At 39.2% G+C, this 72089-nt stretch overlaps 3 protein-coding genes and 1 pseudogene across 4 annotated transcripts; all 4 read left to right on the top strand.

Moving 5' to 3' along the window:
* The first annotated feature begins 9603 nt into the window (after window positions 1-9603).
* On the top strand, window positions 9604-21286 carry LOC308432630 (cytochrome c oxidase assembly protein COX16 homolog, mitochondrial). Its single transcript, XM_080932398.1, has 4 exons — window positions 9604-9812; window positions 13808-13879; window positions 18517-18579; window positions 21035-21286. Exons 1-4 carry the CDS (start codon window positions 9744-9746, stop codon window positions 21149-21151), a joined length of 321 nt encoding a protein of 106 aa, XP_080788524.1. The 5' UTR covers window positions 9604-9743; the 3' UTR covers window positions 21152-21286.
* A 10330-nt stretch (window positions 21287-31616) lies between these two features.
* LOC308417590 (disintegrin and metalloproteinase domain-containing protein 21-like) lies at window positions 31617-33851 on the top strand (the record flags this gene model as incomplete). Its single annotated transcript, XM_080912955.1, has 1 exon — window positions 31617-33851. The coding sequence occupies one exon, from the start codon at window positions 31617-31619 to the stop codon at window positions 33849-33851; it is 2235 nt and encodes a 744-aa protein (XP_080769081.1).
* Window positions 33852-37885: 4034 nt separating this feature from the next.
* Window positions 37886-38625, top strand: LOC308432608 (E3 ubiquitin-protein ligase RNF138-like; annotated as a pseudogene). The gene is made up of 2 exons: window positions 37886-38448; window positions 38556-38625. The product of its transcript is annotated as an E3 ubiquitin-protein ligase RNF138-like (transcript).
* Window positions 38626-60973: 22348 nt separating this feature from the next.
* On the top strand, window positions 60974-63214 carry LOC308417579 (disintegrin and metalloproteinase domain-containing protein 21-like; the record flags this gene model as incomplete). The annotated part of the gene is made up of 1 exon (XM_080912946.1): window positions 60974-63214. One exon carries the CDS (start codon window positions 60974-60976, stop codon window positions 63212-63214), a length of 2241 nt encoding a protein of 746 aa, XP_080769072.1.
* Window positions 63215-72089: the final 8875 nt, after the last annotated feature.

Below are 72089 nucleotides of genomic sequence, written 5' to 3'. Positions count from 1 at the left end.
TAATATATTAAACAAGTTTAATGGCAGCAGAGAAGCATGTATAACACTGGAGCAGTAGAGGAGAGTTACCTTTGATCCACAGCACAAGACAGATCTGGGGAAGTGGGAGGGGAAGAGGGAAAGAGAAGGAGAGGGGTGGGATGAGGAAGGAAGAGACTGAAAATGGCATGAGGTTTTAAAAACCTCAAAACCCATTCATAGTGGCACACCTCCTCTAACAAGGCCACACCTCCTATTCCTCCCCAAACAGTCCCACCAACTGGGCACCATGTATTCATATATTTGAACCTAATGGGGTTGTATCTCATTCAAGGACTTAAGGCTCTAACATAATGTTTATCATAAGGACTAAAGACTCTAACTTAAGGTTTACAAGATCAAAACAACAAAGTTTGAGAGTTGGAGAGGATCCATGAAATGTCCACAAAGGCCATTATCAATTAGAAAATAGTCAATTCTACTTTCCGTCCCAGCGAGAGGGCTGGGTGACAGCCATCAAGACTCAGGACCTGCCCACAGAAGGCTGAGTCCCCAGAACAGCCTTGCAAGCGCTCTCCCACCTGAGCCCATGGTAAGCCCTAAGCTCACCACATACCCTCACCAGCTGTCCAGGGAGGGAACGAGGGAACGCCTGGTGATCTCAGAGGGCAGACAGGGTGGTGCACTCTGGGATCGGGTCCTTTCCAGCCCAGACAGCTGGGTGACTACCATCAAGACTCACTACCTGCCCGCAGAGAGCTGAGCTCCCAAACAGTTTCACAAGAGCTCTCCTACCTGAGCCCATGGAGACAGAATGGCTCCAGTCAGAGACAACAAAGTCACCTATAGTCACAGATAACAAGATGGCAAGAAGGAAGTGAAAAAACCTAAGCAATGGAAACCAAGACAACCTGGAAACATCAGAACCCAGCTCTCCCACCACAGCAAGTAGTAGATTGCCAAACACACCAGAAAAACAAGACTTAGACTTGAAATCATGCCTCATGATGGTCATAGAGATCTTTGAGAAGCACTTGGATAACTTCCTTAAACAATTACAGGAGAACACACATAAACAAATAGAAGCCCTAAAAGAGGAAAAACAAAAACAACTCAAGGAACTACAGGAAAACAAACAGGTGAAGGAATTGAAAACAGAAATAGAAACAAAAAGGAATCACATAAAGAGACAACCCTGGAGATAGAAAACCTAAGAAAGAAATCAGGAGTCATAGATGTAAACATTACCAACAGCCTGCAAGAGATGGAAGAGAGGGTCTCAGGACCAGAAGACAACATAGAAAACATTCACACAACAGTCAGAGAAAATGCAAAAATCAAAAAGCTCCTAACCCAAAACATCCAGGACACAAGAAGACCAAACCTATAGATAATAGGTGTAGAAGAGGGTGAAGACTCCCAACTAAAAGGCACAGTAAATATCTTCAACAAAATCATAGAAGAAAATTTCCCTACCCTTAAGAACTATATGACCATGAACATACAAGAAGCGTACAGAACTCCAAATAGATTGAACCAGAAAGAAATTCTTTCTGACACATAATAGTCAAAACACTGAATATTCAAAACAAAGAAAGGATACTAAAAGCTATTTTTGTAGAGAAAAAGGAAAAGTAAAGGCAGGCCAATCAGAATTACACCAGAGTTCTCAACAGAGACTATGAAAGCTAGAAGATCCTGGACAGACATCATACAAACCTTAAGAGAACACAAATGCCAGCCCAGGTTACTATATCCAGCAAAACTCTCAATTACAATCAATAGATGGAAAAACCAAGATATTCCAGGACAAAAGCAAATTTACACAATATCTGTCCATGAATCCAGCCCTACAAAGGATAATAGATGAAAAAAAAATCTAACACAAGAAAACCAAAAGAAAAAAAGCACACGAACATAAGTCTCCCTCTAACAACAAAAATAACAGAAAACAACAATCACTATTCCTTAATATCTCTTAACATCAATGGATTCAATTCCCCAATAAGAAGACAGACTATCAGACTGGATATGTAAACAAGATCCAGCATTTTGCTGCATACAGGAAACTCATCTCAGTGACAAAGACAGACATTCCCTTAGAGTAAAAGGCTAGGAAAAAACCTTCCAAGCAAGGTGTCCCAGGAAACAAGCTGGTGTAGCTATTCTAATATAAAAAAATAGATTTTCAACCAAAAGTTATCAAAAAAGATAAGGAAAGACACTTTTTATTCATCACAGAAAAAAATCTACCAAGACAAACTCTCAATCTTAAACATCGATGCTTCAAATACAAGGGCACCCACATTCATAAAAGAAACCCTACTAAAGTACAAAGCATATACTGCACCATAGGCAATAATAGTGGGAGATTTCAACATCCCACTCTCGTCAATGGACAGATCATGGAGGCAGAAACTGAACAGAGACACAGTGAAACTAGCAGAGGCTATGAGCCAATTGGAATTAATAGACATCTACAGGACATTTTAATCCTAAAACAAAAGAATATACTTTCTTCTTAGCCCCTCATGGTACCTTCTTCAAAACTGACCATTAGTCTGTCACAAAACAGGCCTCAACAGATACAAGAAGATCAAAATACTCCGATGCATCCTATCAGATCACCATGGACTAAGGCTTGTCTTTAATAACAAAAACAACAAAAAGCCCACATACACATGGAAGCTGAACAATGCTCTACTCAATGATAACATGGTCAAGAAAGAAATTTAAAAATTAAGGATTTTTTAGAATTTAATGAAAATGAAAGCACAACATACCCAAACTTATGAGATGCAATGAAAACAGTACTAAGAGAAAACCTCATAGCTCTGAGTGCCTCCAAAAAGAAACTGAAGAGAGCATATACTAGCAGCTTGAGAGCACACCTGAAAGCACACTTGAGAACAAAAAGAAGCAAATACACCCAAGAGGAATAGACAGCAAGAAATAATCAAACTCAGAGCAGAAATCAACCAAATAGAGACAAAAAGAACTATACAAGTAATCAACAAAACCAGGGGCTGGTTCTTTGAAAATATCAACAAGATAAATAAACCCTTTGCCAGACTAACAAGAGGGCACAGAGGGAGTATCTAAATTAACAAAATCAAAATGAAAGGGGAGATATAACAACAGAAACTGAGGAAATTTAAGAAATCATCAGATCCTACTACAAAAGCCTATATTCAACAAAACTGAAAAATATGGAGGAAATGAATGAATTTCTAGACAGATATTAGATACCAATGTTAAATCAGAAACAGATAAACCATTTAAATTGTCCCATAACATCTAAAGAAATAGAAGCAGTCATCAAAAGCCTCCCAACCAAAAAAAGCACAGGACCAGATGGAGAATTCTATCAGACTTTTATAGAAGACCTACTACCAATACTCTCCAAATTATTTCACAAAATAGAAACTGAAGGAACACTACCTAACTTGCTTCTCGAAGCTACAACTATGCTCATATGTAAACAACCAAGACACTACAAAGAAAGAGAACTTCAGTCCAATTTCCCTCATGAACATTGATGCAAAAATACTCAATAAAATTCTTGCAAACCAAATCCAAGAACACATCAAAATGATCATCCACCATGATCAAGTAGGCTTCATCCCTGGGATGCAGGGATGGTTCAATAAATGGAAATCCGTCAATACAATCCACTGTATAAACAAACTCAAAATAAAAAACCACATGATCATCTCACTAGATGCTGAGAAAGCATTTGACAAAATTCTACACTCCTTCATGATAAAAGTCTTGGAAAGATCAGGAATCCAAGGCTCATACCTAAACATAGTAAAAGCAATATACAGCAAACCAGTAGTCAACATCAAATTAAATGGAGAGAAACTTGAAGCAATCCCATTAAAATCATGGACTAGACAAGGCTGCCCACTCTCCCCCCACCTATTCAATATAGTACTGGAAGTCCTGGCCAGAGCAATTAGACAACCCAAAGAAGTCAAAGAAATACACATTGGAAAGGAAAAAGTCAAAATATCACTATTTGCATATAATATGGTAGGATACTTAAGTGACCCCAAAATTCAACCAGAGAACTTTTATAGCTGATAAACATCCTTAAGCAAAGTGGCTAGATATGAAATTAAATCAAACAAATCAGTAGCCTTCCTCCACTCAAATGATAAACAGGCTGATAAAAAAATTAGGGAATCAACACCCTTCACAATGGTCGAAAAGACTATAAAATACCTTGGGATGACCCTAACCAAGCAAGTGAAGGATCTGTATGACAAGAACTTCAAAACTCTGATGAAGGAAATTGAAGAAGATCTCAGAAGGTGGAAAGATCTCCCATGCTCATGGATTGCAAGGATCAACATTGTAAAAATGGCCATCTTGCCAATAGCAATCTACAGATTCAATGCAATCTCCATCAAAATTCCTACTCAATTCTTCATAGAGTTGGAAAGAGCAATTTGCAAATTCATCTGGAATAACAAAAATCCTAGAATAGCAAAATCTATTCTCAACAATAAAAACACTTCTGGGGGAATCACCATCCCTTATCTCAAGCTATATTACAAAACAATTGTGATAAAAACTGCATGGTATTGGTACAGTGATAGGCATGTAGATCAATGGAACATAATTGAAGACTCTGAAAAGAACCCACACACCTATGGTCACTTGATCTTTGACAAAGGAGCTAAAAACATCCAATAGAAAAAGGATGGACAGCCTCTTCAACAAATGGTGTTGGTCCAACTGGCAGTCAGCATGCAGAAAAATGTAAATCGATTCTTTCTTATTTCCTTGTACAAAGCTCAAGTCCAAGTGGATCAAAGAACCCCACATAAAACAAAGTACACTGAAACTATTAGAAGAGAAAGTGGGGAAGAGCTAACACATAGGCACAGGGGAAATTTTCCTAAACAGAACACAAATGGCTTATGCTCTAAGATCAAGAATTGACAAATGGGACTTCATGAAATTGCAAAGCTTCTATAAGGCTAAGGACACTGTCAAGAAGAGAAAACAGCAGCCAACAGATTAGGAAAGGATCTTTACCAATCCTACATCTGAAAGAGAGCTAATCTCCAATATTTAGAAAGAACTCTAGTAGTTCGACTCAGAGAATCAAATAATCTTATTAAAGAATGGGGTACAGAGCTAAACAAAGAATTCTCAACTGAGGAATATCAAATGGCTGAGAAACACCTAAAGAAATGTTCAACATCCCTAGTCATCAGGGAAATGCAAATCAAAACAACCCTGAGATTCCACTTCACACCAGTTAGAATGGCTAAGATAAAAAATTCAGGAGACAGCAGATGCAGGCAAGGATGTGGAGAAAGAGGAACACTCCTTCACTATTGGTGGGGTTGTAAGCTGGTACAACCAGTCTGAAATCAGTCTGGCAGTTCCTCAGAAAAGTGGACATAGTCCTACCTGAGGACCCAGTTATACCATTCCTGGGCATATACCCCAGAGATGCTCCAATAGATAACAAGGACACATGCTCCACCATGTATATAGAAACCTTATTTATAATAGCCAGAAGCTGGAAAGAACCCAGATGTTCTTCAACAGAGGAATTTATACAGAAACTGTGGTACATTTACACAATGGAGGACTACTCAGCTATTAGAAACAATGACTTCATGAAATTTGTAGGCAAATGGATAGAACTAGAGAATATCATTCTGAGTGAGGTAACAAAAGAACACACATGGTATGTATGCACTCACTAATAAGTGGATACTAGACACAGAAAGCTCTGAATACCCAAGAAACAATTGATAATAAAGCTTAGAGAGAGAGAGAGAGAGAGAGAGAGAGAGAGAGAGAGAGAGAGAGAGAGAGAGAGAGAGAGAAAAGAAAAAACAAGGATGGCCAAAATGGGATGCTTGTCTTTCTCAGAAGGGAAGGGAGAACAAAACACTCATGGCAGGAAATGCAAGGTCAAGGTCAAATCAAGAAATAGGGATTGAAGAAAAGATTATTCAAGAGCTGCCTCACCTGGGGAACCACCACATATGTAACCAAATCCAAGCACTGTAGCTGATGCCAAGAAGTACTTACATGCCTGCAGCTCACCATTGGACTGAACTCGGGGACCCCAATTAGGGTGCTAAAGAAAGGACTGAAGGAGCTGAAAGGGTTTGCAACCTCACGGGAAGAAAAACATTATCAACCAACCAAACCCTCCAATACTCCCATGGACTAAAACACCAACCTTTGTGCACACATTGAGAGACCTATTGATCCACTTGCATATGTAGCTGAAGATACCAGTGTCTGGTATTAATGTGAGAAGTCTTTTGGTCCAGGGAGGGTATGTTTTCCCAATGTAGGGAAATTCCAAGACAAAGTGGTAGAGAAGGTGATTAGGAGGGAGTGCACCTTTGTGAAGGCAAATGGAGGGTGAGGGGGAATGGGTGTGGGTCGGGGGAAAGAGATAAATTAATTTCTCAAATATAAATACAGAGTATGTAACAAAATAATGAGCTAAAAAATAGTCAATTCTACAGGAAGGAATATCTGTACTACTTGACAGAGTATGACCTTTGAAAAGCCTGTTACCCTTAATGAATGTGGATATATACTCATATGAAAAGGATAACAGATTACTGATTATAGCATTACCTAGAATATATGACTAATCCAATTATAAACTACTAGCTGTGTGCAGGGCTTTGGTGGAGTATGTCTCAGAGAGATGATCTATGTAGTGAGGAGATCAGAAAATGTGGTTTTGGAGCCAGGCCCCTTGATTTCTAACACCTGTTGAAGTGAGAAGTAATGCACTTCACATGAATATTGGATGAGTTTTAAAATTTCATAGGAAATAAGATGAAAGTCGATACTGTGTAAGTGCTGTACACATCACACTGTTTTAATAAATCTTGTAGCCCCTTATGGTTTCATCTTTGTGCAGAGCTTTTTCAAAACAACATTAAGATGTCAATCCAAAGCAAGATATAGTGGCATACACCTGTAATCCTAGTGCTCCAGAAGCAGGAGCATCAATACAGTCATCCCAAAACTATATCAGCCTCGGAGACAACATTCATAATTTATAGCACTTCTGATATTATAAATCTATCCCTTCACTCCTAAATTCTGATTCAGATTTTCAGTATATTTACAAAATTTTCTTCTAGTACTTCCAATTTTGTTGTTTAACCTCTCAATTTAAAAATGCTCATCCTTCTACTACTCTATTCCCACATTTGCAGGTCTCTCTTCTACTGTCAAGTGAAGAAACAGGGGGGAGGGAGGGAAGGGATTGACAAAAAGTCTTACTTTAAGAAAGGTTGTTCTGGACACATCAAAGTTTCCTCTGGTTTAATGCAAATTATGTCTTTAAATATAAAAATTCAAACTCTGAAATACTGTTGCTAACCTCCTGTTTTCTTGTCTGTATGCGAGTAACAGTAGCAATCCTTTTATACACTAACACAAAGTGTGGTAAGTTATAAGTCAAAGGCTACTAGAGCTCTGAAGAGGGAATAATTTATGTTGCCTATAGAGTACAGTGTACTTCAAGTACTATGTCCCAGGAGGTACAAATTGGAGCTGTGTAAATTCATGACATATTCAGTAATGAATATTATGCCTTTCAGGATGGAGTATGAAATGAAAAGTGGCAAAACCAACCAACAGACCAACCACCACAATAAAACATCAACAGACTGAAGTCTTCTAACAAATAGTTTCAAAGATTGCTATGAATATTGTACAGACAGTAAAGGCAAAGCCAAGAGGATCTTTTCATTATGTATAAACCTGTCTTCTGGTGCAGTGTAAGATGAGTTTAATATCATATGCTCTCCCCTTTGCCCTTATGCCTTCTTCCCCTGACATAGATGTCAGCCTAAGCTTAAGGAGATGTGTAGCCTTCTAAGGAGACAACTTGTGAGGCTTCTCCAGGAACATTTTGGTGGCATCAGAGAGGCAGAGGCAAAGTCTTCTTTGGTTCTTCCTGGAAAATGACAAGGTGGATGTTTTGCTCACCCAAACTATCATACTTCCTAGTTTGTGTCCCTATTAGACGAACTGTTTCTTCTTTTTTTGTTTCTGTGTTCCTTGAGTCATCCAGAGGCCCACAAAAAAGTTGTAATTTCATAGCCAATGAAAAACAGGCATTCATTAAGTATAGGACTTCATGAGATTCCCAGGCAAATGGATGGATCTAGAGAATATCATCCTGAGTGAGGTAATCTGGTCACAAAAGATACACATGGCATGTACTCACTGATAAGTGGATATTAAGAAAAAGCTTGTAATATCCATGATACAACTCACAGACCATACAAAGCTCAAGAAGAAGGAAGACCAAAGCGTGGAAGCTTCAGTCCTACTTAGAAGGGGGAACAAAATAATCACAGGAGGTAGAGGGTGGGAGGAACTTGGGAGGAAGAGGGGGTGAGGAAAAAAGTGGGGGGGATCAGGTGTGGGAGAAGATGGGGGAAATGTACAGAGGGTCAGGAAATTGAACAGAGGTGTGTAGCAATGGGGGATGGGGAACTGGGGGTGGCCACCAGAAAGTCCTAGATGCCAGGAAAGCAAGAAGTTCCCAGGACCCAATGGGGATGACATTAGCTGAAATACCCAACAAAGGGGAGAAAGAACTGGTAGAGACCATATGAAAAGGTTAGGCATGGCCCCTGGTTGATGGATGGGACCACACACATTTCTTAAAATTTTTAACCCAGAATTGCTCCTGTCTAAAGGAAATACAGGGGCAAAGAGTGGAGCAGAGCCTGAAGCCATCCAGATTGTCTCACTTGGGGATCCACCCCATATGCAGCCACCAAACCTATTGCTGATCAATACCTATGCAACCATCACTATTGTGGATGCCAAGAAACACTTGCTGACAGGAGCCTGATATAGCTCTCTAGAGAGGCTGTCAGTGCCTGACCAAACAGATGCTTGCAGCCAATCATTGGACTGAGCATGGGGATCCCAATGGAGGAGTTATGGAGTTATGGGAAAGACTGAAGGAACTGAAGAAGTTTGCAACCCCATAGGAAGAACAACAATATCAACCAACCAGAGCCACCCCCCCAATCCCCAGTGCTTCCAGGGACTAAACCACCAACCAAAGAGTACACATGGAGGGACCCATGGCTCCAGCTGTGTTTGTAGCAGAGGATGGCCTTGTCTGGCATCAATGTGAAGGGAGGCCTAGGGTCCTGTGAAGGCTTGATGCCCCAGTGTATTGGAAAGCTAGGACAGTGAGGCGGGAGTGGGTGGGTGAGCACCCTCATAAAAGCAGGGGGGCAGGGCGTGGGATGGGGGTGTGCGGTGGGGAAACCAGGAAGGAGGGAGATAACATTTGAAAAGTAAATAAGTGAAACAACCAATAATTTTTTTAAAAGTTCAGTTACAACTGATGAGACACTTAAAAAGTCTTCATTAGCCTGGTCCTACTTGTGCATTTAGCTTGAGAGCCAACTCCGCTTTTTAGCGGAGTTTACTGAGCCAGAAGACGCCGGTCGAGATCCAGAATATGCGAATTACAGATTTAATAATCGAGAAACCAAACTGCAGCCGGTGTACCCCGCGACCCGGAACCAAAGCTCAGCGGCCTCGACTTCCGGGGGGAGGGAGGAAGCGGGAGTGTGTTTAGACTAATCTATTGCGCTTTACCCGCGGAGGCGTATCAGGTGAGGACGTAGCACCCAAAGCCAGTACTAAGTCTACAACTTCGCCTGAGAAGTATTCAGGGCCGCGCTGGGGTCGTTCCGGAGGTAGCCAAATCGGCCGCAGCTTCTGCCATGGTTGCGCCCGCTGTGTTCCGCGCTCTGCGTAAGAACAAGACCCTTCGCTACGGAGTTCCCATGTTGGTGAGTGGCTGAGGGCGGAGCTGAGCGTGGCTGGGCCTCCGGAAGGGGAGGGCCCTCGGAATGGGCGGGCCCTCCTTGGCTGATTGGCACCTTGGTGCTGTCTTCAGGATACAGCTGACTCAGGGTCTGTGGTAGGAAGGGACTGGGAGAGATGTGAGCTTTTAGTTCACGCTCAAAAGTGTGTCTTGGGTCCCCCGTTTCCTTTCCATTCGTGAACGCGCGTGGTGTTACTATCCCCGTTCTACAGTAACTTTCCTGGGTTAGTCGTGGAGATATGGCAAGAGAACTAATCAAATGTGGAGCCCCAATAATTATGTTCATTTGTTGTTTGATCATTGATAAGTTAATTTGTTTTAGCACACTTCGATATTATATTAAGGAAAATAAACAAAAGCTTTTAAAAATGCAAGACATTTTTCTTGGTATGGTTCTTGGGACATGTACAGTTCCCAAGAACCATTTCTTTTGTATTTGAAAGGTTGGTTTTAGAAACTGTAATACTTTTTTCTTTCTTTCTTTCTTTCTTTCTTTCTTTCTTTCTTTCTTTCTTTCTTTCTTTCTTTCTTTCTTTTTCTTTCTTTCATTCTTTCTTTCTCTTTCTTTTTTATAGTTGTCTTTGCTGTATCTGGATTTTGTATTGATAATTAGGGAACTCTTCAATCTGCTTTAAGAGTTTTGGGGTAAGCATTTGTTTTTAAAATGACAGAAATTTATGTAGACAAGGCATGTCTAATATTTGTTTTCTGCAAGTCCCTCTGACGTCGAAGAACACTGATTTTAGCAATGACTTGCCATTGAGTCATTTTGGAACTATGGGAGTCAGTTTGATTTTTGTTCGAAATCATAAAACTTAACATGTTATGGAAAGAAAAAAAATCTCAGGGCATGGCTTTCTATGTAGACTTAGTACCCTGCCCAATTTTCAAAGCTAACCAGCAAGAAAGAGGCTCCTTCACAGATGGAAATTTCTTTCTTGGTCAGTTTTTAAATGGTTGTATCAGTCTTTTGAAGGCATGCTCTGGAGCTCTGTCTGGACAAAACTCTTATGCCTAATTTGTTTTCCAGATGCCCTTCCACAAGTTAAGCAAAGAGCACTTTCTATGCCCAATTTGAGAAAACCGCCTTTGAGTTCTGGGGTTCTCCTTTTCTGTTTTATAGTGCATAGTTGGGTGTGTTCTGGCACAGTAAGGAAGCCTCCAGTCACGTAGCAAAAGCAAGTTCTTCAGATGAAGTTATTTATTATGACCTTTTTACCTTATAGATGTATGGCTATCCATTTTTGTTTGCTTCATGCACACACACACACACACACACACACACACACACACACACACCCTTGTATTTATGCAAAATAGCTTTCTTTTAATTTAAAATTAATATATATTTTGAGTCTTTCATATGTAAGCACTGTGTTTACATCCTTTTCATCTCTACCTCTCCCCTTCCAATTCCAACTTCTCCTGTGATTTCTTTCTCCCTTTCAATTTCATGACTTTTTCTTTATTATTGTTACATGTTAAATACACACACACACACACACACACATAATTACATACCACATGTATGTATAAAAGCAGACATTTTGATTTGGTCTTATGTATCCCAATTAGCATTTTAAAAAAGTAGCTAAGAATATTTTATATGCATAATTGTTACATCTAAACTTTTATTGTGGCTGCTATTTAGCTAGAAATTATGGGGGTTAATGAAGGGCCTTAAAACCTGAGAGATGAATCTCTAGATTGTAAGAGAGGAAACAGGAGGAGAGAATGTTCTTAGAAGAAAAGCACTAAGGTAAGGGAGATGCTTAAGTGGCTCCTCTAATTGAGTCACTGACCTAGTGAACAGAGAGACTCTAAGTCTAATGCTGTTTTTTGATGTTTATTTTGTTTTGCTTTTCAGCCGTCAGCCTGTGTAAGCTCGTGCACGCATAGGTGCACATCACAGATGCTCTCCCCATTTATTACCTTCTGAGTTTATTTAGTTTTCTTTTTTATCTTTCTTTTTGTCAGAAATTTTTAAGTAACAACAGTGAAGTTTGGTTGCTTTTATGAACCTCAGATTTTAAATTTATATTCTATGTTTTTATGCTTTTTCTATTTAATTATTTAAGTAGTGATATGAGATCAAGCCTTTTGCCCCTAATAGCTTAGCTTATTCATTTCTGATGTGAGAATTGTAATCAGCTCACTCTTTGGTAAAACAGCAGTAGCAGTTTGGAAGCTCTCTGAAAGGTTTTTTGTATACAGAAAAATGTAGCATATGCTACAAGACTCCTTTATAATTTGTTAAAAAAAATAAAAGGCGGTGTTTACAAATTTTGCAAAGTTATAAAGTTGAAAGAAATTTTAAAGACAAGGCCAGAGTTTTATTCCCAGGGGTACCCTATGTAGTTACAGTATTAAAGACTCAAGGGATGATTAAGAGGACTTGCTGCCCTTTCAGAGAACCAGAGTTTCTCAGCAGCTGTATCTGGCTGCTCATGACTGCCTATAATATAACTCCTGCTCCAGAGTATCTGATGTCCTCTTCCGACCTCCACGGTCACCAGTTTGTACTGGCACATAAATAGACACATATATGCACATGTACACATATGCATGCATGCACAAATACTAAAATAAATCTTAACTAATTTTATAGATTCTAGGTGATCAAAGGCATCTCATGAATCAAATAGCACTCAGAGCCCAAAGAGGTTCAAAGACTTCTGTCCTGCTACATTGGCAGTAAATATTTATAGACAAACAAATAAACAAACAAACAAACAACCCCCCCCAAACCCTACAAAAATAACTTAATTGGATAGAGTTAGACATTTGTGTTTATTTTGACTTGGTCTGATCAGTTAGTTGATCAGATCTGTTTGTTTACCTTCTAAGGTTACATAAATCTCTAAAGGCATTTAAGTACAGAGACAGCTTCACTCCAAACTACTTAACAGTAGGCTATCATTCAGGGGTGTGCTTTTATTTCCTCTTGAGTTTGGAAGAAGGGGAATCAGAAGTTCAAGGTGATCCTCAGGCACATACCAAGTTCAAGGCCATGTTGGTTAATGAGACACTGTGCCTTAGTTGGTTTCTATTCTGAAGAGACACCATGGCCATGCCAACTCTTACAAAGGAAAACGTTTCCTTTTAGGGCTGGCGTACAGGTTAGAGGTTTAGTCCATTGTCTTCATGGAGAGGAACACAGTGGCGGGCCAGCAAACATGCTGCTGGGGAAATAATTGGGAAAAATTCTACATCTACAGGAAGAGAGAGCTATCTGGGCTCTGACACCTCAAAGGCCACCCCCAGTGATATCCTTTCTCCATCAAGGCCACACTTCCTAATCCTTTCAAGTAGTGCCAATTCCTGATTACTAAGCAATAATTCAAATATATGAGCCTATGGGGGCATTCTGACTCAAATTAACACACTCTGTCTCAAAAAAATGTAAATGAGAAAAGTCAAATACATAGATAGTATTGATTTATCACATTCAATTGCGATCTTGTAATTTTTCCAAGATAGTGTAGTGGCCTCCCTTACTGACATTTCACTTGCTGCATCTTGTCTGTTGTTATCAAATAAATAAATAAATAAATAAATAAAAAGAAGGAAAGAGAAAACTCCCATGGAAAATTCCAGATGTAAGTAATTCATAAGCTTTAAATGGCATTTACTGAAATATATTATCATTGTTGTACCTTATTACTAGTTATTATTGCTAATCTTACTGTGCCTATTTTGAAAATTAAACTAGGTTATATGTATTTATGTATAGAAAAAAAGCATAGTGTATTTAGGGTTTACTAGTTGTTCAGGTTTTAGGTGTCACTGGAGTACCTTTGAAGGTAATCCCCACTACATCTGCTTTTTAAAAAATGAGTAATAATTTTCTAGGAAAAATAATGTAGTGGTTGTTTTTAGTCTGCCTAAGGCATTGTTAACTGAATGTAGCTGGTCAGCGTTGCCTTTCTGCTTCATGTAGCTGTTCCTCCCTTGTTTCAGCTGCTGGTTGTTGGAGGTTCCTTTGGTCTTCGTGAATTTTCCCAAATCCGATATGATGCTGTGACGATCAAGGTAGTAACTATAATTGGTGCTGAACTTGTGTAGGAGAATTACATGCTCATTTCACATAGCAATTTTAATCTGTCTTGTCTTACAAACACAGTAGCTGGTCTTTGTACCTTTTCTTGTTTAAAATATCACTAATGTGAGTCCATGGAAGTGAATTGTATCAAACATTTGTGAAAAGTTTTCTGTATTTACTTGTAATATTGCTGTTTCTCTCCCCAGATATTCTCAGATATAGTTGTATTTGGATTCTTTAGGAACCAAAGAACATGGATCAATAGTTTTTCTTCTCTAATTATAAATTAGCTATTCTAATGCCAGTGATGTTATAAGTATATTGCCATTTCTCATTAGTAACTGATACTAAAATAAAATACTTTATTATAAATGAAGGTATCTATCTTTTTATAGCATCTGTATTATTGTAGGAGTGTACTAGGACCTCCGTTTTACAGGCATGGAAACAAAGGCCCAGAAAGCTATACTGTTCTGCATATAGTCATGTGGTTATGGCAGGACAGAGCTAGGATTTTTACCCTCTGTAATTACACATTCACTCTCAAATTTGTGCTGTATGTTACATAAGAAGTCTGATTCATTAATTGAAAAATGTGCTGTAATTTGGGGAGAGGGAGCACATACCTGATATTTGAAGGCTTTTCTAAGTAATATATAATGTGTCATTATATGCCAGTCATTATATGCTAGAACAAGCATTGTTCACTGGTAATGGGACCCTCCATTGATGCACTACACTAAGTACTATGACTAAGTATGTCGTTTGTGAATAGGACAGTCTTTGACTTGCCTATCTGTTGTGCTTTGTAATAAGAGAGTACTAACTTAATATTTAATGTAAATATTATGACCCTATCTTCGAGATCAGATAATGAAAATAAGAATAATCATAATAGTAGTGCTGATCTGATTCAGACATCACTGGAAAAGAAAGCTAAGTAATCATGCTACTTTAATGACAGATGAAAAGGACATATGCAACTAGATTAGGGAGTTAAATAACCAAAACAGCAGGCTTCACAATATGCAAATGCAGTTGGGTGTATTGGATATGGGGATGAAAATACATAAAAAGACTGATTCCCACATGTCCAGGAAGAAACGAGCAAGGACTCACCAATCAGTTTTAAATTGGTTCATCTTAAAACACCAATACTTAACCTCAAATAGTAAATGTTGAGTTAGCTCATGCATACACCACTTACTTATCATATTATTTATTTGACTGTTCTACGAAACTTATTAAAATTTTATTTTTCCAATTTACAAGGTGGAACTAAATATAACCTAGTGGGGACCAACAGGGGAAGTTCTGTTACTAGACATGTTTTTACTCAACAGGAACACATTTGGTCTTATTCAGTCTTATCAAGAGTCTTGCTTTCTATTATTTTATACACAGTGATAGCTTGACCTCAGGATCAAACTGAGTGACAGAGCACTTGGCTAATATCCAGCAAACCCTGGGTTTGACCTTCAGCACAGTGAGGGAGGAGGAAAGGGATTGATGTTGAATCATGGAAACAGAAATGTTTCCCTTAACTCTTAGGTGTTCTAATGTGGAAAAACCTGGCATCTCAAACTGTCATTTGGATTCTTTGAAGATTTTAAGCAAAACCATGGAATATATAAAACAAAAGATTGATGTTTTATAAAATTTTGTTTGTTTGTTTTTACCTCAGTTTTTTTTTTTCTGCTTCCTACATGGGTCTTTAGGATTCATAAAGTGTACTATTGAACTATGCTTACGTTCATGAGCTATAGAGTGTACTATTAAACTGTGTGTAAGTTCATGGCCTGTATGCACTGCAGCATATACGATTAATACTTAACTCTTTTTGTGTATATATCATCCCTGGATTCTCTCTACTGTTTTGTTTTATGGAGTTTAGAATATCAGAATTTGGTAATTTCTAATTTAGTAATTCCTTTGGGAGAGATAAACCCTGACACATGTTATTTGCTTTCTGCTTTTGTTTGTAGCCCTGGGGGTGATTTCTCTAGCCCCCAGTAGCAACATCTTCCTGTTTTCCAACCTTGTCTCCTCTTCTTTTTAAACTAACATATAAGCGGTACAAAGTAACAGGCTTCATTATGACATTTCCATACATGTATGTAATGTGCTTTGATAATATTCTCTCCCCGTGTCTTAGTTTGGGATTTACTCTTGTAAAGAGACATTATGGCCGAGGCACCTTATAAAGGACAACATTTAATTGGGGCTGGCTTATAGTTTCAGAGGCTCAGTTCATTATCATTATGACTGGGAGCACTGCATTGTGTTGTCAGAAATGGTGTAGAGGATCTGAGAGTTGTACATCTTGATACAAAGGCTGCCAGGAGAGGACTTTCACACTGGGTGGAGCTTCAGCATGGAACCTTAAAGCCCACGTCCACAGTGACAAATTTCCTCCAATAAGGTCACATCTACTCCAATAAGGCCACACCTCCTAATAGTGCCACTTCCTATGGGGCAAGTATATTCAAACCACCACACTCCTAATACCCTTTCTTATCTCCCACTTGTTCCTCTCTTTGTTACCAATGCACATTTCTAATAATCCCCTTTTAACTTTCTCTAATTTTTTATTTATAATTTTCATATATGAGAACAACTATGAAATAGCTGGTTGTAACACTAGCCCTTGGTTATGATTTTATACTTGTTGCAGGCTTGTTGAGTACAGTGGAGGGAAAATGAATTTCAACTCCAATTCTCAGCTCTTAGGAAACCCTAAACTGAAGACTTAATTGAGTTATTTATTTATTTATTTATTTAATTTTGTTTTAAATCTTACTTTGAATAAAAAAATAGAAGAATGAGAGCAAAGCTTACGGAAGTGTTATACAGTTGGATAAAGAAACGGCACATGACTAATAGCACTGATACAGTTCTGGGAGCTCAGGTACACAAGCGTTGGGAATTTTAGATCTACTTGTCATAGTTTCTCCTTTTTTGATTTGTTACATTTGTCTCTATATATTATTCTAGTGGAATTCTGGGACTAACCCCCTGGCTCATCACCTTGTTCATAGCCTCTGTTAAGTCACTCATACTCAGCAGGTCTATGTACCATGTCTTGTTTATTTCACTATTTTAAAAAAAGATTTATTATTTATTTCATGTATGTGGGTACACTGTCGCTGTCTTCAGACACTCTAGAAGAGGGCATCAGATCCCATTACAGATGGTTGTGAGCCACCATGTGGTTGCTGGGATTTGAACTTAGGACCTCTGGAAGAGCAGGCAGTGCTCCTAACCACTGAGCCATCTCTCCAGGCCTTATTTCACCAGTTACATTCTTGTCACAGACAAGTAATAGACATGAATTTGAATGTGCCATTATGGAACCCTAAATTTCTAACTTTATTTGGTTTGTGGAAAAGGTTCTTTTATTTTCAAGTACATTATATAGTATCATTTTAAATATTTTTATACAACAAAATCTACATTGGTGGTGGGTGAATAATGTTGCCTCTGGAGGCAAAGGGCCAATGCTTAACACCAATACATGTGTCCTTCACAAGTTATTCAACTTCCTGTGTCCTGCTTTCAATGCATATAGTAATGATGATGAAATCTATGTTTATTTATAAGTCTTGTGAGCATTAAACAGTATATATGCATGTCAAATGCCTAGTAGATAATTCCTCAATGGATATCAGTGGCTGGAGTTATGTATTAGTTACTGTTGTGAGTTAATTCTCACAGTTGATATTAGAGATTTTGACATATGCTTTAAATAGGCTGAACTTTCTTATCTACTTTTCCTTTGACTTTGCTTGTTTGTTTGACCAGGGTCTCACTGTGTCCTTGGCTGGCCTAGGACTCATGAGAGCAGACCGGCCTCAGATTCATAGAGATCTCCTATTTCTGCCTCTTTAGTGCTGGGATTAAAGGCATGTGCCACCAGGCTCAGCTCTCCTATGACATTTTTTTTATTATATAATCCCTCTCCTTTTTTATTGGTTATTTTATTTACATTTGAAATGTTGTCTCACTTCCTGTTCTCCCCTCTGCAAATCCTCCATCCTCTAGGGGGTGCTCCTCCAACCTACCCACCCAGTCCTGCCTTACTGCTCTAGCATCCCTCTATGCTGGGGCATCAAGCCTCCACAGGACCAAGGGCCTTTCTTCCCATTCCAGAAAAGGGTATCTGTATAGCAGAAGCCATGGACCCTCTCATGTGTACTCTTTGGTTGGTGGTTTAGTACCTGGGAGTTCTGGGAGGAGGGGTCTAGTTAGTTGATATTGTCCTTTTGTTCTTCCTATAGGATTGCAAACCCTTTCAGCTCCTTCAGTCCTTCTCCTAACTCTTCCATTGAGGTCCCTGGGATCAGTCTGATGGTTGGCTGTATCTGCATCTGTATTAGTCAGGTGCTGGCAGAGCCTCTCAGAGGACAGCTATACCAGGCTTCTGTCAGCAAGCACTTTTTTGTATCAGCAATAGTGTCAGAGTTTGGTGTCTTCAAATGGCATGAATTCTATTTGGAGTGGTCTCCGGATGGCTGTTCCTTCAGTCTTTGCTCTCCTATGACTTTTAAAAGTAAAAAATGAAAAAAAATTAAAGAGAAAAATGAATGTAAAATAATTAAATGATGTATCTTTTTTTTCTTTTCTACAGATTGATCCTGAATTGGAGAAAAAATTGAAAGTGAATAAAATAACTTTAGAGTCAGAGTATGAGGTATAGTATGTTAATATTCTATGTTTTGTAACATTCTCATTAGTCATGACTGGTTCTGTTCCTCAAGATAAATTAATAGTGAAGAAAAAATAAATTTAATCTGAATTTGCAGTATTTGGTAAATTATCTTAAATTTGGAACCTAAAAAATGTGCTTGGGAGTTTTTTAGGTAAGCTTCACTAGTACAGTGCTTCAGATCTGTAAGCTTTTTGTTGTCTGTTTTGTTTGGTAAAAGAATCTGAAGAAAAGCTCTGTTGCTTCCTATGCCCAGTAACTCAGTAACTCAGTAGGCCTCATTTTTTAAGTGCCCCCCAACACACAGACACACGCACCCCTGCATGCATGCACGCACACAAGAGTGTTTCAGGGTTTTGTTTTAAATTTGGTGCTGTGAGTCAAAAGTAAGTTTTGTTCTTGATTGTCTTAGCTGGATGTCAGGGTAGCAAGAGAATCCTGACAGGAGGTGTGTACTTGGCAGGGTTGGAGACTGTCTTAGTTAGGATTTCTATTCCTGCACAAAACATCATGACCAAGAAGAAAGTTGGGGAGGAAAGGGTTTATTCAGCTTACACTGGCTGGTTTTGTGTCAGCTTGACACAAGCTGGAGTTAATCACAAAGAAAGGAGCTCAGTTGAGGAAATGCCTCCATGAGATCCAGCTGTAAGGCATTTTCTCAACTAGTGATCAAGGTGGGAGGGCCCAGTCCATTGTGGGTGGTGCCATCCCTGGGCTGGTAGACCTGGGTTCTGTAAGAAAGCAGGCTGAGCAAGCCAGGGTAAACAAGCCAGTAAGCAGCATCCCTCCATGGCCTCTGCATCAGCTCCTGCTTCCTGACCTGTTTGAGTTCCAGTCCTGACTTCCTTTGGTGATGAACAGCAATGTGGAAAGTGTAAGCTGAATAAACCCTTCCCTCTTGAACTCGCCTTTTGCATCTTGGTCATGATGTTTTGTGCAGGAATAGAAATCTTGACTAAGACACCTCTGAACCTGTAAGCCAGCCCCAATTAAATGTTTTTATAAGAGTTGTCTTGGTAATGGTGTCTGTTCACAGAAGTAAAACCCTAAGACACCAAAGCACTAGGATTGCTGGTAGTTCAAAGCCTACTTAGGCTACATAGTGAGTTCAAGGATAGCCTGGGCTATATAGACTCTGTCTCAAAAAAACAAACAAACAAAAAACCCAAGAAATAAACTAAAGGGTTTTTCAGTTCCTTTAGATAACTAGTTCTCAACCTGTGTGTTGTAACCCCTTTAAGATCAATGGAAATATCAGATATTTATATTACTGCTCATAACAGTACCAAAATTACAGTTAGGAAGTAGCAACAAAAAAATCATTTTATGATTGAGGGATCACCACAATATGAGGGACTATAACAAAGGGTTGTGGCATTTGGAATATTGAGAACTGCTTTAGATAATTTCATAGCCATACTTGAAAGTGTTTATGCTAAATTAGTAGCATTTTGTACATACATATGTATTTAACACACACTCCTAACTTTTCAAGAAAAATGCTTTCACTTCCTGTTTTCCCATCCTTTGTTGAAAGTTTGGACTGTCTGGTTGAGGAAATGAGCACCGTGCAGACAGTTGGTGCTGTGGAGGCTTCTCTGGGAATCGATTTTCTGTGCATTTCTTTTAGGAATCATGAAAGTTCAGAGCTGAATATAGAATATTTTGTCTTGCCTTTTAGCAATCACTTTTATCACTTTTAAGATAGACAACACCACAGTGGCCTGTGCTACTTGGCAAAGATTGTATAGTTATTTAGTAAAAGAGTTAATACTTTGTATCTAAACATCAAGGAAAACATACTCCACTTTTGGATATAAATTACCCATTGATCTCATAGCATGTTTTCTTCCCTCAGTTATTTCAGAACAGAAGCGGGTATATAAAAGTCACTATTGGAGAGGATAAAAGAGCTCTTCTGTCCACCCCTTACCCCCAGCTTCCTCCCTGTGCTTGAGACATTTAATACTAAGGGAAACTATGGTGCGTCAGAGTATAGTTGAATGCTTCTGCCTAGGATGAGTACTTTTCCTCAGATTACCTAAGGGGAATGACTTCATTCTGAAGCCCAGTGTAATTTTCCTGGTTGTAGAACAAGGTGCTTTGGTTGTCTTCTTCCTTGTGAAGATGTCAGGGTCTGCACCTTAGTTCTTCTCTTTTCCACCGTGAGCCACAGCAGCCTTTCAGCTGTTGCTACACTAGAACAGCTTCACGTTTACTCGTTTTCCACTCTCTCCTTTATCTGTGCTCTTAGAAACAGAGTTTAAACTCCTTCTGCCACAATGAGCTTATTACAGGAGAGGTAGATATAGCATCCCTCTGTAGCAAGCAAGTAAAGTTCTAAATGCAGGAAGTCCCTGAGGTTGCTTTTCCTTGACTTAGTGATAAGTCAAAGTCACTGAGCTTTTGAACTAATATGTTTAACTTTGTGGCTCTGTAGAAAATAAAGGACTCTACTTTTGAAAACTGGAAGAATATTCGAGGTCCGAGGCCTTGGGAAGATCCTCAACTCCTCCAAGGACGAAACCCAGAAACTCTTAAGCCTAAGACAACCTGACTGTGCTCAGTTTTTGTTTTGTTTTTTCTAATGAAATGCTCTCACTTCAATCTGTAAGAAGAAGATCTAAGAAACCTGAATATGAATAATATGATGTCAGAAAATTTTGATTAAAAAGTCAAATATAAGTCTGTATGCTTTTCAGTCAGTCTACTGCAAATGAAAATAGTAGTGTTGAACATAAACACACACACACACCACTACATGACGTGTGACGACTGCTCTTATAACATGCCATGCATTCTACTTTCCTACTACCCACTCATACGCTTTTTTCCAGTCACAGAACATTTTTGCTACCTCAGTTTGGTTTCTGATGAAAATCCTAGGCTTACATCCAGATTTTCCCAATAAAATTGTGACTTTATGTTAAGCCTACAGTGATCATAATTTAGTAATGGTCTTGTGTTTTGTTCCTAATACATTACAAATCAGCCTTCAAAACCTGTTCATATGCAGTGCATGATGGTAAGAAGCTGTGACATTTTGTTGAGGTTATCAAATGGCTGTGTATGCATTAGCATAGTTTGGGAGTTGGTTCTAGTTTGTTTGTTAGATCTGCTGTCGTCTAATCCTTAAGCAGAATGGTAGGAACAGTAAGTGTTTTGTTTTTAAAACGAATAGCTCATTTTCTTCTTTTGCCTCTGTTTAGGCAGCCTCCATTCTCTACCCTATTTAATCTTAATTCTGAATTCTAAATCCCTGAAGTTTTAGCTGAAATATTCCCACTATAACTATCCTAGATGTTATTCCCCACTTTCCCCCAGTCAGTTTAAATTAATTTCAACACATTAATTTTAGTAATATTAGAATATTACTTAATGTATAATTACAAACTGACTTCAAAGTTAGTAGCTTAGTTAGTTTTCTGTTGCTGTGATAAAACACTGCACAAAGCAGCTTGTAAAATAAAGGGTTTGTTTTGCTTACAGTATCAGTCAGTGACTGATGCAGAGGCCATGAAGGAACATGGCTTCCTGGCTTGCTCTCCATAGCTTAACTTCCTTTCTTATACAACCCAGGATCACTCAGTAGCACCACCCACAATGAGCACTCAAGAAAATTACCTGTAGACTTGCCTACAAGTCAACCATATAGAAATATTTTCTGGATTATGATTCCTTCTTTCCAGATGGCCCTAGTTTGTATCTAGTTGATATGAAAACCAACCATAATAATCTATCCCTTGTAATTTGACACACAAACATAGCACTTTCTAAGCCACAACCCTTCTTGTTTGTCCATGGTGTCATGCTAATATTAATATGACATTGTAAAACATTCCAACATTAAAAGTCCCACAGTCTTTACAAATTTCAACACTTTAAATGTCCAGTCTTTTAAAAATACCTAGTGTCTTTCAAACTACAAAGGCTCTTTAAATTCCAAAGTTTCTTTGAAATACCCAAAGTCTTTCTGTGGGCTCTTGTAGGGCAAAACAAGAACAAAACTAAAGACAAAAGAAGTTAGAGACTTATCGTGAGAGGGAAGAAGTAGGGCATGTACATTCACAAAATCAAAATCCAAATTCAGCAGTGTACAAAATTTGGAGCTTGATGTCTGGGCCTCTTTGGTGATCCTCCAGGCTTCTAAAGGCTCAGATAGCTAGCTTTCCTTCCTGGGAACTGCCAGCTGCAAGCCCTGCAGTTTATCTCATAGGCTGAGACCTATTCCACAGTTGTCTGTAGCTGTTCTCTTGGTGCTACTATCTCTAAAATGCTAGGGTCTCCTACTGCACTTCTGTCGGCTTCTTCTGGGCAATCTTCAAGTTCCCTGACCCTGCCACATAGTACCAAGCCTTGATTTTTTTCTCCATGACCTCCTCATTCCTACCTGGGCCTTCTACTGCAACTGAGTCTGCATTTTCACTAACGGCCTCTCTCTGCCTCCCTTGAGAGATTCCAACCCTGCTAAGAAATGTCAAGTCTCAGCTGTGTTCTATGACCCCTTCAAACCTTTAAAACCAGTATTACCTGGGTGATTGTTAACACTACCAAGTTCAGTTTCCAGCATGAAATGAAGCCTCAGCTCCTTCTGGAATGGCTTCTATATGCTGACTGAGAGGAAACACTTTTCAGAACATTTTGGCCCAATAAAGTTGATTTTCTATTTTTCCCTGACACAACATTTTTATTGGTTATTTGGGAATTTCACATAATGCACCCTTTCTAGTCTTTCTAGTCTGCTTCTAAAGGAGACCCCTTGTGACCTCCCTCCAGTCCCCATTAAGAAGAAAGAAAGAAAGAAAGGACGGAAGGAAGGAAGGAAGGAAGGAAGGAAGGAAGGAAGGAAGGAAGGAATAAAAAAACACAGGTCCAATTTGTGCTGACTATTTACTGGAGAATGGTTACCCATCCTCCTCCCCCCAGTAGCCAGCTCCTTAAAGAAAACTAAAATCCTTCCCGATCTTCACTCCTGCCAGAAGCTATTAGTTTTAGAGTGCTACACTTCAGCATTCTTAAAATTTAAAGTTTAAAAGAGTTGTCTTTGATGAGAACTTTTGATGGTTTCCTTTTTAGACTGTTACTGTTTTTAATTGGCTGGATGGTGGTGGTGTTGATGGGGTTGGGGGTTGTAACAGAAACCTTCTTTAGCTCTTTCAGCTGAGAGTCTGCAGTCATTAATACCACTGCAAAAGTAGCTTCCTTGTACTTTAGAGTTATCTGGAACATGGATTATGGATTTCCACTTGGTTTTTGGCAACTGCATAGACCATGGAAATCAACATGACCTCCAGTGGTAGTACAGACCACAGACATCAACAGGTACTCTGTTCCAGTATGGGCCATGGACACTATCATGGCCCTTGGTGGTAGCACAAACCCCAGATATCAATGTGGCCACTGGGCCATAGGCCATAGACACCAATATGTCTTTGGTAGCAGTTTGGTCTAAGAACATTACCACGGTTTCAAACAGCACAGACCACCAGCATACACATGGCCTTCAGTGGTAACACAGGTGATGGCCATTGACATGTTCTGTGGGATATAGACTTCTATATGGTTTCTGGTGAAACCTTGGACCACAGACATCCACATGGCTTCTGTTGGCATCATGGACAACAAACCTCAACATTCTCCAACATCAACTTAGACCATAAATATTAATATGGCTGTTGGTCAAAGCTTGGACCACAGGCACCTTCATGGACCTAGGAGGCAGCATAGGTCAAGGATCAATATAGTCAACCAACAGCCTAAGTCTCCCTACCTGTTTATTCTTGAAAATGGGATCTCTTCTCATTTCCCTAGGATCTTTTTTCACTAGTTTCAGGACTCCCCCAAATACCAGGACCCCAAAGTTTCAAATGTACATACATGTAACTGATTTTTGAACTGAATCATAAAGTTTCTGAACCACTCTACTTATTTTTTTCTAATAACCTGCTTTTCCTGATTTCTTTGCATCAGTATAGAATGAAATGTGCCATAAATTGCTGTCCCTTTTACAATATAAAGGAGAATTTAAGTAGTTCTTTTCATAAAGTGAAATTGCTTGCTTTTGGGGGTATTTGTTGTTAATTTCTCCCCCCACTCAAAACGACTGTAGGTTTTTTGCCAATGTTCATTTTTGCTCATAATGAGACAAAGTGTTAGTAAAAAGTGTAGGCTTACATTTTTCAAAATCTACTTTAGTAAGTATACTGAAATGTTATAACATTTCTCTTGGCCCACCACCCACAGAGGTAGGGAAAAAAAAGTTTAATAGGGCAAAGGAGAATATGGACCTGCTTAGAAATAGTTCTTTGGACTGAATTTAATCTGCATTATCAGGATATCAGGAGTTCAGTTCACATGAATCAGCAGCAGTAGCTTGATCAACTCATAAACACCAGTCATGAATCAGCAGTGGCATTTTGATCCAGAAAGAAACCATGAGACTTTGCCAGTTGGCCGGAGGCCTTGAAAGCTGCAAGAACCTGTTAGAACACCACCACCAAAAGTCCTTTGGTGCCTTTTTCTCTATGAAGTCATGACAAACAGTGATCAGCAAAGAGTGTCAGGGCAAGCCAATAGCGCATAGCATCATCAGCAAAGACCGGCATCAGCAAAGCCCAAGGAAGACCAGCAAAGAGTGGCAAGGCGAACCAATACCACACACATCATCAGCAAAGACCAGCATCAGCAAAGCCCAATAAAGACCAGCAAAGAGTGGCAAGGCGAACCAATACCACACACATCATCCACTTCTGTGAGATTACACTTACACCCTTTCTCTCAAGTGTCTGCTCTAGCAAAAAATTACATGCCTCCTTTTTAGGCAGCTTCTAGAAAAATACCATGTGTGTGTTCTCAGCAAAACATCCATGTGTCTGCTTCAGCAAAAAATTATCTCATAAGATACTATCCTTCAATCACATAACACAACTGAATCTCCAAAGAAACTAGAAAATTTTACTTTATATCCCCCTTTCTGTTTAAAAATACAAAATCTATACATAATAGAAGCAATCATAAGAACCATAAACTAGAACTTTACAAAACATCTTAAACATCTTAAATAGTCAAACAATAAAACAATCTTAAATTTCTATCAATATATAGTAATTAAAAACAACCTACCATCTTAGATAATAACAACCATAATGCATCAAATGATCAAAACTATACTTAAGGCATCAGGATAATGGTTTTTTTTTATATGTAATTGCTTTTTGCTGAGTTGGAGTAATAAGTTTTTGTATGGAGCCGAGGAGGTGGGAATGGTTTTTAAAAAGATAGCTGTAGCATTTATTGCCCAATTTCTGCATTATCCAGTTTTAGTGTTGTCTGTCAAGTCTATGTGTTGTTTGTCAAGACCCTGTGTTGACTGTCTAGTCTGTGTATTGTCTGTCAAGTCTCTGTGTGATAGACCATTTGGGCTAGCCCTTTTGAAGTTGATTTGCATGTATATTTTGGAGAAATTAGTAATTGAGACAGTCTTTGAGAGTGAATGACCTGGGCTATTTACCTTGTGAAGATGTTCATGTCTCACTGATAAGAGGTTTTCCCTGGTCAGATCTAATTTTTGTAAGTTTTATCAGTAACCATTTTTTAAAAATTCCCTCTAGATACACAAACATAACCATGTCCTCATCTTAAAACTACTGCAGGATTCCATCATAAAGATGTCAGCACATCTTTATACTATATTGTTTGACTTAGTTCCTCAGCTTTTTGTTTTGTATTGTTTTGTTTTTGATAACCCAGTGTCTCTCAGCTGCTGCTGTTCCTTTTTCACCAACATTAAGAAAATTTAGAGTTGACAAAGCATTATTTGTTTCTTGGGATTTTTTACTCTCCCTTTTTGTTTAATAAACATCTGTTTTAAGATATGGTTGGTTCTTTTTATATCTGCTTGCCCTGTGGTATTCTGTGATATTCCAGTAATCTGGTTTTATATTGTAATATGCTAAGAATTGCTTCATTTTATTAGATACATGTGCGGGAGCATTGTCAGGTTTAATTTATGCAGATATCCCCATAATTGCCATTGTTTCCAATAAATGTGTAATTACACAGCCTTTTCAGAACTTAAAGCAATTGCCCATTGAAACCCTAAGTATGTGTCAATGGTATGGTGTATATACCTTTGTTTTCCAGATTATGTAAAATGTAAAAATCCATCTGCCAAATGTCATTTTTTGGTACTTCTTAGGGTTATCAGTAGCAGGTAATGAAGTTTGGTTGTGTAGAGAACATGTAGAACATTATTTTTATTATTTTTTGGCTTGTTGCCAAGTGATGGAAAATTTTTAAACCTTTAAAAATCTTTTTTTAAATATAATATCTTTCATGAAAATTGGGAGCTTTTAACATATTTTTTAAATTAATAATTTGTCTTAGTTTTAGTTTTGTTTTCTTGTTTATTTTTTTGAGCTAGTGAACTTGTCAAACTTGTATGAGAACAAATATGAGTAATGTATGGGACTGTTTAGATGGTTTATGTGATTCTGATTTAATTTCAGCACCTAATATCTGTCTAGAAAATTGTCCATTTCATACAGATTTTCCAGTTTTGTTGAATATAGACTATTTTAGTAGGGATCTGATGATTTTTGGAATTTCCTCTGTTTCTGTTGTTATGTCTCCCTTTTCATTTCTCATTTTGCTAATTTCGATACTGTCTCTGTGCCCTCTGGTTAGTCTGGCTAAGGGTTTATCAATCTTGTTGATTTCCTCAAAGAACCAGCTCCTGGTTTTGTTGAATATTTGTATAGTTTTTTTGTTTCTACTTGGTTTATTTTAGCCCTGAGTTTGATTATTTTCTGCCATCTACTCCTCTTGGGTGTATTTGCTTCTTTTTGTTCTAGAGCTTTCAGGTGTGCTTTCAAGCTACCGGTGTATGTTCTCTCCAGCCTTCATATGACCAAGGGACTTTTCCTGTTGATGCCTGATAAGTCCATCCACTGCTGCATATGCGGCTGGAGCCATGGGTCATTCCATGTGTGCTCTTTGGTTGGTGATTTAGTCTCTGAGAACTATGGGGGCTCTGGTTGTTGATATTGTTGTTCTTCCTCTGAAGTCACACACCCTATCAGCTCCTTCACTCCGTTCTCTAATTCCTCCATTGGAGACTCCATTCTAGGTCCAATACACCTTTGTATTTGTCATGTTTTGGTAGAGTCTCTCAGGAGACAGCTGAATCAGGCTCTTGTCAGCATGCACCTCTTGGCCTCCACAATATTGTCTGGGTTTGGTGTCTGTATATGGGATGGATTCCCAGCTGGGGCAGTCTCTGGGTGGTCTCCTTCAATCTCAGATTTTTTTCTTTGTCTCCATATTTCCTCCTATGAGTATTTTTGTTCCCCTTCTAAGGAGGACTAAAGCATCCACACTTTGGTTTTCCTTCTTCTTGAGATTCATGTGGTCTGTGAGTGGGATTATTGGTATTCCAAGCTCTTTTTCTAATAACTACTTATCAGTGAGTGCATACCTTGTGTGTTCTTTTGTGATTGAGTTACTTGGGATGATATATTTTAGATCCATCCATTTACCTAAGAATTTCATGTAGTAATTTTTTTAATAGCTGACTAGAACTGCTTTGTGTAAATGTACTACCCTGCCATTACTCTAGCCTGTCCACCTCAATAGGGACACCAAACTAGCTGGAAAAAATGTGGAGCAGTTGTGAATTTCAAAGACACAGGCTACAGTTCCAGGCGGGATTTATACGGGAGTTACAGTATGAGAAGCCATCTTGGGTCTTACCATAGGGATCTTACATTTTCTGATACACAAATAGATGACTTCAGTCTTGATGATGATCCTATAAGAATTCCTAAAATTATATCAGTAATTATTAAGCTCTTCCATTGTGGGACTGCTATTATGTCCTTTTCTGATAGTCAAAATTATAATGAGAACTCTGTCAGTCTCCCATATGCCACCAGTTAATTGTTCTTAGATAGTAACCAGACTTTCTCCTTCTTAAAGCACATTTCAAGAGGTTGTAAACTAATTAACCAAAGATCATAAAAATGGAACTAACAATTTATTTATAGGTGATAAGATAGAAGATAAAATATTAACTGGATTTATCTATACAAAACCACTAATATCTTAGTTATGGTTTTAAACTTTCAGTGAACCTGTGGAATCATGCCAGGTGATGGATGTTTAGCCAGATAATTACTCCTAATAGACATGCATGTAAACATTCTCTGTTACAAACTTCTATTTCAATTTATGATTTGATTTTTTGTGTGAAATTGTGATGAACTTTTAGACATGTGATTATATATTCTAAAAGATGTATAAGTGCTGAGGACAAAGAGATGAGAGAAGAATTTTTTTCTTTAGTAGAAATTTTTGCCTTACCCAGCTTAGAGAAGAATTTTTCCACTTCCCCTACTTAGAAGAATATCTCTCCATGCCCCAGCTGAGGATCTTTCAGTTTTCCCTTAGATAGCTTCTATAGGAAACTTTTTACAACTTAGTAAAAACACTAAAATCACTTTTCTAAGTGTCCTTTTTTCTTCCTGCAATTTCTGACTAGCAGGCTGAAAGTTAGAGCTGTGCAGTTACTGCTGAGACAGTACAAAAGCTTTTTACTTAATCCTTTGCTGTTTAAGAAAGAGGTGCTAAGTGCCAGAGACTGCAGTTTCTGGCCTCAGAAGATCACAAAAGAAAGGTCAGGTGCAGTAGCATAGTAACTTAGCCATAAATAAGTAAACTTTTTCTTATGAGACAGAATTCCTAAATATCTTGAAAGACAAAGTCTTACCCTCTGCCAACCCTTTCTCTCTCCTCTGCCTCATGAACCAACGAGAAAAAGGATCCCTGCTGGGGTAGGACCCGGGGGGCATTGAAAGATCTTTGGAAGATCTTCTGCAGAATCTATAGGATGATGTAGTTGCATGTAGTAATGCTTTTAAGATGAATTGATTATTTCATAATTCCTAATCATGATTTTTATAGAACTTTCTAAATTGACACAAGTAATCTCAAAAACCCTATAAATAAAAGGTAAAAATAGAGTTCTGTAAACCTTCATGTCAAAAAAAGAAAAAGAAAAAACCTTCATGTGTCATGGGCTAATTGATCTAGCAGTAAAAAAAGGCTTTGAATAATTACAGTCTAATAAAACATTCCTTTTAGATTAGGAATGAGGCCACTATCTGGTAACTAAATGTCATAAACTGGGAATGGACAATTTATTGTAGGTACAAGAATAGAATTGAAATGATGAACTAGTTCATTTATACAAGAGGTAAAATTAAAAGATACCAGGCAAAGCTTATTTGTCTATTGACAAAAATGTCCTAATGTGTGACATAAAAACTATTGTTTTAAACTCATAATGAACTTGTGGAGGCAGAAAATAGATGATAATAAATGGTTAGTTAGGTACTAGTCTTAATGGACAGACATATAAACAGTTTTGCTGTAGCTCTTTAAACCTTATTAATCTATGACATGAAGTATTAGTTTAAACTTAGTATGAACTTATAGAATGTAAAAGTGCTTAGAAAACCTTGTGATCTATTCTGGAAAGGTATTAAATGCAAGAAAGACAATAAAGTGGCAGTGTAGACCTTTTCAGCTTCATTCAGTGTGCATCTCTATCTCTCTGTCTCTGTCTCTCTGTCTCTTTGTGTGTGTGTCTGTGTGTGTGTGTGTGTGTGTGTGTGTGTGTGTGTGTGTGTGAGCACACGGGCATGTGTGCATGCCTGACTTTGTTTTCTATTCTCTCAGGCTCATGAATAAGTGAAGTCTGAGTTTTTCACCTGGCTAGTGAGAGGCCTTTGAATCAAGGAGAAAAGAATCCAAGAAACTAAGTTTTCTTAATTTCCCTGCTGCTGTCAGCAGGAGTTAATTTCCAGAAACTGCCATCCTTTGGTCCCAGAGTAGGAGGAGAGGATTAAATTGCCAGAAGCCATCCACTTTTGTCCCCAGAAAGTCAAGAGACAATTAAATTGCCAGAAGTCAAAAGCTGTTGGCTCCTGCTGATGCCACCCTGGCTGCCTTCCTTGGTACTTGAATGCTGGGCTGGACCTCAGCACAGATCCTCCACTCCTCCCCACCTACCTAGCTCTGTGCCCTTCCTCTCTTGAAAACCAATAGGCAAATAAACCAGAATTTTAAAACACTAAGGAAAAAAATCCACAAGAAAACATGTTCATATACACACAAACAGACACACATACTCAGACACACACACACACACACACACACACACAGACACACACACACAGAGACACACAGACACACACACACAGAGACACACACACACACACACAGACACACACACACACACACACACAGACACACACACACACACACACAGAGACACACACACACAGACACACACACACAGAGACACACACACACACACACACAGACACACACACACACACACAGACACACACACACACACACACACACACACACACACACCAATTCAGAAGTTATTAGCAAAAGACCACGAAGAAAAAAAATTCTCAAAGTTATTTCTATAAACAATTATTCTTCCCGCATGACCCTGATAGAGGAACATCGGGTGTCTTATTAATACTTGTTTCTGGACATAATTAAATGGTCAGTTCTTTCTTCATGAAGTATATGATATATACTGTACTATATATAACACATATATGTAATGCATGTTATATATATTATTATACTTTATAATTTATGATATTGTTTATATGTGTATGTATATGCAAATATAGAATATAATTGTCCTAAACTCCCACATTTCCTTTTCCCACTTACATTTTCACAGTCAGATACGAGCTATTTTAAGTCTAATATATACTTATTTCTCCAAGTGCTTCCCACTTTTTGCTCTTCCCTGGGGCTTCCACCATAGGCTCTCCAGATCACTAGCACACAATGCTTAGATGAGCACAGCATTGTTATGTAACAGCCTCTCTCCCTTTACTTACCAGAGATTGTAAGCCTTTGCCTCACTCTGCTCTCCTCTTTCCCTGATGTCTTAGTCTTGTCTGTCACCCAGTGGACCAGATTTGGTGTGGTCCATGGCTCCCTTCTTCAGACCATCTACCTGGACTCATGCACTTGTGGGAGGTGCTCTCTGGCTAGCTATGCTGTGGGCACTGTTGTCTCCTGTCTGCTGTTCCCGTGGCCCACCCAAATGGCGCTTCTCTACCTCTGAAGTTGTGATCCCCAGGAAGGTTCTCCAGAGAATGGGTAAAAGTGATATGTCAGGGCACATCACCTATAGCATGCGCTTTAGGGGACAAAGACATGTGGTGCACATGAAACTCAAGAAGAACATGATTCCTCAAAATTTTCCTGTATATACCTCTAATGACCAAGGAGCCCAGCAGGAGGATTACCCATTTGTTCCTCGGGATTGTTACTTCTACAGCTACCTGAAAGGAGTCCCTGGGTCCCTAGCTACACTAGATACCTGCAGTGGAGGTCTGAAAGGCATGATACGGGTGGATGACTTCACCTATGAAATCAAACCGTTGGCATCTTCTTCCAAATTTGAGCATGTAATTTCTCTGCTTGTGGTGGACAAAAGGTCACATAAGTCTAAAAAGTGTAGAAATGATGAGATTATGCCAGAGGCAAGTGACCCCCTTGAAGAGACTAAAATTTCTGGAAGTCCCAGAGGAGCACCTGTATATATGTGGCGTTCACATCCGAAAACTTTTGGAATACACTACACGGTAACTCACGATTTATTCAAACAGTTACGGGAGAATTCAACTGAGTCACTTCGGTTAATATTGGTTATGAACAGCATAGCAGATAGCATTTATAAAGTAAGTGGGTTGAGTGTGTTTGTACGTGTTGCATGTATTTGGAATGACAATGACCACTTTACCACAAGTTTAACTGATGTCGGGAAAATTATGGAATATTTTGGCTATTGGAAAATGAGATTGTTTAATGAAATTTCTCACGCCACTTCAGCTCTTCTCTATGCAAAGAGACTTGGAAATACAGATTATTTTGGCACTCGGAATGGATTATGTAACCCTAACTGGGGAGTATTATATACATATGTAGGACAAAACCATCATTTTCTAGCTGCATCTTACATGGCTCATGCAATGGGCCACGTTATGGATATAAGTCATGATACACCTGGCTGTGTTTGTTTCAGAAGGAGCAGTTGTGTCATGAATGAATTTCCTACTCTTCACGATATGATGAGCAATTGTTCCCATAGTATGATACATAAGAGAATCCATGGTTGGGACCCTTGCCTGTCTGTAACACGTGTTACATATCAAAATTTAAAATATGAAATTCCTCGTTGTGGAAATAAGGAAGTGGATGCAGGTGAGCAATGTGACTGTGGTTCTATTAAAGACTGTATAGCTAGTCATTGTTGTGCAACCAATTGTGAGTTTACTCAAGGCAGCTTTTGTTCCTCAGGAGGTTGCTGTAGTTCTTGTAAGTTTGCACCCTCTGGAATGATATGCAGAGAGAAACTTGGTATTTGTGATCTTCCAGAATACTGTGATGGACTCTCAGAGCATTGCCCACAGGATTTTCACATCATGGATGGAACTCCTTGTTCTCCACTAGCAGTTTGCATGTCAGGAAACTGTAGTGACCGTCATTTGCAATGTCAAGCTCTTTTTGGATACCAAGTAAAGGATGCTTCACCAGCATGCTATAAAGAATTAAATCGCAGAGGTGACCGATTTGGAAACTGTGGGATCAGAATTCTACGTGGAGGAAGCCAATCTGTCGCATGCCAAGAGGAGGATATTTTTTGTGGACAGATTCACTGTGATGGTGTCCTTCATATTCCCGGTGGAGGTGAACACACTACCTTCCATCATATAAAGGTACCTGATGTTAAAGAAGAACATTGCTTTGGGTATGATGCACACCATGGTTCAGAAGTTCCCGAAATGAGTCTTGTAGTGGATGGTGCAAACTGTGGCCCTGGAAAATACTGTAAAAATCAAAGATGTCTGAATCAAATTGATTTGAATTTTGAGTGCAACATGACCATGTGTAGCTTTAGAGGGGTTTGTAACAACAAAGGCAACTGTCACTGTACCCGAGGATGGCAACCTCCAAATTGTTTGCAGAGAGGAACGGGGGGTAGTTTAAACAGTGGTCCTCCACCTACCTCTGAGAAAAGTTTTCAAGCTGACATACATATGAGTGTCAACAGACTAGTAGTTATTTTAGGTATTCGCATGGTTCTTATCTTGGTTTCAATTCTTTTTGGTGCACTTTTAAAAGGAGTATTAATTCTACAGACTGAACAAGTGGCCTAACATCCTACTTTTAACAGATAGCTAACTTCATATCAAACTAATTGGAGCCACACAATGGACAAAATCCATGTATTACCACAAGAAATTGTCAATGATGTCTCCTGACTGTCATGTAACCATTCACAAATCTGAGGAATTTCATCTTGCAATAAAATCATTGGGGAATTAGCATTGTATCTCCATTTATATTTGATCTTTATAATTATTTCTTATTACATCTCTCTTCCTTTCCTCCCCTCTCTGATTATTTCTCTGTGTGAAATTGCAAGTGTAGTTTCTTGTGGAGGCCAGAGTCAATCCCCAGGAACTGGAGTTACAGGTGGCTGTGGATCACCCAGCATGGGTGCTAGGGACAAGACTCAGGGTCTCTGCAGGAGAGGCAAGCACTCTTAACTGCTGTGTCAGCTCTCTAGCCTCTTAATGCCATAGAATTAGCCACTTCTTAGATTTGTTTTGGTTAAAATTTTTCTCTCTTCTTGCTTTATGGTGCTAAGCAGCACAGCCAAGGACCTAAGATCTTACCCAAGCCAAGCGAATGTCCTACTTTCTACTCTACTATACCCAAACACTTGGCTACGCTCTATACTTCTACATGTAAAATCTATCATATATTTTTCATGAAAAGAAAGTACATATTTGTGATGTCTATTTTAAAGTTTTTTTTTTTTTTTTTTTTTTTTTTTTTTTTTGGTAAGTCTCTGTTTTTCTCTTAACCTAGCTATCTCCCAAATAATTGAGATTGGACTACTATATTTATTTAACAAGCTTTAAGGATATAAGAACTGAGCAGTTTTACTCTATCTAAATCTTTTTTTTTCTATAGAATTGATTGCAATCTTCTAATAATTTATTAAATTCTTTTTTTAATTTTTAAAAAAAATTTTTGCAACTTTAATTTAAAAAAAGAGGGATACATATACAGATTTTTAAAGGCATTTTGGCATAACACTATATGAATATTTTTGTCAGTACTTAATTCTTTTAGTCGTTTGATAGCATGTATTGAAATCCCACTAGTTACCATAAGCATAATGTACATTTAGGATAGAATGTAACATGGAAACAGATTTCTTGGTGAGTATAGATGAAGCATAATGATCTGTGAATACCAAAAATTGCCACAAGGCTATTATCTCTCTGCACCCTGGCTACTTGCAGCACAGTCTCACCAGGCCTGTGTCCCTTTATCTTCGCTGTTCCCGGTGGCAACTGGCCTGATCCTGGCCTTCTGTTTTTGATGGTTTACTTTACTGTCTAAGCTTGTCTGTCTTAAAATTTGCTCTGTAGATCAGGCTTACCTTGAACTCAGATAACTGTCTATCTAGTATGTTTAATTTTAGTCTTAACTTTGTAGGTGTGTGTAGTCTTAAGGAGGAAGAGAAAATGTAGAAAAGTGAAATTCTCCTGAAGAGAAGAGGGACATAAAAAAATTTGAGAGGTATACCACAGAGTATGATATAAGATATTTTGGGATCCATGATTTTGTAAGCTATAGGAAGAGTTTCATCAGGGGAAAAGACAAAGTGGGCAGTTCAGACAAGCTTTGGTGAGTTGCCAGAGCTCTGGCATCACCAGTGGGGGGAGGGGTCCTAGAGTTTTAAGACTGATACAACTTTGCCCCCCCCCACTCTGTGCGTGCGTGTGTGTGTGTGTGTGTGTGTGAGAGAGAGAGAGAGAGAGAGAGAGAGAGAGAGAGAGAGAGAGAGAGAGAGAGAGAGAGATAGAGATTGGAGTAGTGGCAGGGCTGGCCAAGAGGGCAGGCTCAGAGCATTGCAGACATAGTGTTTCTTTGGAACTGTGGTAGAGATTTTGGATATACAATAGGAGAACAAATAGTACAAGGGTGTTCCTGAGACAGAAGCAGATGGCAAAGGTTGGCACACAGGACATCTCTGAGAGGGGGAGGCAGAGACGGGTGTAAAGTGGGACATCTTGATGACACATATCTTCTTCCTTCAGTCCATGGCCACCAAATTGTAAAGTGTCATTTTTTGGGTGTGAGTGAGTAGTATAATGACCATTTTTTAAAAGATTTATTTACTTTATTTATATGAGCACACTATAGTTGTCAGACACACCAGAAAAGGGCATGAGATCCCATTACAGGTGGTTGTGAGCCACCATGTGGTTGCTGGGAATTGAACTCAGGACCTTTGGAAGAGTAGTCAGTGCTCTTAACTGCTGAGCCTTCTCTCTCCAGCCCTATAATGGCCATTCTTGAGTGTTAGGATAGCAAGGAGGAAACCAGCTTCTGTGGGATGATCTCCACTTGTGTTCCATAACACACATGTGTACACGTGTTGTAAAAGAATGATTAAAACTTACATCCTGGGTGCTTCTTCCCTGTCTTGGACCATTTATGTTCCCAGATGAAAGACATACACAGCCTCTAGATTCTTAAATAGCCACAGGTAGCACAATATCTGGGCAACTGCCTACCTTCCATGCTGCTAGAATCTACTTTCCTATTGCTTAGTATGTTTCATCTGGGCTCCTCTTAGCTCCTATTGTCCAGCCCACATGGCCAAGTTTTCATGGCTCAGCTAATCCATGGTAGCTCTACTTTCTCCTGTCCTGCATGTTTCTTCCTTTAGTTCACAGCAGTTTCTTTCTGCTTCTTTTCTCCTCATGGTCTTCTCTCTCTAATCCTGTGAAACCTCAACCCCGCCTATTTCTGTTCTACTCAGGTATTGGCTGTTGGAATCTTTATTACCAATCACAATTAACTGGGTGCTGGGTCACAGGGGTTATGTACAGACTCCATGTCTGAGGACCATCATTCAACATTACAACATACAGAAAAAGACAAAGCCTCAACACACACGGATGCTTGCAAACTCTCTCTCTCTCTCTCTCTCTCTCTCTCTCCCTCCCTCCCTCCCTCCCTCCCTCCCCCCTCCCTCTCCCACACTCATTCATGCACACAGGTAAATTAAAAATGTAATTTTAAGAATGCTTTAAAAACAAGTGTGAGGGATCAACAGCAAAGACAAATCATCCTATAAATTTTTAAGGCCATTTTTTTTTTAGTATTTATTTACTTTATGCATATGAGTACACTGAAGCTATCTTCAGACACACCAGAACGGGGCGTTGGATTCTATTAAGGATGGTTGTGAGCTACCATGTGGTTGCTGGGAATTGAACTCAGGACCTCTGAAAGAGTAATCAGTGCTCTTAACCGCTGATCTGTCTTTCTAGCCCCATCCTATACATTTACTCTGTAGTCTGGGAGTTGTTGGGCTTGTGGACAGGCTGAGGACCAGATGACAGCTATGTAGGGATTCTAGGCTTCCTAAAGAACATTCAGTTGTTAAACTGCATCTGTGGAAGTAGGGGGGAATAGAATTTTTGTTAGCAATTCTCTAGTTTTATTTGAAAATCACTGACAAAGTGAGACACTTGGCAGCCACAGTGAATCCTCTGAGTGTAATAGAATTGGGTTCAGTGACTAAGAACAGAGAAAAGTCATAGGATTTTCCCATAGGGCACTTGGAGGGTCCTAAGTAGGGAGTGATAAGTCCAGAAAAGAAGGGGGTCATATGTTCGGTCCTGAATCCGTTTATTTGTATCACCTTAGAACTGCAGAGACCGAGAATGACCGAGTTTTGAATAGATGTCATCTCATTATCAGTCCCTCCGCAGAATCACCTTTCTCCCACCTTTCTCCCACTTTTATCACAACCTGCTTTCCTTCCACTACACCATTTCCATCTCTTTTCCCAAAACTTCTTTTGAGCAGCAGTTACCACTTGCCCAAGTGCACTAGTAGCATGAGTGGTGAGGTTTAACTTTCATAACACTGGAGGTGCACACTGAAGGATTTACCCTTGCAATGTGATCACTTGGGCCACCTCTAAAAGTTAGATTGCTCCTAGCCTCATACTCTCTGTGAGCAACCTAAGCCACCCAGAATTAGTCTGATACTTGAAAGCAAGAACCTGAATGGATGTAAATGTCTATAAAACCATAGGGGCCACTGCTGCTACCTTGGCTCCTGCAAGTGCTGTTGCCTCTTCTCCCCTCCCCTCACCATGTCTGAGGAGTTTTGGCAGCCACATTCTACACAGAAGATGATTTCTACTTCCCTGTCTGTCAGGAGGTGCTCAAGATTCTGCTTCAGACCGCAACCTGTCAGCATGTTTCATGTAGATGTTCCCTGACTGCAGTGGAAGAAAGTGGAATACATTGTCCTCTATGTCTCAGAAGTGTGATTAGAAGAGCAAGAGCATGTCCAGAACAAGCCGTAGATCTTGAAGATATCATGAGGAAGGTTTCTGGTAGCTGCACATGCTGTTCAAAAAAAAAAAAAAAAAAAAAGATTAAATTCTATCGCATGATACATCATTACAAATCTTGTAAGAAGTATCAGGATGAATATGGTGTTTCTTTTGTCATTCCAAACTTTAAGATTTCTCAAGATTCAGTAAGGAGCAGTAATGGTGAAACATCTGCATCTGGCAACACAGAAACGTATCAAGAGGCTACAAGTTCTTCTGTGCATCCCATCTTTAAGTGTCCCTTATGTCAAGAATCAAATTTCACAAGATGTTTATTGGATCACAGTAATAGTAACCACACGTTTCACATAGTTCCTGTGACAGGTCCTATTTGTGTGTCTCTTCTTGGGGAGATCCTAGCCAGATTACTAGAAATTCCATTTATCATTTAAATCAAAGACATCAGTTTGATTATGGAGAATCTGTGAATCTTGAGCTAGATAAGGAAACCCAGTATCAATGCTGTGGAAGAGTCTTTTCAAGTAAATATGTGATGTATATAGACATCTCTGCCTCCTTGCTACCTACCAGTGCCATCTTTAAGGAGAAGGCATGAAGTCACCATTTTCAGTAATTTGCTGTGCTTAATAATAAAATAATAATTCAGTCTACTGTATTAGGTTTTTAATTGAAAATAAAGATTGGCCACCCTAATTCCCTTCTCTAGACAGATACTTTAACAGCACTGAAAGGGTTGGATTTCACTTGTGTGGTGAAAAGAGAATCTGTCTTTTCCTTGTATTACATATTCTGCTTGTTTCTTTAAGTTGTCTTTGATATTTGGTATAGTTCCTTCTATTTAGTACAGAGATAACAGCAAATTCTGAATGATGTGATTTCTATAAAACTAATAAACCTGAGCCATTGTCAGAACTGCGGAAGGGAAACTTGAAGCACTAAATGGGACAATCCAAAGGGATTTTTACAGTAGAGATTCTAGCTGAGGAAGACAATGAGAGAATTGTATTTATATGTTTAGTATTTTTGAAGACTAGTGAGATGTCTGTAATAATTTTGACTTTGAAAGCATATTGTACAAATGTTTCTTCTTTTGCTACTAGAAGAACATACCAATAGAAGAGAAAAGGTTTTATTTGGTGGTTAGTTTGTTATTTCAATCTGGATTGAGTCATTTGTAAGCCTAAATATGTTACAGGACAGTTCTTTGTAGTCAGTGTTTCTCACTAGCTGATGAAACTTTTTACTCAGTGAGCGATACATACACTTAAATTAGGTTTTAAAAAATCCAAAGTTGCAGGTGTATGTGGATATGTACATAGACTTTGCATGTATATATGCACATATATATCTTTGCCCAGAGTTTGTCAGGTTATGTATAGAATTTCTATTAAAGAGTTTCCATAATGGACAAGCAATATAGGATTGAAGTATTCTTATTTGTTTAAAATGTTGTTAACAAGTTTTTAACACGGTAAGCCAAATACTTGGTACATTTGGCTCTTATGACACCTGAAAAATGTGTTAAATGGTGTTAATTTATTATATTTGAAAATGATTCATAGTTGATGTGTGGTGAGAGATTTTATCAGCTACTGTTCACTACATTTTACAAAACCAAGTTTGTTCCTAATTTTTGGTGTAGAGGATTGTAGAGAAGGCCAATTCACAGAGTAAAGGGTGACAAGGGAATTCTGACGTTCCATACTAACAAAACACTGACATACTTTCTTTTCTTTCCCACTTTATTTTATTTTTTATTATTGTGCAATTGACTTTCTTAATTAAACAACTTTATTTAAAAAACAGATAAATGTATAGATTTTAAAAGCATTTTTGCATAAAACTATATGAATATATTTTTGTCAACACTTGATTTTTTTTAAGGTTTGATAGTATGCATTGAAATCTTACTAGTTACAATGAGCATAAAGTACATGTAAAACTAAACATAACATGAAAATAGTCAAAGTTTTCTTGGTGTGTAAAAATTAAACATAATGATTTTTAAATACTAAGAATCACCACAAGGCTGCATTCTTAGCTCTTGAATTATTAATGATTTAAGGTCTAGGTGTACCACACTCTGAGAGGGTGCTATACACTTATTTTTTTTCTAAGAAGGACTCAGGCTTTTTTCTAAGAAGGACTGAGGCTTTTTTTCTAAGAAGGACTGAGGCGTCCACATTTTGGCCTTTTTTCTTTTTGAGCTTCATATGGTCTGTGAGTTGTTTCTTGAGTATTCAGAGCTTTCTGGTACTAGTATCCAGTTATCAGTGACTGCATATTATGTCTGTTCTTTTGTGACTGAGTTACCTCACTCAGGATGATATTCTCTAGATACATTCATTTTTCCTAGGAATTTCATAAAGTCATTGTTTCTAATAACTGAGTAGTACTCCATTGTGTAAATGCACCACAAATTTCTGTATCCCTTCATCTACTGAAGGACATCTGGGTTCTTTCCAGACTTTGGCTATTATAAATAAGGCTGCTAAGAACATGGTGGAGCATGTGTCCTTATTATATGTTGGAGCATTTTTGGGGTATATGCCCAGAAGTGGAATGACTGGGTCTTCAGGTAGTACTATATCTAATTTTCTGAGGAACCACCAGACTGATTTCCAGAGTGGTTGTACCAGCTTACAAACCCCACCAACAGTGGAGGAGTGCTCCTTTTTCTCTGCATCCTCATCAGCATCTGCTGTCATCTGAGTTTTTGTTCTTAGCCATTCTGACTGGTGTGAGATGAAATCTTAGGGTTGTTTGATTTGCATTTCCCTGATGATGTGGAGCATTTCCTTAGGTGCTTCTCAGCCATTCGATATTCCTCAGTTGAGAATTTTTTGTTTAGCTCTGTACCCCATTTTTAAATAGAATTATTTGATTCTCTGAGTTCTTTGTATATATTGGATATTAGACCTCTGTTGGATCTGGGATTGGTAAAGATCCTTTCCCAAGTCTGTTGGCTGCCATTTTTGTTTTCTTGACAGTGTCCTTAGCCTTACAGAAAGTTTGCAGTCTCATGAAGTCTCATTTATCGATTCTTGATCTTAGAGCATAAGCCATTGGTGTTCAGGAATTTTTTCTCTGTGCCTATGTGGTCTAAGGTTTTCCCCACTTTCTCTTCTAATAGTTTCAGTGTACCTGGTTTTATGTTTTATGAATCTTTGATCCACTTGCACGTGAGCTTTGTACAAGGAGATAAGAAAGGATCAATTGCCCATTAAGAAGAGCCCCCCTTGGGAACTTCCTTCAGTTCATCCCTCTCCTCAGGACTCTTGCAACTGGTTTATTCGCCGAAGTCCAGGCCTGGTGAGGGCATTCTGTCGGTCCGGGACCAGAGGCAGCTGCCAGGAGTCCAAGTGACAACTCTGGACTCTTGGGCATAGGAGAAATTTTCTCTACCAAGTTTATTCACTGGGACTTCGGCTTGAGATAACTTGAGATAACAGTAGTCCCTTCACTCCTTTTTTCCCAATGGGCAACTCAATGTCTCAGAATGTATCAATGGGCTCCCCAATGAGATGTCTCCTGAAAAATTTCTAATCTCAAAACTAATGCCTCAGCTAAAGACATCTAAATTGATACACCTCTAAAATAACGTTTGGACTCAGTATCCACTAAATAATGACTCCAAATGGCCACAAAATGGCACCCTAGACTTAATTTTACGAGACCTTTAGTCATACTGCCAACGATCTGGTAAATGGAAAGAGGTTCCCTATGAAGAGGCATTTATCTACCTTTGCTCTAACAATTCTTTGTGTTCTTCTTGTAGCCCCACCCAACTCCTTTTACCAATGAGGCAAGCAGCAAATGACACCACAATTCTTGACTCAGTCAATGAGCCACCCCCTCTCCGCTGCAAAATCCATACTGATATCTCTGCTTTTACTCATGCTCCTCTATGGTACTCTAAGCTTTCCAGAACCCTCTTCTTCTCCATCACCAGATTCACATGTAGGTGTGAACACGCCACTCACCCTGACCACTGCCACTGCCCCTTCCTGCCCTCTCTCATCCTCTTCTTCACCGAAATCTTATAGTTTGACATTCCATGATTTACACATGATTCTTACTAATAATTTACTTCCTGAGGAATGCTGGTGGGCTTGGAGCAAGAAAAAGCACATGCAGATGAGATTCATCAAAGAGACAGGACATACCCAATCAGATCTGAGGTAGTACCTGACCAAGATCCCAGATGGGATTACAATTCCACAGGTGGTATTTTGGCCAAAGATAGATTCATAACCTGCCTCCTGGCTGGTCTCCTCAGAGCAGCCCAAGAGGTTTTCCAAGACAGACAGGAAAACCCATCCCAACTTTTAGAGTACCTCACAAAGGTCCTATTACAGCACACTAATTTAGACCTGGAAAACCCAGAAGATAAACAATTTCTAATGACCCATTTCTTTTCCAAGAGCTACCCTGACATAAGAGACAAGCTTAGAAAGCTAGAGAGGGGGCCCCTAATTCCACAGGCAGAAGTCTTGGCGCTGGCCTTTAAAATGTACCATGGGAGATGTGAAAAGGCTCACAAACAAAAATACCATATGCTGGCAAAAGCTGCCTGACCAGCCCCAGCCACTGCTATACCACCGGGACCCTGCTACAAGATGTGGTCAACAAGGGTTTTGGGTGAAAGCTTGCCCTAGCCCCCTCAAACCAAGGTGGGTATATCTTAGGTGCCATCCAGAGGGACACTGGGCTGTTGATGGCCCTGTGTCACGCAGGACAGAGAGACATCATGCCCAAATAACTCTCCAGCCGATCTCCTAGGCTTGGCTATGGGCAACTGAAGAGGACTGGGCTCCCTTGACCCGACCACTGACATCACTAGCAGGAAGCTACAGGTAGCTATCATGGTATGTGGGCTGCTCATCTCCTTCCTCTTGGACATTGGGGCCACTTACTTGGTTCTGATGGAGTTTTGGGGACCCATTTCTCCCTCCTGTTTTCCTATTGTTGGGGTAGGAGAACAACCTTACCTTCCTCACCAGACCCCAACCACTTAGTTGTATTTTTAGGGGTGCACCTCTCATCTATTCCATTTTGGTAGTACCAACATGTCCTGTCCCCTTATTGGGAAAAGATCTTCTAGCTAAGCTAGGAGCCTCTATTTCCTTTGCTCCGCCCATTTACCTGAACCCAATCTCTCCAGCAACCTCTCTGCTCCTTCTCCTAGTCAGTCAACCTGCTAACACAAACATGTTTCCTTTGCCAGCTTCTCAGGTAGACCCCCAAGTCTGGGATGTCTAGAATCCCTCTGTTGCTAAGCATTATTCTCCTGTTGTCATCCAATTACTAGACCCAACCAGGGTCCCCAGTAAGTACTACCAAAATTCAAAAAATACATCTCAATTGATGTCATCCAACCTGGCTGCTTTAAAGACTGCTGATTATGTGTACCCCCTGGAACGAACTCACAATTGCCACTTACAGCTTCCCCGGTGATGTTGCCTAATAACCTTACCTCACCCTTTATCAGATACCCTGACTCTGATGTTGCCATGACTCCATACCTTTCCTTTGTCCCTCTTCATGGCATGACAAACTTAAGACATCCAGGACATGTTCTGTAGAAATTTGTCCCCTGCCTTATCAATCTTGCCTCTACATTCCTTCAACAACAGATACAAAATTTTTTTAACCAAACTATTAATCAGTTCCTGTTATAGGATTACAAGCCTCTGTACATAGGGGAGCCTGATGTGAACATTTGCAAGGTGGACCCTGATGATGAAAGCCAGATACACCCCCTATGATGCCCAAAGACAGTAGGAGACTCTCGGTGCCCCTATTCCCCTTTCACCATCTGCCTCTCCCTCCCATTTTCTTCCTTTTTATGATAAGAAAAGGGCAGGAATGGCAGCACTGGGATCGCTCCTACAAAATTTTTCTTTCTTTCAAATGTACTTAATCTCTACCCATAATGTATACATATGTGTGTTCCAGCATCTTGTCAAGTCCAGGAGCTCATTACATCTAGAACAGCTCCAGAGAAGCAACCTACAGATGCTTCAGCCTTCTCTCGCAGACACAGATGCTTCTATTGGACCTGTTCCTTCTGACCTATCCTCAGATGGTTCCACAGACCCTGGACAACAAGCAAATAGCCAACTCTAAGACTGGACAAACATCCCTACCCTCATTTTTCAAGACTCTCTAGAAACGTTGCCCCAAAACAAGCGTGAAGCAGTCAGATATCACACAACCCCATTCCTGGTCCACCATAACCTCTAACTTTTCTTTTTTAATTAAACCAAAACGGAGGAATGTTGGGATTCTGTAAACCCCACCCCTCAGTTACCTGGTGATAGGCAGGTATGCTCTGCCCAATGATCTGACACTATGAAAGGGGCTTCTTGCCCCCTCCTCTCTCTCTTTCTCTTTCTCTCTTGCTCCCTTGTCTTTCCCTCTTATCCATTCTCTTCTTCTTTCCTTCCCCCCTCTCCACATGCTTATGTCCAGCCTCTACTCCTCTACTTCTCTATTCCTCTCTTCTCTCTCTCTCTCTCTCTCTCTCTCTCTCTCTCTCTCTCTCTCTCTGCCTCTACTACCCTCTTAACTCCCCCATGACCTAAATAAACTCTATTATATACTATACTGTTGTGTGCCTGGTCCCTTATGGGGAAGGGATTTCCAACATGGATCCCCCAGAGGTATCCCCCTTACCTCCAGGCCTCACCACACCTCTAGGAGTCAGATCCCTCCCGCCCCCACTCTCTTCATCCTTTTCATAACATTGATGCCAAAATCTGGGATGTCATCTTTTAACAACACCCGGACTTAAAATATAATAGAGGGAGAAGCTGAAGTTGCTAGTTTTGGCACCAGTCTGATCAATTCTTGGTAAGTGCTAGTACTTGGGTCAGTATAAACCAGGTATGGAGGCTGAGGAAGTATAATAGGAACACGTTTGAGAGTAGCCTGGGCTATGTGATGAGTTCAGGGCTAGTTTGGGGTGCATAGTTTAGGGCCCAAGCATCTGCTCTCCCGATGGCTCCCACTCAGAGTTACTCATCTGTGAGTCATTTTGTACTGGTGCTGGTGGAAGAAGTGACTTTCTTAGGCTCTGGAGGAGCAGCATTGCAAATACTTTACAAATTATTGTCCCCTTTATGCACGTATACTTAAGAGTGGTGGAGATTACTGGCTACTGGCATGCTCAAGGGTGGATTCATGTGGTATTTGGCAAACTTCTGTTGTTATTCAGGCATTCCTGTTAACTCCAGGGGTGGGGAGTCTAGCTTCCCCTTTTTTTTTGGATCCAGATTCCTTGCTCTGTAGCTTGGCTACTCACACCATCACTTGAGTCTGAATATATTCTAAGTGTAGGTACACAGAAGAACAAAGTTACTTTATATAGGTCTTTGAGCTGGACAAGAATGTAGCTAGGCATTACTGTGTTTATGCCCATCCTTCAGTGCAGTTAAAACTTTGCTAGGGATATCTTCTCTAATTTGGCACTCTATTCTCTTTGCAACTACATCACTCTTGGTCTCATCTCCTTATGGGGTGAGGATGAAATGAATAAATATATGTAAAATATTTAGAATGACACCCGATGTCTCATATCTAGTCCAAAATAAGAGATGTGTGTATAACAGTTCACATCAAATGTTTGCACATATGTATAATCACTTTAGGTGAAAGGGATCCCCTTGTTCCTTCACAATTGAAAGTGGAATTTAAAATGCTTTGAAAGTCTGCCTCATTTCCCCTCCACCACCACTCCATTTAGTGTTTTCTTCCTGGGTTCCCAGAGTACAAATGGGAAACATAGGAGCAGGAAAGCTTGCAGAGAATGAGAAGTTGGCCTAAGATTGAGACCCATTTGAAACAGCTCGATTTCACCTTGCACCTATTCTGCAAGGTCATCTCGTGTGTCACTACAGCCAAGTGAACCAGACCAACGCATTTAGGAATTCTTGGAAGAAGAGAGGATATTTCGACAGACTTAGTGGCACATGTCTAAAAAAATCAAGACATTAGGATTGAAAGTTTCAAGCCAGCCAGCCTGGGCTACAAAGTGAAACTATCAATAAAATATAAAATAAAAAGAAGAAAAAGGAAGGAAGTGGAAATAAGACAGAATAAAGGGGGAGGGATAAGTGTGTGTGTGTGTGTGTGTGTGTGTGTGTGTGTGTGTGTGTGAGCGTGCGCATGTACGCACAAGCGCACACGTTGATACCTATGTTTGCGCATGGTATGTGGGTGTGTGGGCTCATGCATATATATGTGGAATCCAGACATCAACCAGGAATGTCTTTCTTTATTGTAATTTATTTTAGCTTTGATAAATTTTTAGTAAGAAGATTAGACTTATGGTGGTAAGAGTTAATAGATTTAAGGTGAGATTTATCTATTTCTTTATGAGACAAGGTCTCTCAGTGTACCTGGAGCTTGTTTTGGGCAGACCAGTTGGTTGCAAGCCATTGGGGGTTGTCTGGCAGTCCAAGTCTGGATTACAGGCATGTACCACCATACTCTACTTTTACATGTATGGTGGGGATCTGAACTCAGGTCCTCATGCTTGCACATCAAGCACTGTATCCATTGAGCTATCTCATCAGCCCCTGAATTTATATTCAGTATATGGGTGTTCATGTGTGTGTATGTGTGTGTGCTTGTACATGTATGTGTATATGTATGTATGTGTGAGTGTACATGTATGCCTGTGTGTAAAGTCAAAGCACAACCTCCTGTGGCATTCTTAGGGATACATTTCACCTCTTTTGAGACAAGGTCTCACTGTGCCTGGAGATGACCAATTGGGCTAGACATGACAGCCAACAAATATTAGGGATCCTCCTGTCTCCACCTCCCCAGCACTGTGATTACAAGCATGCACCCAGTATCTAAGGTCTTCATGATTGCATGGCAAGCTATTTTCCCACTGAGCCATCCATCCCTAGCCCAGGTTTGGACTTCTATTTCACATCTTGAAGGCATGATTCTATTGTCTTGACAGTACCATGTTCTAAAGAATACAACTATAACCCCCCACCCCTGTCTTGTGGCTTGCCTATCCTTTCTCCTGTGTACTTACCCAGTATTCCTGAATGTTCTATATTTTGTTCTTGGGTGTAAAAGCCCTTTAATTATCTAGCCTAGGGTTTGGAAACTTCTAATCTTAATAGTCTTGTTTTTCATCTATTTGAAAAATTTAGCCTTTATCTTTCAAAATATTCCTTTTGTTGATTCTACCCTGAAGTTCTATGCTTCCAGGTGTACCATAGGAGAGCTTACTAGGAACTTCCATGAATCTTTGGTTATTTTGTATTATTTATGCTTGGTTCCTTAAGCCCTTTCTCAGTTTATTAACCTTCCTTTAGTTGTGTATAAACTGCCATTATTCCTCTGACCTTGTGTTTCAAAACACATTACATTTTTATATATTATGTATCTTCATACTTTTTCAAGCTATATTTGTTTTTCTCAATGGAAAAATAAAGTCTCCTCCAGCCAAGCCAAGATGCCCAATGGAAAGAAGCCCAAGAAGAAGAAGGTGGCCTCAGCCCCTGCTGTCGTCAAGAAGCAGGAGGCCAAAAAGGCGGTCAATGTTTTGTTTGAGAAAAGGCCCAAGAACTTTGGCATTGGGCAGGATATCCAGCCCAAAAGAGATCTAACACGCTTCTTTAAATGGCCTGCTACATCAGGCTGCAGTGATAAAGAGCCATCCTCTATAAGCGGCTCAAAGTACCTCCTGCCATTAACTAGTTCAATCAGGCCCTGAACAGGCAAACAGCTACCCAGCTGCTTAAGCTTGCCCACAAGTGCAGGCCAGAGACAAATCAAGAGAAGAAGCAAAGGCTACTGGTCTGTGCTGAGAAGAAGGCTTCTGGTAAAGGGGATGTCCCAACTAAAAGACCACCTGTCCTCTGAGCAGGAGTCAATACAGTCACCATCTTGGTGGAGGACAAGAAGGCTCAGCTGATGGTGATTGCCCATAATGTAGACCCCATTGAGCTGGTGGTTTTCCTGCCTGCCCTGTGTCGAAAGATGGGGGTGCCCTACTGCATCATCAAGGGAAAGGCCAGGCTGGGGTGCCTGGTCCACAGGCAGACATGCACCACTGTTGCCTTCACACAGGTTAACTCAGAAGACAAGGCTAAGCTGGTGGAAGCTATTAGGACCAATTATGACAGATATGATGAGATCAGCTGCCACTGGGGAGGCAATGTTTTAAGTCTGTGACTCACATTGCCAAGCTGGAAAAGGCAAAGACTGAAGAACTCACCACTAAACTGGGTTAAATGTACACTAAGTTTTCTGTACATAAATACAGTTGCAAAATTATCTCTCCCCCTTCAAACCCCCCCCAAAACTTGTCCAGTTATTTGATAGATCCTGTTTTCTTTGAAGTTCTGAGGATCAAAGCCTAGCTCTTTCATATGCCATCACGTACTCCACTTCAGTTTTTATACCTTTGAAGAAACAGTTTGTGGACTGAAGAGAGAGCTCGATGAACCTGCGAACCTGCGAGTAAAACAGGCAGCCTGTGAACCCGAGTTTGGATTCTCAGAAACCTGCTAAACATCTGGGCATGACTAGGTGTGTCTGTGACATTCATGCTGTGAGAGCAAAGACACAGGATGATCCCTGGGGATTCTGGTCACCAGCTCAGCCCCTGGTGCACAGGTAAACCTTGTTTCTAAAGGACAAGAAGGAATGTTAATGCAGGACATCCGATGTCCCATTCTGCCTCCCATAAGCACTGGGGAAACTGTCAGTGCCCCCCGCTTCTCTGTGCTTTAAGCCTGGTCCCAGATATTTAAAGAATGGGAACATCAACTCTTCTTCATAGACTGGGCCAGTTGTACATTTCCCCAAATGTAGTTCCATTCCGTTAGATCCTCCATTCTCCCTGGCTTTTTACAAAAGGCCTCTAGAAACATGTCCAGCCTACAGACCGGTGATACATGCAATCGGTGGGATCCATGAATGCATCTCAACACAAACTTATAAACTTACTTGAAACATTATGAAGTGAGGATTTAAAAAAAAATTAGAGTAAAAATGTGCTCATGCTGGGTGGTTGTAACACACTCCTTTAATCCCAGTGCTCTAGTAGCAGAGGCAGAGATCTCTGGAGTTTGAAGCTAGCCTAATCTACAAAGTGAGATACTGGGCAGACAAAGCTACACAGGGAAACCCTGTCTTGAAAAAAACAAGAATGTCCACCTTGCACAGTCCTGGGAACTCAACTCTGGTCCTCTGCACAAGCAGTTCCTGATCTTTATTCCTAGACCTTCTCTCTCTCCATCTTTTCCCACCACCACAACAACACACATGATTCTTGAGCCTAGACTTTGTAGGTGACAGGTCCTGCAGGAAGACCAGGTTGACATGCTTGGTAGCACATGTATGCAGGCAGGCCTTGGTGCAGTTTGCTAATGCTACCACATGGGGGCAGTAGGAAGCAACAGAAGGGTAATAAAGAGGCTGACTATCAAATCATATTCGAGGTTTGGACACTTCAGTAATTTATCCTTGAGATTTAGAACTCAAGTCTTCATGATGGTCAGGCTTTCACTCACCACTGAGCAACCCTTCAGTTCATCACATAATGTTTTGATCATTGGGCAAATTTCCTGTCAGACTAGACTGTGCTACACCACCCTATTCTATATCTAATCTTATACTATATCTAATCAAAACACTGCATTTAGAGAGTTGAGCGATTTCCAGATTTCTTTTTGTATTATAAATAATTCTGTGATTTACTTGAATAGAGTTTATCAAAACTGTTTATTCATTTTTTAAAACTTATAATAGGAAGAAGTTCTAGCTAAATTCTTCAAGAAGTATGCATTATTTTATTATGTAGTATATATTATTATTACATTTCTTTCATAGTTGTATTTTATCATTTATATATTAATAGTTAGATATATTATTATATAATTTTTTTTGTATTATAATTTGTTATCTCCATGTTGCTTATTTCTGTTAATTACTTAGGCTCTAATGGGTTGACTCTCATTCACATGTGTATCTTGTTTCTAATTTTGATTTTCCAGTGGCGCCCTTGATTTAGAATGTCTTTTGAATTGTTAGTTCCTAGTTTGGATCCTGTTACCCCTAGGGTGAGAAAGCACTGACAGAAGAACCCTTCTAATTCTGGTTTTGAAAAGCACCTTTATTTCGTTTATTGTTTCTTTTTCTTCTCCCTCCTCATAGCCCTCAGCTCTCTCCATTCCCCACTTTACACAGAATCCCTGTGAAAAGCCCATGGAAGTAAGTGTCAGGGTTAGAGAGATTGGGAATGTTTGACACAGGAAGCTGAATCCAGCACTCAAACAAAGCAACCCTTGCTAGCTTCTGGAAGGTGAGGCAGGAACTCTGATACTCAGGTGGAAAATTAACTGCCCTTCCTTGAACTAGACTCCATTGCTTGTAATCAAGCCCCTGTATTGTATCTACCCCCTGTATGTTTGATAGTTGAAGTGGATTATATTTTTACATGCCTTCATTTATATGACCATTATTTTAGGAATGACCCTAAGTGAAATGGTTAATGATAATGGCCACATTTTTCTTTAATTAAATCTCACAACATCATGTTAAGAAAATAAATTAAATGTGCCATGGTAACACATACCTATCAGTCCACAGTGAGGAATTAGAGGCTGGAGAGTTCCTACAAGCACGAGGCCAGCTTCAGCTCCATAGTGAATCCAAAGCCAGATTGGGCTACTGACTGAGACCCTGACTCAAAAACAAATGACTAAACATAAAGAATCTATTTTAAGAAGAGGAAACATTGAAGTTTTTAACTGAATGTTCCATGTACAAGGAGTGATACTCATCAATGCATGGAGTTGTGAAACAATAAAACAAAGTATGGAAGAGTATGATAGTAAAACAGTACTAAATTACCATTTATAAGAATATGATTATATTCAAAGAAAAATGTAGGTTTCTGCCTGTGCCCAGAGCTGACACTGCTACAGCTCTTTATACCCAGACCTGCTGGGGGAGAGATGGTCCCCCAGAAGTGCTGACACACTTGAGAGCACAGGTGAGACCAGCACCCTTGCTCAAATCCCTGGCCCAAGAGGAACCCATCTGGAGCACTCAGGACATTGGAATGGAGGAGCAGTCTGGGACAGGATCCTTCCGGGATTCTCCTGCGCCTGGAGCTGACCCTGTGTTACAGATCTCTATACCCCGACACCACTGGGAGAGAGCTGGTCCCCCAGAAGTGCTGAAACACTTGAAAGCACAGATAAAACCACATCTGCTCTGTGAGTCCCACCCAGAGCCCTCAGGACACAGGAACAGAAGAACAGTCTGGGACAGGATCCTTCAGGTTTCTGTTAAGCCTTGTGCTGACCCTCTGACATAGTTATCTACACCTAGTCACTGCTGGGAGAGAACTGGTCACCCATAGTGTGGACACAAAGGATTACCAGAGGGTCAAGTCACTGTCAGAGTCAGCAAGACCATGTAACACCAGAAATAAACAGATGGTAAGAGGCAAGCCCAAGGAATCTAAACAACAGAAACCAAAGCCACTTGGCATCATCAGAACCCAGTTCCCTCTCCACAGCAAGTCCTGGATACCCCAACACACTGGAAAGGCAAGATTCTGATTTAAAATCACAACTCATGATGATGTAAGAGGACTTTAAGAAGGTCATAAATGACTCCTTTAAAGAAATACAGGACAACATAGGTAAACAGGTGGAAGCCCTTAGAGAATTACAGGAAAACGTGATCAAACAGGTGAAAGAATTGAACAAAACCATCCATGATATAAAAAAGGAAATAGAAACAATAAAAAAAATCACAAAGGGAGACAACCCTGGAGATAGAAAACCTAAGAAAGACATCAGGAGTCACAGACCCAAGCATCACCAACAGAATATAAGAGAGGGAAGAGAGAATCTCAGGGACAGAAGATAACATAGAAAACATTGAAACAACAGTCAAGAAAATGAAAAATAAAAAAGCTCCTAACCAAAAATATCCAGGAAATCCAGGATATAATGAGAAGATCAAACCTGAGGATGATAGGTATATAAGAGAGGGAAGATTCTCAAATTAAAGGGCCAGTAAATATCTTCAACAAAATTATAGAAGAAAACTTCCCTACCCTAAAGTAAGATATGCTCATAAACGTACAAGAAGCCTACAGAACTCTGAATAGATTGGACCAGAAAAGAAATTCCTCACATCACATAATAGTCAAAACACCAAATGTACAAAACAAGGAAAGAATATTAAAAGCAGTAAGGGGAAAGGGTCAAATAACATAAAAAGGCAGACCTATAAGAATCACACCAGATTTCTCAACAGAAACTACGAAAGCTAGAAGATCCTGGGCAGAATCATACAGATCCTAAGAGACCACAAATGCCAGTCCAGGATACTGTATCCATCAAAACTTTCAATTGACATAAATAGAGAAACCAAGATATTCCATAAAAAAAAAAAAAAAAAACAAATTTACACAATATCTTTCCACAAATCCAGCTCTTCAAAGGATAATAGATGGAAAACTCCAACACAATGAGGGAAACCAAGCCCTAGAAAAAGCAAGAAAGTAGTCTTCTTTCAACCAACCCAGAAATAGACACCCACAAACATAACTCCACCTCTACCAACAAAAAACAAAAAACAATGATCACTTGTCTCTAATATATCTTAACATCAATGGACTCAATTCCTCAGTAAAAAGACACAGACTAACAGACTGGATACTAAGGAGGACCCAACATTTTGCTGTATACAGGAAACATACCTCAGTGATAAAGATAGACACTGCCTCTGAGTAAAAATTATTCATACACACTCACACAAATATATACATATATATGTATGTATGTATGTATGCATGTATATGAGGAAGGACACTTCATACTTCTCAAAGGAAAAATTCATTATGATGAAATCTCAGTTCTGAATATCTATGCTCCAAATGCAAGGCCACCTACATTCATTAAAAAAAAAAAACTTACTAAAGCTCAAAGTACACATTGTGCCTCACACAATAATAGTAGGAGACTTCAACACCACACTCTCATCAATGGAAATACCACTGAAACAGAAACTAAACAGAAACATAGTGAAACTAACAGAACTTATGAATCAAATGGATTTAACAGATATCTATAGAGTATTTGATCCTAAAAACAAAAGAATATACCCTTTTCTTAGCACCTCATGGTACCTTCTCCAAAATTGACCATATAATCAGTCACAAAACAGGTCTCAACAGATTCAAGAAAATTGAAATAATCCCATGCATCCTATCAGATCACCATGGACTAAGGCTGATCTTTAATAACAGCAAAAAGGTCAGAAACCCTACATACACATGGAAACTGAACAATGATAACTTGATCAAGGAAGAAATAATGAAAGAAATTAAAGACTTTTTCAAATTTAATGAAAATGAAGGCACCACATGCCAAAACTTATAGGACACAATGAAAGCAATGCTAAGAGGAAAACTCATAGCTCATAGTGCCCCCAAAAGAAAACTGGGAAGAGCTTACACTAGCAGCTTGACAGCACACCAGAAAGCTCTAGAACAAAAAGAAGTAAATACAACCAAGAGGAGTAGACAGCAGACAATAACTAAACTCAGGGCTAAAATCAACCAAGTAGAAACAAAAAGATCTATAGAAAAGATCAACAAGATCAACAAAACCAGGAGTTGGCTCTTTGAGAAAATCAGCAAGATTGATAAACCCTTAGCCAGACTAACCAGAGGGCACAAAGACAATATTCAAATTAACAACATCAGAAATGAAAAAGGAGTCATAGCAACAGAAACTGAGAAAAATTTTAAAAAAATCATCAGATCCTACTACAAAAGCCTATATTAAAAAAAAAAAAAAACTGGCAAATCTGGATGGAATGGGCAATTTTCTAGACAGATACCAAGTATCAAAGTTAAATTAGAATCCGAAAAATGAGTTAAACAGTCCCACAACCCCTAAAGAAATAGAAGCAGTCATCAAAAGTCTCCCAACCAAAAAAGCCCAGGACCAGATGGATTTAGTGCAGAATTCTTCATAGAAGAATCAGACCTTCATAGAAGACCTAATACCAATACTCTCCAAACTATTCCACAAAATGGAAACAGAAGGAATGCTACCCACTTTCTTCTATGAAGCCACAATTATGCTTATACCTAAACCACACAAACACTCAACAAAGAAAGAAAACATTAGACCAATTTCCCCTATGAATATCGATACAAAAACACTCAATAAAATTCTTGCAAACTGAATCCAAGAAAACATCAAAATGATCATCCATCACAATCAAGTAGGCTTCATTCCATAATGTGAGGATGGTTCAATATACGGAAATCCATCAACACAATCCACTATATAAACAAACTCAAAGGGGGGAAAACCACATGATCATCTCATTAGATGCTGAGAAAGCATTTGACAAAATTCAACACCCTTTCATGTTAAAATTCTTGGAAAGATCAGGAATTTAAGGACCATACCTAAACACAAGTAAAAGCAATATACAGCAAACCAGTAACCAACATCAAACTAAATGAAGAGAAACTTGATGCAATCCCACTAAAATTAGGGGCTAGACAAGGCTGCCCACTCTCTTCTTACCCATTCAATATAGTACTGGAAGTATTAGCCAGAGCAATTAGACAACAAACAGAGGTCAAAAGGATACAAATTAGAAAGAAAGAAATCAAAATATCACTATTTGCAGATGATATGATAGTATATTTAGGTGACCCATAAATTCTACCAGTGAACTTCTACAGCTGATAAACAACTTCAGCAAAGTGGCTGGATATAAAATTAACTCAAACAAATCAGTAGCCTTTTTCTACTCAAAGAATAAACAGGCTGAGAATGAAATTAGAAAATAGACATTCTTCACAATAGTCCAAAAGAATATAAAATACCTTGGTGTGATTCTAACCAAGTAAGTGAAAGATCTGTATGATAAGAACTTCAAGTCTCAGAAAATGGAAAGATCTCCCATGCTCATGGATTGGAAAGATCAACATTTTAAAAATGGCCATCCTACCAAAAGCAATCTACAGATTCAACGCAATCCCCATCAAAATTCCAACACAGTTCTTCATGGAATTGGAAAGATCAATGTGCAATTTCATATGGAACAACAAAAGACCTAGAATAGCGAAATCCATCCTCAACAACAAGAAAACATCTGCGGGAATCACTATCCCTGACCTCAAGCTATATTACAAGGCAATTGTGCTGAAAACTGCATGACTGGTACAGAAATAGGCATGTGGATCAATGGAATAGAATAGAAGATCCAGAAATGAGCCCTCACATATATGGTCACCTGATTTTTGACAAAGGAGCCGTAAACATTCAATGGAAAAAGGACAGCCTATTCAACAAATGGTGCTGGTCCAACTGGCACTCAACATGCAAAAGAATAAAAATAAACCCTTTCTTATCTCCTTGTACAAAGCTCAAGTGTAAGTGGATCAAAGATCTACACATTAAACCAGATACACTGAAACTATTAGATGAGAAAGTAGGGAAAACTTTAGAACATATAGGCACAGGAGAAAATTTTCTGAACAAAACACCAATGGCTCAAGCTCTAAGGTCAAAGATTAACAAAAGGGACTTAATGAGATTGCAAAGTTTCTGTAAGGCTAAGGACATTGTCAAGAAAACAAAAGGGCAGCCAACAGAATAAGAAAAGATTTTTACCAACTTCACATCAGATAGAGGCCTAATATCTAAGGTATATAAAGAACTCAAAAAGCTAGACACTAGAGAATCAAATAACCCTATTAAAAAATGGGGTACAGAGCTAAACAAAACGTTCTCAGTTGAGGAATATCGAATGGCTGAGAAATATCTGAGGAAGTGCTCGATATCCTTAGCCATCAGGGAAATGCAAATCAAAACAACCCTGAGATTCCACCTCACACCAGTCAGATTGGCCAAGATCCAAAACTCAGATGACAACAGATGCTGGCGAGGTTGCGGAGAAAGAGGAACCCTTCTCCACTGTTGGTGGGGTTGCAAAATAATATAACCACTCTGGAAATTAGTCTGGCGATACCTCAGAAAATTGGACATAATACTTAGGACACAACAAAGATATATGCACCACAATGTTCATAGCAGCTCTATTTATAATAGCCAGAAGCTGGAAAGAACCCAGATGTCCTTCAGAAGATGAATGGATACAAAAATTGTGGTACATTTACACAATGGAATACTACTCAGCCACCAGAAACAATGACTTGACCAAATTCTTAAGAAAATGGCTGCATCTAGAGAATATCATTCTGAGTGAGATAACCCAGCACAAAAGAACAGACATAATATGCAGTCACTGATAATGGGATGCTAACCCCAGAGGCTTGCACTGCCCCAGAAACAACTCACAGACTGTATGAAGTCCAAGAAATAAACAAAACAAAACAAAACAAAACAAAAAAATCTTTATACAACAAGAAAACTTTGACTATTTCATGTTACATTTTGTTTTCCATGTACTTTATGCTCATTGTAACTATTAAGTTTTCAATGCATACTATCAAACCTTTAAAAAAATCAAGTACTGACTAACAAATATATTCATACAGTTTTATGTAAAATTATTTTAAAATCTGAAAAAAAAGTACTGACAATGTATTGTATAATTTTATGCAAAAATGCTTAAAATCTGTACATTTATCTTTGTTTTGTAAAATAAAGTTGTTAAAAAAAAAAGAACTTCAAGTCTCTGAAGAAAGAAGATCCCAAAAGATGGAAAGCTCTCCCATGCTTATGGATTGGCAGGATTAATATAGTAAAAACAGCCATCTTGTCAAAAATCAATCTACAGATCCAATGCAATCACCATCAAAATTCCAATGCAAGTCTTCATAGAGTTAGAGCAATTTAAAAGTTCATTTGAAATAACAAAAATCCCAGGATAGCGAAAAATATTCTCAACAATAAAAGAACTTCTGGTGGAATCACTATCCCTGACCTCAAGCTGTATTACAGAGCAATAGTCATAAAAACTGTATGGTACTGGTACAAAGACAGATCAGTGTAATAGAACTGAAGATCCAGAAATGAACCCACACATCAATGGCCACTTCATCTTTGATAAAGGAGCTAAAACCATCCAGTGGAGAAAAGATAGCATTTTCAACAAATGGTGCTGGTCCAACTGGCAGTCAGCATGGAGAAGAATGCAAATTAATCCATTCTTATCACCCTGTACAAAGCTCAAGTCCAAATGGATCAAGGATCTCCACATAAAACCAGATACACTCAAACTAATAGAAGAGAAAGTTGGGGAGTCCCTAGAACACATTGACACTGGGTAAAAATTTCTGAACAGAACACTAATGGCTTGTTTTTTAAGATCAAGAATTGACAAATGAGACCTCATAAAATTGCAAAACCTTTTAAAGGCAAAGGACACTGTCATTAGGACAAAAGAGCAACCAACAGATTGAGAAAAGATCTTTACCAATCCTACATTCAATAAAGGGCTAATATCTAGTATTTACAAAGAATGCAAGAAGTTAGACTCCAGAGAATCAAATAACCCTATTAAATGGGGTACAGAGCTAAACAAAGAATTCTCAACTGAAGAATGTCGGACGGCTGAGAAGCACATAAAGAAATGTTCATCATTCTTAGTCATCAGGGAAATGCAAATCAAAACAACCCTGAGATTCCACCTCATACCAGTCAGAATGGCTAAGATCAAGAACTCAAGTAACAACAGATGCTGGTAAGGATGTGGAGAAAGAGAAACACTCCTCCAGTGTTGGTGGGATTGCAAGCTGGTACAACCAGTATGGAAATCAGTCTGGTGTTTCCTCAGAAAATTGGACATAGTACTTAGTACCTGAGGACCCAGCTATACCACTCCTGGACATATATTCAAAAGATGCTCTAACATATAACCAGGACACATAATCCACTATGTTCATAGCAGCCTTATGTTTTATAGCCAGGAGCTAGAAAGAATCCAGATGTCCTTCAACAGAGGAATGGCTACAGAAAATGTATATGTTTATACAATTGAGTAGTACTCAGCTATCAATAATGAGTGCATTACATTCTTAGGCAAATGAATGATTCTAGAAAATATTATCCTGAGTGAGGTAACCCAATCACAAAAATACACCCAAGATATGCACTCACTGTTAAGTGGATATTAGCCCAAAAGATTGGAATAACCAAGATACAATTCACAGAACACGTGAAGCTCAATAAAAACGATGACCAAATTGTGGATGCTTCAGTCCATCATAGAAGGGGGAACAAAAATATTCTCAAGAGGAAATATGGAGATAAAGTCAAGAGCAGAGGCTGAAGGAAAGCCCATCCAGAGACTGCCCCGCCTGGGAATACAGCCCATGGTCAGCCACCAAACCCAAACAATATTGCTGATGCCAAGAAATGCATGCTGAAAAGAGCCTAATATAGCTGTCTGCCCAGAGGCTCTGCCAGAATGGAACAGACACAGAGCCATAGGCTCACAGCCAATCATATAATGGAGATATAGGTCCTTAATGAAGGAGTTAGAGAAAGAATTGAAGGAGTTGAAGGGGTTTGCAATCCTATAAAAACAACAATACTGACCAACCAGAGTTCCCAGGGATTAAACCACTATCCAAAGAGTACACATGATTGGACCCATGACTCCAGCTGCCCATGTAGCAGAAGATGGCCTTGTTGGGAATCAATGGGAAGAAAAGCCCTTCGTCCTGCCAAAGCTTGATGCGGAATTGTAAGAGAATGTAAGGGTGCAGAGGCAGGAGGGGTGGGTGGGTATATGAACACCCTCATAGAAGCAGGGGGAAGGGCAATGGAATAGAGGATATAGAGGGGAATTGGGGAAAGGGAATAACATTTGAAATATTAATAAAATAAATCCAATAAAATCAGTTAAAAGAAAAAGCAAAATGTAGTTTACATTTGCCTATCATGGAAATAACTCTCAACATTACATCCTCTGTTGTGCTTAACCTGAGTTTGCACAAACATATCCAAGATTTTAACAAAAGTCATGAGCTTCTGTGCAGTGAGGAATACTCACAGATTTATCATTATCTTTAAATTGGTTTTTCTTTAAAAAGTAAATTTACAATCTAGGAAAATATTCCTTTTTGGTTAGGAATAAGGCCACTATCTGGTAACTAAATGTCATAAACTGGGAATGGACAATTTATTGTAGGTACAAGAACAGAATTGAAATGATGAACTAGTTCATTTATACAAGAGGTAAAAATAAAAAGATACCAGGCAAAGCTTATTTGTCTCTTGACAAAAATGTCCTAATGTGTGACATAAAAACTATTGTTTTAAACTCATAATGAACTTGTGGAGGCAGAAAATAGATGATAATAAATGGTTAGTTAGGTACTAGTCTTAATGGACAGACATATAAACAGTTTTGCTGTAGCTCTTTAAACCTTATTAATCTATGACATGAAGTATTAGTTTAAACTTAGTATGAACTTATGGAATGTAAAAGTGCTTAGAAAACCTTGTGATCTATTCTGGAAAGGTATTAAATGCAAGAAAGACAATAAAGTGGCAGTGTAGACCTTTTCAGCTTCATTCAGTGTGCATCTCTGTCTCTCTGTCTCTGTCTCTCTGTCTCTTTGTGTGTGTGTCTGTCTGTGTGTGTGTGTGTATGTGTGAGCACACGGGCATGTGTGCAAGCCTGACTTTGTTTTCTATTCTCTCAGGCTCATGAATAAGTGAAGTCTGAGTTTCTCACCTGGCTAGTGAGAGGCCTTTGAATCAAGGAGAAAAGAATCCAAGAAACTAAGTTTTCTTAATTTCCCTGCTGCTGTCAGCAGGAGTTAATTTCCAGAAACTGCCATCCTTTGGTCCCAGAGTAGGAGGAGAGGATTAAATTGCCAGAAGCCATCCACTTTTGTCCCCAGAAAGTCAAGAGACAATTAAATTGCCAGAAGTCAAAAGCTGTTGGCTCCTGCTGATGCCACCCTGGCTGCCTTCCTTGGTACTTGAATGCTGGGCTGGACCTCAGCACAGATCCTCCACTCCTCCCCACCTACCTAGCTCTGTGCCCTTCCTCTCTTGAAAACCAATAGGCAAATAAACCAGAATTTTAAAACACTAAGGAAAAAAATCCACAAGAAAACATGTTCATATACACACAAACAGACACACATACTCAGACACACACACACAGACACACACACACACACACACACACAGAGACACACACACACAGACACAGACACACACACACACACACACAGAGACACACACACACACATACACACACACACACACACACACACACACACACACACCAATTCAGAAAAGTTATTAGCAAAAGACCACGAAGAAAAAAAAATTTTCAAAGTTATTTCTATAAACAATTATTCTTCCCGCATGACCCTGATAGAGGAACATCGGGTGTCTTATTAATACTTGTTTCTGGACATAATTAAATGGTCAGTTCTTTCTTCATGAAGTATATGATATATACTGTACTATATATAACACATATATGTAATGCATTTTATATATATTATTATACTTTATAATTTATGATATTGTTTATATGTGTATGTATATGCAAATATAGAATATAATTGTCCTAAACCCCCACATTTCCTTTTCCCACTTACATTTTCACAGTCAGATACGAGCTATTTTAAGTTTAATTTATACTTATTTCTCCAAGTGCTTCCCACTTTTTGCTCTTCCCTGGGGCTTCCACCATAGGCTCTCCAGATCACTAGCACACAATGCTTAGATGAGCACAGCATTGTTATGTAACAGCCTCTCTCCCTTTACTTACCAGAGATTGTAAGCCTTTGCCTCACTCTGCTCTCCTCTTTCCCTGATGTCTTAGTCTTGTCTGTCACCCAGTGGACCAGATTTGGTGTGGTCCATGGCTCCCTTCTTCAGACCATCTACCTGGACTCATGCACTTGTGGGAGGTGCTCTCTGGCTAGCTATGCTGTGGGCACTGTTGTCTCCTGTCTGCTGTTCCCGTGGCCCACCCAAATGGCGCTTCTCTACCTCTGAAGTTGTGATCCCCAGGAAGGTTCTCCAGAGAATGGGTAAAAGTGATATGTCAGGGCACATCACCTATAGCATGCGCTTTAGGGGACAAAGACATGTGGTGCACATGAAACTCAAGAAGAACATGATTCCTCAAAATTTTCCTGTATATACCTCTAACGACCAAGGAGCCCAGCAGGAGGATTACCCATTTGTTCCTCGGGATTGTTACTTCTACAGCTACCTGAAAGGAGTCCCTGGGTCCCTAGCTACACTAGATACCTGCAGTGGAGGTCTGAAAGGCATGATACGGGTGGATGACTTCACCTATGAAATCAAACCGTTGGCATCTTCTTCCAAATTTGAGCATGTAATTTCTCTGCTTGTGGTGGACGAAAGGTCACATGAGTCTAAAAAGTGTAGAAATGATGAGATTATGCCAGAGGCAACTGACCCCCTTGAAGAGACTAAAATTTCTGGAAGTCCCAGAGCAGCACCTGTATATATGTGGCGTTCACATCGGAAAAATTTAGGAATACACTACACGGTAACTCACGATTTATTCAATCAATTAGGGAGGAACGAAACCAATTCACTTCAGTTAGTACTGCTTATGAACCACATAACAGATACCATTTATAAAGTAAGTGGAATGGGTGTATATATACGTGTTGTATGTATTTGGAATGATAAGGACCACTTTACTATAGCCTATTTCTCATATAGTGTCTGGAGACTTTTGGAAATTTTTGGCTATTGGAAAGCTAGATTTTATCATGAAATGGTTCATGCTACTTCAGCTCTTCTCTTAGCAAATCGAATTGAAAATAGAGAATACTTAGGCACTCAGAATGGATTATGTAACCCCAACTGGGGAGTATTATTTACATATGTAGGACAAAATCATCATTTTCTGGCTTCATCTTTGATGGCTCATGCATTGGGCCACATTATGAATTTAAACCATGATACACCTGGCTGTGTTTGTTTCAGAAGGAGCAGTTGTGTCATGAATGAATTTCCTACTCTTCAGGATATGATGAGCAATTGTTCCCATACAGTGATTCATATGAGGGTCCATGGTTGGGACCCTTGCCTGAGTGATCCAGTTGGTACATATCAAAATTTAAAATATGAAGTTCCTCGTTGTGGAAATAATGTATTGGATGCAGGCGAACAATGTGACTGTGGTTCTATCAAAAACTGTATGTCTAATGACTGTTGTGGAACCAATTGTGAGTTTACTCAAGGCAGCTTTTGTTCCTCAGGAGGTTGCTGTAGTTCTTGTAAGTTTGCACCTTCTGGAACAATATGCAGAGAGAAACTTGGTATTTGTGATCTTCCAGAATACTGTGACGGACTCTCAGAGCATTGCCCACAGGATTTTTACATCATGGATGGAACTCCTTGTTCTCCACTAGCAGTTTGCATGTCAGGAAACTGTAGTGACCGTCATTTGCAATGTCAAGCTCTTTTTGGATACCAAGTAAAGGATGCTTCACCAGCATGCTATAAAGAATTAAATCGCAGAGGTGACCGATTTGGAAACTGTGGGATCAGAATTCTACGTGGAGGAAGCCAATCTGTCGCATGCCAAGAGGAGGATATTTTTTGTGGACAGATTCACTGTGATGGTGTCCATCTTATTCCCGGTGGAGGTGAACACACTACCTTCCATCATATAAAGGTACCTGATGTTAAAGAAGAACAGTGCTTTGGGTATGATGCACACCATGGTTCAGAAGTTCCCGAAATTGGTCTTGTATTGGATGGTGCATCTTGTGGCCCAGGGAAATACTGTAAACATCAAAGATGTGTTTATCATCAAACTTTTAATTTTAATTGCAACATTAGTGCTTGTCACTTCAGAGGGGTGTGTAACAACAATGGCAACTGTCACTGTGTCCAAGGTTGGCAACCACCAGATTGTACACAAAGAGGATCAGGTGGTAGTATAAACAGTGGTCCTGTAACTTCCTTTGTGAGAAGATTTCGAGCCAAAATACATGTGAGAATCACCAGGCTATTAGTTCTTTTAGGAACTCGAATGATTCTTATCTTGGTTTCGATTACTTCTGGTGCAATTACAAAAGCAGTATTGCGTCCAGAAGTGATCCAAAATAGATAATTGATTTCAACCCAAACTAATTGGAGCCACACAATGGACAAAATTACCACAAGAAATTGTCAATGATGTCTCCTGACCATCATGTAACCATTCACAAATCTGAGAATTTCATCTTGAAATAAAATCATTGGGGAATTAGCATTGTATCTCCGTTTATATTTGATCTTCATAATTATTTCTTATTACGTCTCTCTTCCTTTCCTCCCCTCTCTGATTATTTCTCTGTGTGAAATTGCAAGTGTAGTTTCTTGTGGAGGCCGAGTCAAATCCCCAGGAACTGGAGTTACAGGTGGCTGTAGATCACCCAGCATGGGTGCTAGAGACAAGACTCAGGGTCTCTGCAGGAGAGGCAAGCACTCTTAACTGCTGTGTCAGCTCTCTAGCCTCTTAATGCCATAGAATTAGCCACTTCTTAGATTTGTTTTGGTTAAAATTTTTCTCTCTTCTTGCTTTATGGTGCTAAGCAGCACAGCCAAGGACCTAAGATCTTACCCAAGCCAAGCGAATGTCCTGCTTTCTACTCTACTGTACCCAAACACTTGGCTACGCTCTATACTTCTACATGTAAAATCTATCATGTATTTTTCATGAAAAGAAAGTACATATTTGTGATGTCCATTTTAAAGTTTCCTAGATGCTTCTATATCAACTTTGGGCTGCATTAGTATATGTTACTGTTACCATTGTCATATTGCCATGGTTTTTGTTTTTTTGTTTGTTTGGTTTCTTTCTTTTTTTTTTTTTTTGGTAAGTGTCTGTTTTCTCTTAGCTATCTCCCAAATAATTGAGATTGGACTTAGACTACTATATTTGTTTAACAAGCTTTAAGGATATAAGAACGGAGCAGTGTTACTCTATCTAAATGTTCTAAACTAATCTGGCCACCTGCCAACCAAAATCCCTGAGATACTTGCATCTGACGGCTTTCTCTGCTTGACTGTTTTCTCATGGTATCTCCTGGACTCTTCCCCATGGCTAATCCTCACTTCCTCTGTCTCCTTCCCTGACTGCCCTGGCTGGGAAGAAGTCCAGCCCTGTTCTCTCTCCTGGTCAATCACTGGCTAATCAGCTTCTTTATTGACCAGTCAGGGGAGAATTGAGGAGCAGTGTTTACAAAACACTGAGACAAAGGCTTGAGATTCTCAGAATAAGGGTTCCAACCAGATATGGGGGTCACAGAAATCATCGTTTGAATTACACAGTACACAATAACATTATGCCGACTGAAGGAAACCTTTCTACTATAGATATCTGGAATTTCAGAAGTGGTGCTGAACTTTGCTATGTGACAATGAGAAAACGCTTAGGTTTCTTCAAATATCCAGTGATTATACCCAGCATTCTGAGATGGAATATACATCACCAAAATTGGTGCCAGAGTCTACAACAATGCTGAGGTGTTTTAGGTGCTGAATTACACACTAGCTTCTACCATTTTCTTTAGGTCGTACAGTGCCAAGAACTGTACTTGCAGAGCAGTGTGTAACAACAAGCATTGCTATTGCACATGTGGTTGCAGTACTTTTTAGAGGACAGTTCTGTGAGCCATGGTGCTCGTCAGGCACTAAATTCTGGTGCTTACTCACTGGATTCTTTTTGTGATTATGATTTCTGTGCTTGCCTGGTGACCTTTCCAAAGCAAAAGCAGCAAAATTCTTTTGGGGCAAAGAAATTTAATGGCAAAATTGAAAGATACTTGTTAGAGGACTGTTGAGATTTGGTCTGTTGGTATGGTTTGTAATGCTAATTGTATACCTGAAAGTCTAGACCTTTGAGTGACTTCTAATGTTTACCAGCTTTTGTTGTGCAAACCTTGTTCCTTGATTTAGAACTGTTGTGGTTACATAAAATTGGGTACAGCCAACTACTGGAGGCATTAAAGTTATGTGGGTTTGGGTGAGCTGGCTTGAGGGAAGAAATGGGAGGAGGAGGACAAGGAGGAGGAGGAAACATGACAAAGGAAACAAAGCCACCATGAGGAAAGATGTGCAGAAGGGCAGGAGAAACAGCAAGTATCTGGGGTACACACCAGGGAAATAGCCATGCGAGCAGTTAGAAGAGTAGATTAGGGGTTGCTCCAGTGGAAAACAGCCATAATCTGAGTCTCGCTTATTTGTAATGTAGTTGGGGATTAGTGTAGATTGTTTGCACTACAGATGATATTTTTGACTTCATAAGAGGCAATATAATCCTCATCATCCATCACTTCCATCTTGTAAAACTATTTCTATAGTTTCTCCTCACCTATGCAGTGTCACTGTTCCTGGAATGTTAACTGTACCAAAACTTTGATGTCTTCATGGAACCATTCATTTGTATGTATGTAAGAAGTATTTTTTAAAATTTAAATTATTTTGGTTAATTCATGTGGATTTGGCTCAGAATATATCTGATAGTGTATATCATATATGCCACTGTGCTGCCACTGAGCCATATCCTCAACACACCTTTCTATTCTTCTCACTCCTTGATCATACATCAAAGAAGACAAATGATATCAAATATCCTCCAGGCAAATGGCATGTGTGAAATTCAGTTTAGGCCCAAGGATTTTCTGGTTGTCCTTTCGGCATCCTAAGATAGAATAAAGCAATCAATACACTCTATTATGTAGAGTTCTATACTATTACTTACTATGGGTGTTCACAGTCCACATTACAGTGAAGTTCAAGGAACCGTTTACCACCGCAATGTTCAGGCTATGAAAGATTGATACCAACCCTGAATTACCAAAAGTATTCCACCATTTTGGAACTAGTGGAAAGGAAGCATACACACTGGAGAGATAAGAAAGTACATGAACAACTACAAGTAATTCACAACACACAGACAGCTTTGAAAATTTATTCTGGGGCACTAGGGAGATGGCACTGTGGTTAAAAGCTTTGATTATTTTTCCAGAGGACCTGGGTTTGGTTCAACTCCCAGCAGCCACACTGTGGCTCACAACTATCTGTAACTACAGGCCCATGGGACAAGATGCCTTCTTCTGACCTCTGTGGGTACTGTGTGCATTTAGTGCACATACATATAAGCAAGCAAAACATCAACCACTCCACAGTTGTACATTTTCATGGTTAATGATTGATATGAGATGAAACACTCAATAGGGTGGGATGTACATGGGCGGTCAATTCTGGGTAAGGCAAGCAGGCTGAGCAAGCCAAACAGAGAGAACCAATAAGCATGCCACTGCTTCAGTTTTTGCCCAATTTCCATCAATGATGAAGTGTGACATAAAAGTTGTAAAATAAACCATTTCCTTCCCAAGCTGCTTTTGTCATGTTTTTTTTTTTTTTTTTTTTTTTTTTTTTTTTTTTTTTTTTTTTAATCACCATAGAAACACCAACGAAGGGAGAAATTAATAGGTCATTGGGCATTGCTATGACATACTAATCACGTGTTTTGGGGGAGGATTGTAGTGCTGTTCAAAATCGAGTGATTGAGGTCTAAGAGTTCAGTTAGCTATTATGAAGGAGTTCTGGAGGGTTTGGTTGGTTGATAATGTGGTTCTTCCCATGGGGTTACAAACCTCTTAAGCTCCTTCAGTCCTTTCTCTAGCTCTTTCACTGGGATCCCTGTATTCAGTCTGATAGTTAGCTGCAAGCATCTTCAACTGTATCTGAATGACTCTGGCAGAGCCTCTGAGGAGGCATCTATGTCAAGTTCCTGCCAGTAAGCATTTTTTTTTTTTTTTTTTGGCATCAGCAATAGTGCTTGGGTTTGATGGCTGCATATGGGGTAGATCCCTATGTAAGGCAGTCTCTGGACGATCTTTTTTTCAATCCCTGATTCTCTATTTGTCCCTATATTTCCTCTCGTGAGTGCTACATTCTACCTTCTAAGAAGGACTGAGGCATCCACATTCTGGCCTTCCTTCTTTTTGAGCTTAATAAGGTCTGTGAATTGTTTCTTGGGTATTCAGAGCTTTTGGGGGCTGATTCAGAGTATCTGCTTATCAGTGAGTGTGTACCATGTGTGTTCCTTTGTGACTGGGTTACCTCAATCATGATGATAGCTTCTAGTTCCATCCATTTGCCTAGGAATTTCTTTTTTTAATTAATTATTTCTAAATTTTTATTGGATATTCTTGGTATTTACATTTCATATGTTATCCCCTTTCCCCCAGTCCCATCCATCCTCCCCCTTCCATTGCCTCTATGAAGGTGCACCCTCTGCCAACATCCCTCTTCCACCTCAGCACCTTGTTATTCCCCTACACAGGGAAAACGAGCCTTCACTGGACCAAAGGCCTCTCCTCCCATTAATGCCAGAGAATGCTATCCTCTGCTGCATATGCACCTGGAGCCATGGGTCTCTCTATGAGAACTCATTAGTTGGTGTTTTAGTCTCTGGGAGCTGTGGTGAGTTTGGTTAGTTGATAATTTTGTTCTTCCCACGGGGTTGCAAACTCTTTCAGTTTCTTCAGTTCTTTCTCTAGTTTCTTTCATCTGGGTCCCCGTGTTCAGTCTGATGGTTAGCTGCAAGCATCCTCCTCTGTATCAGTATGGCTCTGGCAGAGCCTCTGAGGAGGCGTCCAGTAAGCACTACTTGGCATCAGCAATAGTACCTGGGTTTAGTGGCTGCATATGGGGTGGATCCTCAGGTGAGGCAGTCTCAGGATGGTCTTTTCTCCAATCCCTGTTCCTCTATTTGTCTCCTAATTTACTCCTGTGAGTGTTTTGTTCTCCCATTGAAGAAAGACTGAGGCATCCACATTCTGGCCTTCCCTCTCTTTGAGCTTTACAAGGTCTGTGAATTGTTTCTTGGGTATTCAGAGCTTTTTGAGCTAGTATCTGCTTATCAGTGAATACATACCATTAGTGCTCTTTTGTGACTGGATTACCTCACTTATGATGATAGTCTCTAGTTCCATCCATTTGCCTAAGAATTTCATGAAGTCATTGTTCCTAATAGCTGAGTTGTACTTTGTTGTATAAAAGTACTACAATTTCTGTATCCACTCCTCTGTTGAAGGACATCTGGGTTCTTTGCAGGTTCTTGCTATTATAAATGAGGCTGCTATGAACATGGTGGAGCATGTGTCCTTGTTAGATGTTAAAACTTCTTTTGGGCATATGCCCAGGAGAGGTATAGCTGGGTCCTCAGGTAGTACTGTGTCCAATTTTCTGAGGAACAGCCAGACTGATTTCTAAAGTGGTTGTACCAGCTTGCAATCCTACCAACAATGGAGGAGTTTTCCTCTTTCCCCACATCCTTGCCAGCATATGCTGTCACTTGAGGTCTTGATCTTAGCCATTCTGACTGGTATGAGGTAGAATCTCAGTGTCTTTTTTTTTTTTTTTTTTTGCATTTCCCTGATGATTAGAGATGTTGAGCATTTCTTTAGGTGCTTCTCATCCATTTGATATTCCTCAGTTGAGAATTCTTTGTTTAGCTCTGTACCCTATTCTTTAATAGGATTATTTGATTGTCTGCAGTCTAACTTCTTGAGTTTTTTGTATATATTGGACACCAGCCCTCTATCAGATGTAGGATTGGTAAAGATCCTTTCCCAACCTGTTGGTTGTCATTTTGTCCTCTTGACAGTGTCCTTGGCCTTACAGAAACTTTGCAATTTCATGAGGTCTCATTTGTCACAATGGCTTAAGCCATTGGTGTTCTGTTCAGAAAAATTTTCCTCGTGCCTATGTGTTCTAAGCTCTTCTCCACTTTCTCTTCTGTTAGTTTCAGTGTACCTGGTTTTATGTGGAAGTCTTTGATCCACTTGGACTTGAGCTTTGTACAGGGAGATGAGAATGGATTGATTTTCATTTTTTATTATGTTGACTGCCATTTGAACCAGCACCATTTGTTGAAGATGCTGTCTTTCCCCATTGAATGTTTATAGATTCTTTGTCAAAGATCAAGTGACCATAGGTGTGTGGGTTCATTTCTGGGTCTTCAATTCTGTTTCATTGATCTCCCTGTCTGTCTCTGTACCACTACCAGGTGTGTGTGTGTGTGTGTGTGTGTGTGTGTGTGTGTGTGTTTACTATAGATCTGTAATACAACTTGAGGTCAGAGATGGTGATTGCCCTGAAAGTTCTTTTATTGTTGAGAATAGTTTTTGCTATCCTGGGATTTTTGTTATTCTAAGTGAATTTGAAAATTGCTCTTTCTAACTCTATGAAGACTTGTGTTGGAATTTTGATGGGGATTGCATTGAATATGTAGATTGCTTTAGGCAAGATGGTTATTTTTACTATGTTGATCCTTCTAATCCATGAGCATGGGAGATCTTTCCATCTTCTGAGATCTTCAGTTTCTTTCTTCAAAGACTTGAAGTTCTTGTCATACTGATATTTCGCTTGCTTTCTTAGGGTCACATCAAGGTATTTTATATTGTTTGTGAATATTGTGAAGGCTGTCATTTCCCTAATATCTTTCTCAGCCTGTTTATCGTTTGAGTGGAGGAAGGCTACTGATTTGTTTGAGTTAATTTTATATTCAGCTACTTTGCTGAAGTTATTTCTGAGCTGTAGGAGTTCTCTGGTGGAATTTTTGGGGTCACTTATGTATACTATCATATAACCTGCAAATAGTGATATTTTGACTTTTTCCTTTCTGATTTGAATCTCTTTGACTTCCTCTTGCTGTCTAATTTTATAGCTAGTACTTCCAGTACTATATTTAATAGGTAGGGAATGAGTGGCTAGCCTTGTCTAGCTCCTAATTTTAGTGGGATTGCTTCAAGTTTCTCTTCATTTAGTTTGATGTTGGTTACTGGTTTGCTGTATATTGCTTTTACTTGTGTTTAGGTATGGACCTTGAATTCCTGTTCTTTTCAAGACTTTTAGCATGCAGGGTGTTGAATTTTGTCAAATGCTTTCTCAGCATCTAATGTGTTTTGAGTTTGTTTATATAGTGGATTGTATTTATGAATTTCCATATATTGAACCATCCTTACATCCCTGGGAAGAAGCGTATTTGATCATAATGAATGACTATATTGATGTATTCTTGAATTCAGTTTGCAAGAGTTTTGAGTATTGCATTGATGTTCATGAGGAAAATTGGTCTGAAGTACTTTTTCTTTGTAGGGTCTTTATGTGGTTTAGGTATGAGTGTAATTGTGGGTTCAAAAATGAGTTGGGTAGTGTTCTATCTGACTCTATTTTGTGGAATAGTTTGGAGAGTATTGTTATCAGGTCTTCTATGAAGGTCTGATAGAATTCTGCACTAAATCCATCTGGTCCTGTGCTTTTTTGTTTGGGAGGCTTTTGATGACTGTTTCTATTTCTTTAGAGGTTATGAGACTGTTTATCTGGTTTATCTGATCCTGATTTAACTTTGGTACCTGGTATCTGTCAAGAAAATTACCCATTTCTTTTATATTTTCCAGTTTTGTTGAGTATAGACTTTTGTGGTAGGATCTGATGATTCCTTGAATTTCCTCAGTTTCTGTTGTTAAGTCTTCTTTTTCATTTCTGATTTTGTTAATTTGGATACTCCCTCTCTGCTCTGTAGTTTGTCTGGATAAGGGTTCATCAATCTTGTTGATTTTCTCAAAGAACCAACTCCTGGTATTGTTCATTCTTTGTGTAGTTCTTTTTGTCTCCACTTGGTTGATTTCAGTCCTAATTTTATTTCTTGATGTCTACTCCTCTTGGGTGTATCTGCTTCTTTTCTTTTAGAACTTTCAGGAGTGCTATTAAGTTGTTAGTGTATGCTCTTTCTAGTGTTTTTGAAGGCACTCAGGCCTATGAGTTTTCCTTTTAGTACTGCTTTCATTGCATCCCATAAGTTTGGGTATGGTGTACCTTCATTTTCTTTAAATTCTAAAAAGTTCTTAATTTTTTCTTTATTTCTTTCTTGAACAAGTTATCTTTGAGTAGAGCATTGTTCAGCTTCCATGTGTATGTGGGCTTTTTGTTGTTTTTGTTGTTATTGAAGACCAGCCTTAGTCAATGGTGATCTGATAGGATGCATGAGATTATTTCAATCTTCTTGTATCTGGTTTTGTGATCGACTATATTGTAGATTTTGGAGAAGGTACCATGAAGTGCTGAAGGTATATCTTTTGTTTTAGGATGAAATGTTCTATCGATGTCTACTAAATTCGTTTGGTTCATACCTTCTGTTAGTTTCACTGTGTCTTTGTTCAGTTTCTGCTTCCATGTTCTGCCCATTGATGAGAGTGGAGTGTTGAAGCCTTCCACTATTATTGTATGTGGTACAATATGCTTTGAGCCTTAGTAGAGTTTCTTTTATGAATGTGTTTGCTGTTGTATTTGAGCATAGATGTTCAGTATTGAGAGTTCATCAAGATAGATTTTTCCTGTGGTGAGTAAAATGTGTCCTTCCTTATCTTTTTGATAACTTTTGGTTGAAAATCTTTATTATTTGAAATTTGATTGGCTAGTCCAGCTTGTTTCTTGGGACCATTTGCTTGAAAAGTTTTTTCCTAGCCATTTTCTCTTAGGTAGTGTCTGTCTGTGTCACTGAGATGAGTTTCCTGTGTGCAGCAAAAAGCTGTATCCTGTTTATGTATCCAGTCTGATAGTCTATGTCTGTTTATTGGGAAATTGAGGTCATTGATGTTAAGAGATAAGAAGGAATAGTTATTTTTGTTTCTTGTTATTTTTGTTGTTTAAGGAAGAATTATATTTGTGTGGTTTTCTTCTTTTGGGTTCCTTGCAAAAATATTTTTTTTTTTTTTTTTTTTTTTTTTGCTTTTCCTAGGGTGTAGTTTTTCTCCTTGTGTTGGAGTTTTCCATTATTATTCTTTGTAGATCTGGGTTTGTGGACAGATATTGTATCAATTTGGTTTTGTCCTAGAATATCTTGGTTTCTTCATTCATGGTAATTGAGAGTTTTGTTGGATATAGTAACATAGGGTGCTATTTGTGTTCTCTTAAGGTCTATATAGCTT

This window comes from Micromys minutus (assembly GCF_963924665.1).
Source record: "Micromys minutus genome assembly, chromosome: 1".
Lineage (NCBI taxonomy): Eukaryota > Metazoa > Chordata > Mammalia > Rodentia > Muridae > Micromys > Micromys minutus.
The sequence above is the reverse complement of the archived record's forward strand: the minus strand, read 5'-3'. Positions and strand labels throughout refer to the sequence as shown.

Coding starts and splice junctions, on each gene's coding strand:
- LOC308432630 (XM_080932398.1), top strand. CDS start 9,744: ATGGTTGCGCCCGCTGTGTTCCGCGCTCTGCGTAAGAACAAGACCCTT. Junction 13,880..18,516: donor ATGATGCTGTGACGATCAAG/GTAGTAACTATA, acceptor TCTTTTCTACAG/ATTGATCCTGAATTGGAGAA. Junction 18,580..21,034: donor CTTTAGAGTCAGAGTATGAG/GTATAGTATGTT, acceptor GTGGCTCTGTAG/AAAATAAAGGACTCTACTTT.